The sequence below is a fragment of the Rhipicephalus sanguineus genome, chromosome 11 (genome assembly GCF_013339695.2).
Source record: "Rhipicephalus sanguineus isolate Rsan-2018 chromosome 11, BIME_Rsan_1.4, whole genome shotgun sequence".
Lineage (NCBI taxonomy): Eukaryota > Metazoa > Arthropoda > Arachnida > Ixodida > Ixodidae > Rhipicephalus > Rhipicephalus sanguineus.
In genome coordinates this window covers 131,853,642-131,922,525 of record NC_051186.1, presented here as the reverse complement: position 1 = coordinate 131,922,525, position 68,884 = coordinate 131,853,642, and the positions used below count along the sequence as shown (strand labels likewise).

The window sequence follows — 68,884 nt, the reverse complement described above, 5'->3', positions numbered from 1 at the left end:
TTGGTTGTAGTAGCTCTGTACAGCTGGCGTTGGCTCGCCTTATAACAATATAAGTGCGGTCGCGTCCCCATGTAGGGCTCCATGGTGGGCGGCTGGCATGGCTGCCGAATTCATCCATTATCTATGGCCTCAACCTCCTTTCCCAAACCTAACAATCGTCCCCTCACAAAGAGGGGACGCACCGAAGACACTGTAAACATTTTCATGAAACCTCAAGAAATGTTTCAACGATTCCATGTGATCCACTGTGAAACAGCTGACAAGAATGCCCGAACAATATCCCCTTTTGTTGTGTCCAAATGCCTCACTGAAACACTCGGCAGTGGCTATCAGGCATCGAGAATGGCTAGCGGATATCTTCTCCTGGAAGTTCAAAACAAAGCACAATATGAAAAACTGTCCAAACTTGCTTCGTTCGGAAACACACCTGTCTCTGTCGCACCACATCGTTCCCTGAACAGCTCGCGAGGTGTAGTCTCAGACCAAGACCTGCTTGAACTGACAGAAAGTGAGCTCCTGGAGGTCTGGAGTGAAGAGCATGCGACAAATGTACAGAGAATCAAAATTAGGCGCGATAATAAGGAAATCCCGACTAAACACCTAATCGTCACATTTGGTACAAGCACACTGCCAGAACATATCCAAACAGGCTATTTGAAATTGAAGGTTAGACCATCTAACCCACGCCATTGCTTCAAGTGCCTGCGTTTCGGTCACGGCTCTCAGAGCTGCCGTGGCCGGCAAACCTGTGCAAATTGCAGTTCACATGAACACCCTGCAGACAACTGTGTTGAAGCTCACCATTGTGCGAACTGCGAGGGTGGGCACCCAGCCTACTCTCGCAGTTGTCCCTCATGGAAAAAAGAAAAAGAAATCAACACTCAAGGTAACTGAAAATATCTCATTTAAGGAGGCGCGCAGACGCCTTTCCTTTCCACAGGGAACTTCATTCGCGGACGTGGCACGTCAGGGGGCAGCGCCACAAAAGTTCGCGGTGGCCGCACGTACCACACACAGTGGACGGGCGGCAGCGCCATCCGCCCTCCCAGCGGAAGCAGCGCGTACTGCTCCGCAACCAAACGGCATGCAGGCCTCCGGATCTGCAGGCCCAGGGCTTTCTGTGCCGTCAGAGGGCCCCAAAACTCTGACACCCGTGCGCGTAACCCGCGAGCGGGCATCCAGCGTCTCTGCCGAGGCGATGGACACAACGGCAAGTCTAATGGCGTTACAGGCGCCGAAGGAACGGCGCAGCTCTTTGGAGCGCGCCAGAAAAGAAAAAGCCCGGATCACGGGGCCTGGAAAGGGCTCTGTGACGTAAGCCTACAGTTCTCTCCATACACACAGCACTAATTTAAACTCAAAATGGATACACAAATCTTACAATGGAATGTGAGAGGTCTTCTCAGAAACCTTGATGATATCCAAGAACTCATACACGAACACTCGCCAAAAGTGCTGTGTGTGCAGGAAACACACCTGAAAACTAAACAGACGAACTTCCTTGGACACCACGTCATCTTCCGTAAAGACCGAGATGAAGCTACCGCATCATCTGGTGGCGTCGCCATCATAAATGATCAACAGCGTAGCATGTCAAGGTTTGCAGGTACAAACGCCGCTCGAAGCAGTGGCCGTTCGTGCTGTTATTTTAAACAAACTTGTTACCATTTGCTCACTGTACATCGCCCCTCATCATCAGCTGCACAAACACGAATTTCAGTCCTTAATCGATCAATTACCTGAACCCTATATCGTCCTTGGAGATTTTAATGCCCACAGCCCTTTGTGGGGCGACTCTCGTAGCGATGCGCGAGGCCGTTTGATCGAGAATTTTATCTTTTCCACTGACACATGCCTATTAAATAAGAAAGAACCCACGTTTTTTAGCCTGGCGAACAAAACATACTCGTGCATTGAGCTTAGCATCGCTTCGCCCACCCTTTTATCCGATCTTAAATGGGATGTCATTAAAAACCCTTATGGAAGTGACCACTTTCCCATACTGCTAAGAACGCCAAAAGAAAACGAATATACACCCCAGGCTCCAACTTGGAAGGTAGACGGAGCAGATTGGGAAAAGTACCAGAATCTTAGTAGTATCTCGTGGGTTGAGATTTCCCCCTTAGGAATTAATTCTGCTGCTAGTTATTTTACCGCTTTTATTATTGACGCAGCCTCAAAATGTATTCCCCAAACAAGTTGTGGTGCCTGCAGACGTCGTGTCCCGTGGTGGAACGACGACTGCAGGAACGCTCGTAATAAGCAGAACAAAGCGTGGGGTTTACTACGCGATTACCCCACTGCAGACAATCTGATCAATTTCAAACAAATAAAATCCCAAGGAAGAAGAACGCGCCGATAGGCAAGAAGATACAGTTGGTGAAGTTTCTATCAGGAATCAATTCCTACACAGATGAAGCCAAGGTCTGGAACAGGGTAAATAGAATAAGTGGCCGACAGACACACTCACTCCCTTTAGTAGACACAGAGGGCAACAGCCTTGAAGACCAAGCAAACTTCCTGGGCGCTCACTTTGAGCACGTATCCAGCTCATCGCACTATTCAGATACGTTCAAACGGTACAAAGAGAGAATAGAAAGACAAACGAGAAAGGAAATGTGCAAAACAAGAGCCATACAACGAACCATTCCACTTAGCTGAGCTGCAGGCAGCGCTAAGCTGCTGCAGCAAATCTGCGCCAGGCTCTGACCGTGTTATATATGAAATGCTGAAACACTTACCCCATGAAACACAAAAAAACTCTCCTGTGCCTGTACAACACTGTATGGTCCTCCGGCGAGATTCCCTCTGCGTGGAAAGAGGCCATAGTAATACCTATCCTGAAACAGGGCAAGGATCCATCCTGTGTTTCAAGTTACAGGCCTATAGCCCTGACTAGCTGCCTCTGCAAACTATTTGAAAAGATGATAAACTGCCGACTACTACATTTCCTAGAATCAAACAAACTCCTCGACCCATACCAGTGCGGATTCCGAGAGGGTCGGTCCACCACCGACCATCTCATTTGCATAGAGGCACAAATACGCGAGGCTTTTGTTCATAAGCAGTTTTTCCTATCTCTCTTCCTTGACATGGAAAAGGCATACGATACCACGTGGCGGTTCGGATTATTGAGAGACCTCTCACACTTAGGTATACGTGGTAATATGTTAAATGTGATCGAGAGCTACCTGTCCAATCGCACATTCCGTGTTCGAATGGGCAATGTATTGTCTCGACCGTTTGTGCAAGAAACTGGAGTGCCACAGGGCGGTGTCCTGAGTTGCACACTTTTTATTATAGAAATGAATACCCTGCGTTCGTACATACCACGTAATATGTTTTATTCAACATACGTTGACGATTTACAAATAGGTTTTAAATCTTGTAATCTCTCATCATGCGAGCGACAGGTTCAGCTCTGTGTCGACAAGGTCTGCAAATGGGCAGACGAGAACGGTTTCCGTCTAAATCCGCAAAAGAGCTCCTGCTTTCTGTTCTCTAGGAAGAGAGGCCTCCACCCCGATCCCCATATAGAGTTGCAGGGTGAGCTTGTAGCTGTTAAAAAAGAACAAATTTTAGGCATAATTCTAGACACGAAGCTCACGTTTGTACCACACATTAAGTACATTAAGGAGAAGTGCATGAAGAGAATGAACGTCCTAAAGGTGCTGTCCCGCACAACTTGGGGCAGCGACAGAAAATGTCTTATGAGCCTCTATAAAAGCCTGATACGCACGCGTCTAGACTATGGGGCGGTAGCTTTCCAGTCTGCAACACCAACCGCCTTGAAAATGCTGGACCCTGTCCACCATTCAGGCATTCGCCTTTCTACGGGTGCCTTTCGAACAAGCCCTGTGGAAAGCCTTTACGTGGAACCGGACGAATGGTCGCTAAATATACAAAGGTCGTACCTATCTTTTACGTATTTTTTAAAGATGAATGCAAGCACGGACCATCCCGCACATCATGTCGTAAATGACATGTCCAACTGCCAGCTCTTTCGAAACCGCCCCACTGTGAGAAAGCCCTTCTCGCTGCATGTGCGAGCACTAGCTGAGGAAACAGGCGTCCCGCTACTCGATCACCGCTTAATGGCCCCACCATCACACGCCCCGCCATGGAAATGGCAGGTTATAGACTGTGACACATCTTTCGTAGATATCACAAAGCATGCCCCACCTCTACATATACAGATGTACTTCCGTGAACTGACACACAAATACACCTGTCCCGAATTTTTCACTGACGCGTCCAAGTCTCACGCAGGTGTGTCCTACGCAGCGATAGGCCCATCTTTTTCGGATGCTGGTGTTCTTCACCCAAGCACGAGCATCTTCACAGCGGAGGCTTACGCAATACTGGCGGCAGCAAAGCACATTAAAGAATTAGGAATAAGTAATGCAGTCATATACACGGATTCACTAACGTCGTGAAAACCTTAAAAACTACTAGAAAGTACAAAAACCCAGTCATTGTCTCGCTATACTCCTTCCTGTGCGACATATACATTTCCAAACAGCATGTAGTTGTATGCTGGGTGCCAGGACACCATGAAATCGAGGGAAACGAACAGGCAGATGCGCTTGCAACATCAGTCCATGCAAACGCTCCGCAATCATCTCTAGCTGTCCCCGCAATGGACCTGAAACCCCTCCTAAGACAGAAGCTGAGGGATTACTGGCAGCGTACATGGGACCAACAGCTGCATAATAAATTACATGTTATCAAGCCTTACCTCGGTGACTGGCCAACCACATCAAAAACACGCCGCACAGATGTAACACTCTGTCGGCTACGTATCGGTCACACACATAGCACACATGCACATCTTTTGTCCGGTGGTGATCCGCCCAAGTGTAGAGATGTGGAGAAGCACTTACGGTGCTTCACATCCTCATTCAATGCAAAGAGTTAGACGTTATGAGAAAGAAGCACTTTTTACTACCCTACCGACAGCAATTTCCACTGCATCCTTCCATGTTCGTCGGTAGGGATCCGCTCTTTAAATATGATTCATTGCTCGCGTTTTTTAACGACGTGCGTAGTTTTCATGCGATCTACCCACGCAATCCGCAGCACGACCTCTGAATAGATGTCGCAGCTGCGGTAGCTACACACAAAAGCACCTGCCTCGCGGCCCTTGGACTCAAGGGCGTTGACGAGGCACTCGTGCTTATGCCATATATCTTCACCATAGTTTGATCACCACGAGCAGAGCCATGCATTCCATTTACACACATTTCACGTCGCCCCCATGATCTTAATACTTTATGTTTTACCCACCTTAGAGTGTGGAATTTTAGGCCTCTATACAGCCACGAAACACTATCATAGCTCACATCCCTTATGTAACGTAAAACACGGGTCATTGTGACTTTTTCACCGCTGTTCATGGCGCTGTTTGGCCAAGCATGGCCCTTGCACCATTAAAACCCACGTATCATCATCATCACTTCCGAGTTGTTGTTTACATAGTGAGCAGTGGCTGCTCATCTCTGCATGCTGTGTATGTTATATCTTTTTTGGAGGAAAACCACTTAAAACAATACTTTTTCACTTCCGAGTCGTTTATGTAGTGAGCTGTGGCTGCGCATCTCTGCACGCTGTGTATGTTATCTTCTTTGGAGGAAAACTACTTAAAACAATACTTTCACTTCCGAGCCTTTTAAGTAGTGAGCAGTGGCTGCTCATTTCTGCACGCTGTGTATGTTATATCTTTTTTGGAGGAAAACCACCCTAAACAATAGAACGTTTTTCATTTCCGAGTCGTTGTTTATGTAGTGAGCAGTGGCTGCTCATTTCTGCACTCTGTGTATGCTGTATCATCTTTGGAGGAAAACCGCTCAAAACAATACTTTTTCACTTGAGTCGATATTTATGTAGTGAACAGTGGCTGCTCATCTCTGCACGCTGTGTATGTTATATCTTTTTTGGAGGAAAACCACTTAAAACAATACTTTTTCAATTCCGAGCCTTTCATGTAGTGAGCAGTGGCTGCTCATCTCTGCACGCTGTGTATGTTATATCTTCTTTGGAGGAAAACCACTTAAAACAACTCTTTCACTTCCGAGTCGTTTACGTAGTGAGCTGTGGCTGCTCATCTCTTTACACTGTGTATGTTATATCCTTTTTGGAGGAAAACCACTTAACACAATACTTTTTCACTTCCGAGTCGTTTATGTAGTGAGCTGTGGCTGCTCATCTCTGCACGCTGTGTATGGTTTATCTTCTTTGGAGGAAAACCACTTAAAACAATACTTTTTCAATTCCGAGCCTTTCATGTAGTGAGCAGTGGCTGCTCATCTCTGCACGCTGTGTATGTTATATCTTCTTCGGAGGAAAACCACTTATAACAATACCTTTTCACTTCCGAGTCGTTTATGTAGTGATCAGAGGCTACTCATCTCTGCACACTGTGTATATCTTCTTTGGAGGCGATGAGGGTGCCCTTCTCACTCCGCGCGATGGTAAGGAGCGCGGCGCGCGAATCTCAAAACACCACAGCCGCGGCCGGAAGGACTTCGGCAAGCTGGTCGGCTGCCATGTCCAGTGCCGCGAGTTCTGCGGTGGTCGACGACGCGATGAAGGGAATGCGGCACTTTGTCCCATCACGGAGCGCAGGAATGAGGCTGGCGGCGGCGGAGCCGTCCCCGTTCACCGATCCGTCGGTAAACACATGGAGACGGTCGGAGTACCGCTCCTCAATCAATGCAGAGGCCTCCTGTAGAAGGGCGCACTGGGGCGTGTTCCTCTTGGAACGGATCCCTGGAATCCTCGTGGAGATTACCAAATGAGAGTGCCAGTGCGGCGTGATGGGGAGGGAGTCGGGCACCTCGCTGACGAGACCGGCGTACTCCAGGGCGGGTCTGCCCATGCCGGTGTTGGGCAGGCAGAGGAGCTGGGAAGCCAGTCTTCCCCCCTCCCGCGTCATGTGCATGCGCTCGATGTGCTGAAACGCACAGGCCTTGGCTCTGAGCGAAATGGGAGTCTGATGCGCCTCCGCCAACGTCGGGCCCACCTGCGACGTGCGCGGAAGCGCAAAAGTGCCGCGGATGACGCCGCGCTGGTCAGCTTCAAGTGTGTCCCACTGCCTGGGTTTGAGTTCGACAAGTGCGAGTCCGTACAGGATCCTTGCCGAAGCGACCGCATTGTAGAGGTGGAGGGCCATCTCTGGCGAGCAGCCTTTCCCCCTCGCAAGCAGCGAGGAAGCCATGCTGGCGACACGGCGGGAACTCTTGCGTTGGGAGATGATGGCTGGCTTCCAGCTGAGGCGATGCTCCAGGGTGACCCCAAGGTACTGGACGGTCCTCTGCCACGGGAGAACGGTGCCGCGACACGAGTCGTGGCACGTGATAGCGCGTGGTTGGGGACGGGTGGACGAGGAGTGCCTCAGTCTTCGCCGGAGATAGCTGGAGCCCTATGCTGGCGTCTAACCGGTCAACTGCGACAAGCGCACGCTTCAGGCCCTTTCGAACTTGATATGCACGAGAAGTGCGGCCACTCGTGAAGAGGGCGACGTCGTCCGCGTAGACTGCAATGCGAACTTCGTACGCTGTGTCGCGCGGGAGAGAGTCAGGGATGCTCGCATGGGCAGGCTTGAAGAGAAATGGCTCAAGACACTGCCCTGCGGCACTCCCGTGTCGATCGGTCGAGGGGCGCACAGCTCACCACTGACGCGGACGTGGAAGGTGCGGTCCTTGAGGAACGCCTCAACGTACCGAAGAAGGTTGCCGCACACACCCATAGCACAGAGAGCGTCAGTGATGGTCGCGTGAGGCACACAATCGAAGGCGCTCTTGATGTCAAGGAGTACGAGCATCGCCGCGATGTTTGGCTTCCTCCAGGGTGCTCACAACGTAGGAGATAGTCAGCTGTGGCTCGGTGGCCTCTGAAACCACTCTGCTCGGCCGCCAGGAAGCCTAGGGCAACTGCAATCCACTGGAGTCGCTGCAGCGCCATGGCCTATAGGTCGACTTTTCCAGCGGCCGACGTGAGGGAGACTGGCCGATAGGACCCCGGCTGCGACGAGGGCTTGCCCTTCTTGAGGAGCGGCATGGCGACCGCCACCCTCCATGTCTCCGACAGGACGTCAGTGCGCCAGACACTGTTGTATGCCTCGAGGAGCTGTGGGAGTTGGCTCTCATCGAGATTACGAACCATCTGGTACGTGATGCCGTCCATACCGGGTGCTAAGCGGCGTTTCCTTGTCGCGAGGACGTGGCGAAGCTCGCCGAGTGTAAAGTCCTCGAAGCAGAGTGCGTAGATTTCCCGCGAAATGGCCGCTGTGGGGAAATATCGCTCCGGGGCGAAGAGTTCAGGCCGGTAATGGGCAGGCATGACAGGGGCCGGGAGCGCGTCGTGCACGATCGGGGCCACATGGAATGTGTCTGCCAGCAGCTCAGCCAGCTGCGCCGTGGATATATGCAGGGCGACCGCGATGGAGAGGGCTGGAGATTTCGGGATTCGCGGCCGAAGGGTCGCCCCGAATATGCGCCAGGCGCGCCGATGGTAGCGCCGGTCGTCGAAGGTGCGGCAGAGGCTGGACCAGCTGTGATCGCATCGGTGGTGGGCGTGAGGCGGCAGACGGCGTCAATGCGGTTGTACACGGTGCAGTCCTCCGGGTCGTCCGAGCGCGTGGCATTGCGCTGGACCTGTCGACGAGCGGCTCTAAGGTTGAGCTGCTTGATGTCAGGCACGGGGGTGTTGGCGGGGACTCGCCACTTCACAGTCGCGGCACGCGCGCACTCGGCGATGTGTGTAAACACGTCACTCGCGACTGGCACAGTAGCACACAGTTCGCGAAAGCGTGGGAAGTTCACCTCGTACACACGAGTGTGAAGTGGCCGGGCATGCAGGGGCTCCAAGTAGATGGGGAAATGATCAGATCCCTCCGTGTCGGGACAGCGCGACCACCGATAATAGCAGTCGTCCGACGCGAGGGTGAGATCAATCGCACTGGGAGCTGCTCCTTGCCGAACGAAGGTGTGGCTGCCGTCGTTGAGCACGTGAAATCCTGCAGTCATGGCCGCGTCTAAGAGTTTCCTGCCGCGAGGGGTGACTCGCGCACATCCCCATGCCGTGTGGTGGCAATTAAAGTCACCGCAGACGACAGCGGGGCCGTTTATTCGAGCCGCGAGGCGCACGAGGAACTGGGGGTCCCACACACTCGGAAAGCGAACATACACACTGGCCACCGCGGTGTCTGCCGCCCCCACTCGCACCCGCACTGCCACACACTCGACACCGGGGCACATAATGTCCGAGACGTCGATGGGTGATTGAGGCAGGTTGAGGTGGGAACGGACGAAGATCGAGGCGCGCGAGCGGCCCGGAGGATGCGTTAGTTCCGTGCACTGGTGCGACTCACACGTCGCGCATTGGCACTCGGTAGCACTGTGGTACGCAACGTACCCGGTAAGATTGAGCTCTCCCTCTCGAACGCTTGTCTCCTGAAACGCGAGAACATCGAATTCGCGTCGTAATAGGAGGGAGAGCTCGGGGTGACGGCAGCGAAGAGAGCGGAGATTCCACTGCATAATTCGCGGCCGCGGCGTCTTCGGCGAACTAGCCATGATGTGCGATGGCTTGGTAGGCGGCCAGGGCCGCGGCGCACCTCTCGCGCGCCGGAGAGTCGCACTCCACCGAGTCTAGTAGCGCACGAAGAGCCGCGGCGAGCGCCGTCATCACCGAGTCCCTCGTGTCTCCGGTGGGGGCTGCAGATGCGGAACCCCTCGCCGCAGGTGCGGGACCCTTCGCCGCGGAACCCTTCACCGCAGAACGTAGCACATAATGCACGTAGTAACTAGCTCATGCATGCTAACGCGTTTGCACCCTTAATATTCACCGCTGCCTGTTCGTCGCCGGAGAGAATGAGGCGCGCGAAACAAGGAGGATACATAGAGGAGGGGGAGGGGACGCGCATGCGCTGGCGCATCACGTGTGGGGAGAGGCTGCGCCGCGGCTGCAGCGCGGGGGAGGAGAGGAGAGAAGGCGACCGAACACCTGCGTAACGGATGAGAGCGGGAGAGAGGGCATGCGCATGTGCAGTAAGGGTGGTCACGCCGCACACCACCACCGGATTGAACTCCGCCATAAGCTGCTTCGCATCAAAAGCTCGTAGTGTGAAGCGGTCACTGCGCGCAAGTATTTCAGCTGACTGCGCGTGCAATTTACTTCTTTTTATTACTCTTAATTCGAGCATGCGTGATGCTATTGCCCCATTACTCGTGCGAATAAGGGTTTTTTTTTCGTTCTTTGCTTGTGCGTGTCCTTTTTGCGCGTTTTTACGCACGCACCAGCGTTCTCGAACTCTGTGACCGGAACTAGGCCACGCTGATGCCGCTTGACACATGATTTTTTGGATTCTGTTGTTGCCCCAGCACTAACACAACGCTTAAAGATGGATAAGCTCCATTTCGCACCGCTATATAAAATGTAAGTAGACTTCAAGTGCCCTGTGTGAAAACGCGGCGCAAGAAACTACAGCGCGTAGCAGACGCTCCTCGCTTTCCGCGCGCTTCCCGAGTGCGGAAAGCCCACGGGTCCGGCGCAGCAGCGGCGCGGCGCGGGAGTTCACCGCAAAAGGCCCACGCGGGAGCCGGCGCTTTGGACACTCCCCCGATTCTAGGTCACTCTACCGCCACCAGCGGCGGTGGCGGAGTGCGCGTGAGATGCCGGCTCCGCACTCATCCTCGCGCATGCGCAGCACGGCTCATGATGACCCACGCGAAACCGGCTCCGGCTAGGTAGCTAACGCTACAAAAAACGTAGGCATTCTGATCCCGCGAGCCCCCGGCAGCGGAAACCCGCGAGGCGGTCGCCGCAGAGAGGAGCAGTCAAGCAGGTCGGCAAGGGAGAGAAGGATGTCAACAACATCACGTGACGGGCGCCCGGGTGAGAGAGGAGTGAGCGCCGCAGGAATGTAAACAAACTGGCCTCAAAGGTGCGTAAATAGTTCCGCGTCGCCGAAAAAATCCAGCAGAGCGTAGCACGCCTGCAGGAGTTTAGAGTGTTGTGCGCTGGGGAACAGAAGTTCGTCCAGGCACGACTGTGGCAAACCCAGTCTGCTGAAGGCTCCGAACAGACGACGGCGATGGTCATCGTATCCGGGGCACTGCAGCAGGATGTGGTCGATCGTCTCGTCCGCTGGGCACTGCACACACATTGGGCTTCAGCTGCCAGAAAGCCGGAAGAGGCGTTCAGCGGTGCGGCTGCATGCGATGCGTAGACGGAGGAGAAACGCTCGCGCCCGTCTGTTGAGGCCAGTCCTCGGAAGTACACGCGGAGGGTTCCCCGATGCTACTCGCGCATCCGGGTGCAGAGAGCGCACGTGACGCGCAATGATGAGACGAGCCTCGTTGCTGACACGCACGAAGGAGGTGAACGGCGTGCGGGGATCGTGGTCCTATTGGCGAGGGCGTCGGCCGCCTCGTTGCCCTGTACGCCAACGTGGGATGGCACCTAGAGGTGTGCACGGGCTGCGGGTAGCCCGAAAGCCCGACCCGGCCCGCGGGCCGGGCTCGGGCGGGCCGACGTACTTTCACCTCGGGCCCGGGCCGGGCTCGGGCTACTTGAAGCTTTATCGGGCCGGGCTCGGGCCCTGCGCAAAGCCCGACTCAAGCCCGAAATATATAGAATGAGCGGGAGTTGTTTTCCAGCACGCATACAGCGCCTTTTCCGCGACCGCCCTTTACCGCTTTTCCTTTCCATTCGCCACTTTAAACAAAAGGGGAGCAGGTAAAGCACTGCCTCTGTTGCACTCCGACAAACAGAAAAGTCACACCACCTGAGCTAGTGACGGCGCCACGCGACTGTTCCGCGTTAGATTTAAGGCCAAATCCCATATGAGTGAAAATGCACGCGACAGCGACGAGCGACCCGACGCAGATCGCCTTCGTGCAAGCTGACGCTTCCATTGGCATACCCCATACACGTGACGGCTTCGGCGACCGAACTCCATTGTTGCTGGCATGAGGCCGTCTACTTGTATAGCAAAAGTGCCGCGAACAGTTTCTATAGAGACTGTTCGTCATGTGTCGTTTGATCATGTTCGATATGCTCAATAAAATGCCAAATTACCGGAAAACGATGTTTTGTTTTCGCAGCGAACCTTCAAAAAGCCGGGCCGGGCCCGGGATTGTGTTTCAAAAAGCCGGGCCGGGCGGGCTCGCAGCCCTTTGCCGTCGGGCTCGGGCGGGCTTTCGACAATGTCAGCGGGCCCGGGCCGGGCTCGGGCTCGGAAATACGGCCCGTGCACAGCTCTAATGGCACCCACTGGAAGACGAGATCGCAGCCGCTGTTCTGTATCACTGTGAACTTGCGGAAGAGGCGTTGCGCGATCAGGGCACCCCGCTCTCCTCGTGCAAGTGCAAGAAGTCCGGCGCGCGAGTCACACAGGACTGCCGCCGCCGGCGGGAGAAACTCTACCAGTATATCGTCCGCTAGGTCAAGTGCCGCGAGCTCGGCAGTCGTTGAGGACGCGGCGAACGGGAGCCGACACTTCCCAGTGACCTCGAGGGTGGGAGCAACACAGGCAGCGGCCGCTGATCCCTCCGCTGTCACCGATCCATCGGTGTAAACAAGGACGCGGCCGGAAAGGTGCTCGTCAATCACGGCAGCAGTCTCTTGTAGAGCACACTGTGGAGTCCGCTTCTTGCATCTCACTCCGGGAACAATGGTCGATATCGCCAGGCCGCGGTCCCTATGTGGAGGGATGGGTAGCCAGTCGCAGTGTGGCATCTCAGGTACGAGTGCGGCGTACTCGAGGGCATGCGGGAGTTGGGGCGAGAGAGTAGCCTGATGGCCATGCTGTCCCTGCAACGTCTGGTGCATTCGATGAATGTGCCGCAAAGCGCCGGCCTTGGCTCGCAAGGAGAGTGGGAGCTGGTTCGTCTCCGCCAAGGTGGGACCAACTCTCGAGGTGCGAGGCAGCGCAAAGATGCGGCGCTGCCTCGCACCTAAAATTCTCGCGTGAGGTATAAACCGTGGTTACTGGCACCGCCGCATTTTCAGGTGTTTTTGTTTGCCCCGTTTTGAGGCCACGTTCTTATTCAGTGACTTTGTGAAAAAGTGCAGCCTGGTGAGTGCATAAAACTTTATCACGTCCCCAGTGAGCCGCCGCTTATGTACTGTGCAACCGATTGGTTCGAGTTCACAACCTTGAAGAAAAATCAAAAAGCTGACCAAGCTATCAGCATGCAGCTTGTTTCTGCTAAAAAATGTGGTAAATGCATTTTCGAGCTTCGTTACGAGCCCTTCAAACGAGTAAGACGGGTATACAAGGCCCCCGTGATCAAACTGATTGGTCAGAGTGGCGTTGCATCTTGATTCTGCTTCAATAGGCAGAACACATAGACATGATGCACCGCCAGGGCACGGAAACTTCTTCAATGACTTGCGCACAACGTAGCCTGCAACGTAGAGAATAAGCCGGCTGTCGCTTTTCTTCTCTATTATACCCTTGTGATCAAGGAGGCGCCCATGCTTATCTAGCACGGCTTCGGCGTCTGGTAAGTTTCCTCCATCCAAAAGGTTGTCAACAATTTCTGCTATGCGAGCAGCTTTTCGCTCTGGTGCATCCAATGGCGATAGCAGAGAATTTACCATCTCAGGTGGTGAGTTCCCACTTTTTGGTGGCTTGGCAAGACTAAAACGCGAAGTTATTGACAATTATTAGAAACTGCTCCGAGGTGGGGTGGTCATTGCACCCGGAAGATTGGCGGATAATGCCAAAGACGTTTTCCAACCTGTCTTGGCTAAGATTCGCGGTTAAGAGGTACCTGCAATGCAGTGAAGTAGTCACATACTTCAACAAAGACAGTGTACTCGCAAGAGTCACACGAAGCCCGACCGCTGTACTAGCTAGCACTCAGAAATCCTCCCCCATGCTGATGAAGTCCTCAAGAAAGTTAGCACTTCTTGAGTCCGGCTTGAGGGCTTTGGAAGGAATCCTTGCCGACATTACAAAAACCAGCTGCTCCATTCGCCTGACGAGATCTTCTGTCGGCTCTACTGCTTGAAATATCTTAAATAAATCCTTCCTGTAAACAAAAAGCCCTTTCAGTACTTCCTCACTAAAGAGCTGAAAGGCGAGATTTACCCGCATTTTTTCGAATGCATTGGGCTCCAAGTGAGCCTTAGATATGTGTGGCATCACTTTAACGTCACGTCATCCATGTCACGTTTCCAAGCTTCTTTGATTACACCAACATGAGCATGACCACTAGGTAGCTGCAGACCTTTCGACACAACAAATGCATTTCGGATGCATTTAACTAAATGAGGAAAATGTGATATAAAGTGAAGACCTCTTGTTGGATCAACGAGATGCTGAACTTGGCAGACAGTTTCCTTGGAAGAAGCTGCATATATAAAAGGAAAAAGGTCTTAGGAATGGGTGCCACACACGTGAAAGTTTTGTAGACGTGAAATAAAAGTAACGCACCTTTGATGCCAAAGATGTTCCAGAGCGATCGATTCCACGCGCCGTATTAGTGCTGCCATCTGTGAAAGGTCCCAGATCCACAAATCCGGTGAGTTCTCCCGAAACCTTGACATTGATGTTCTCGGAGAGCTTCATCTCGTCGTATACCAGACCGCCGTGGCAGTCAAACTTGTCCATTTCTTGCGTTTTTTCTCGCAGTGAAGAGATGACACTTTCGTTGAATCCAAAAGCACTTTTAAAACCTTGGATGTGCTTGTCCAAGCAGGAATTGCTAGGCAGTGCCATAATTTCATATCTTCGAACATGTTCGTAGAGTTTTGGGCTTTTCATTCTCATAAGGATGCACTCCAGCACCCAGAGTTTGTCGTAACACATTCCTCGGCTCGACTTCCGAGCAGCTGCTTCAAAGCAGGTCTTGACTGCAAGCCGCTGTTTTGGAGGAAGACCACTTAATTTTTTCTCAAGTGCAGAGCTGGCAATGCCTTCATTTACTGTTCGCAGCTCCTCAATGCTTCTGTGGGCGTTTGCCAGCTTTTTCCTGGCTCGAAACAATTCTAGCGATTTTCTCGTCATGCGCTGTTTAAAGTTCTTTATGCGCTTCTTTTTTAGCCTGTTCAGCTGGTTCTGCACCAGCCTCCTCGTATACTTGCACCTCAAGCAGGCTATGCCATCGACCGTTGTGACGGAGCAATTCTTAGCAAAGTACTGTGCACCAAAGCGTACACATTTATTGCCTATTACAGGTTCAATATTGGCCAGGACAAAGCAGTAACGTCTCAGCTCTTTCCAGCGCTGAAGAGGCGTCATCGTCGGTGCTCACACGGCACTCTTCAACTTTCATGCCACGACAGTATGTTTTACAAACATGAGCACACTCATCTTGCGCGTCCGCTTCTGGGGATGCCGAAAATATAACATGCTTCAGCACGCGCACGTCGCCAGGCTCCGTGCTAGTGTGCCATACAAAGCAGAGTGACGCTGGGTCGTTAGGTAAAACAATCTTGCTGCATAGCGCCGAAGGCGGCATTACCTGTTGAAATGGATGCAGTGGTGCAGGCGCTGCGTCATCACCGACGCCTTCGTCTCCGAAGTCATGCCACATCGTTGTTGCTTGGAGTCATACGTTTGGGGGAAGGCGTCTCGCAATCAGCAATACTCCTCTCTTTCCTTTTCCTAGGCAGAGCCTTTGTGAGGTACGACGGGGCATCAGGGAAGATCGTTGGTACGGCGTCATCCGTGAGTGCTGGTCGTTCGCGATCAATTTGTACAACCTCGCTGTTGATCACGTGCTTGAACGTTCTCTGGACATAGCGGGCGCAGGTTCTCCACGCAGAGCTTCTTGCCTGGCTTAGGAATAAATATAATCCTAGCATGCTTCCATTGTGCTGGGATGTCCCCTGCCGCCCAATACTTGTTCATCAAGTCCGTGAGCGCCCCCACCGATTTGAAATCCAGGTTCCTCAGCATTTTATTAGTAACCCCGTCCGGGCCCGCGGCTGACGTAGTGCGGAGCTGCCCCATGGCAAACTCCACCTCCGCCACCGTAAAGTCTTCATCTAGTTCTGAGTTTTCCGCCCCCGAATAGTGTGGTAAGCAACCATCTACTCCTTTGGTTATGTATCGATTCCGGAGTTGTATAAATTCTCCAATCTATGGGTGACCAGGGGTAGCGACGCGCAGTTGGAGGAAACACTACAACAGGCAGTCAATATTGTAGAAGAGCTCGCAGGAGATGCGGGACTCTCATGTTCTCAGCCCAAGTCCGAGCTCTTTGTGGTTCGGGACAAACCACGAGGTCCACATGCGAGGCACTATATTCCGCCACCACCGCTGGAGGTAAAAGTGGGGGGTATGCCGGTCGCCGAAGCCCAAACGATCAGAATCCTGGGCCTATATTTACAGACTAATAGGAAGAATACGGTGGCCCTTGAAAAGCTTAAGAACACGGTCAACGCTACCGTAAGGCTAATCAGGCGAGTCGCTAACCGTAAGAGCGGGATAAAAGAAAAGAATCTCTGTAAGCTGGTACAGGCGTTTGTGCTCAGCAGCATTACTTATGCGACACCTTACATGAAATTGGATACCACAGAAAAAGGCAAGGTCGAGGCTATGATTAGGCAGGCTTACAAGGCAGCCCTTGGGCTTCCTAACAATGCGTCAACAGACAGGCTACTAAGATTAGGGGTGTACAACACCCTGGAAGAACTACGGGAGGCGCACCTGGTGATGCAGCACGCTAGGCTTTCGACAACGGAAACTGGCAGGTATATATTGGAAAGGATTGGCGTTGGCGCCGAGGCTCCCGCTGGTGACACTAAAACTCAGGTGCGGCGAGAATTACACAAGGCCTTGTACATAAAGCCTTTGCCCAAGAACATGCATCCGATCCACCATGAGGGACGCAGGCAGGCAAGAGCCAGAAATTTACATGTTCAATATGGGGAGTACAAATCGGCAGTCTATACAGACGTCGCGGAATATAAGGACAAGGACGCATTTGCGATTGTGGAGGTGGACAGGCGGGGACGCTTGGTCGCCTCTGGATCAGTCAAAACCCGCTCCTCAGAAACGGCTGAGGAAGCGGCAATAGCGCTAGCTATCACTAATTCTCAGTCTGGCCTGATTCTAAGTGATTCGAAAACAGCCATTCGAAATCTGGCGAGGGGCAGAATATCGGTCACCGCCGCACGACTGCTGCACCGAGCCGCGGGGCGAAAAATTCGGGAAATAGAAATTGTCTGGGTACCAGCACACTCTGGAAACCCTGGGAACGAGGCGGCTCACCTGAATGCTCGAGGTTTCGTCAGCCGGGCAGGTGAGCCGCCCGTTCCGGGGAGATCCGCGAGAGATGGGCTGGTGTCCTTTCACGACATCACCAATCATTATAAACTAGAGCGTAGGCTTTATCCGCCCCCGCACAAGCGGTTGACCAAGGCGCAGGAATGCGTCTGGAGAAAACTGCAGACGCGATCTTTTCCCAACCCATACGTGTTGAGCAAAATATACCCGGAGGAGATTAAGCCACAATGCAAATGGTGCCAGGCTGTGGCAAGTTATGACCATATACTGTGGGAATGTAGCATGGTGCCGCCACCGGCGGATATTATGCGTGATCCCTCTCTCGAGCAGTGGGAGGCCGTGTTGACCAGCTCAGACCCAGTCGTCCAGACAAGGGTCGTGGAGTGGGCCACACAGGTCGCCGTCAACCTTGGGTTGATGGCCATCTAACACGGAATCGTCCCCAACTGTTTTCTGACGAAATAAAGTTTTTCCATCCATCCATCTGGACATAGCGGTCATCGAAATGTCGCGAACACACCACACACGTCTCGTCAAGCTCCTTGTGTCTCCTCTCTTGATGTTTCGCGCCCACTCTTGAAGGCGTACTGGGTCCGTGGGAGCTCTGAATAAGGATATCTTTTCTTCGCAGAACTTGTATCCGCCTTTGCATAACGGCATGAAACAAGTTCTCTTTTTCTTTTTAGCCATAAGGTACGTTGGAGCGGCTAGACAGATTCGCAGTTGCACGCGGGTACAGCACGAACCTCACAAGACGCAGCTCAGAATGAAATGCGACAGGGACGCAGTTTCACTGCCGCCAGCTGCACCTCGTCGTCAACCTCCCCGCGTCACTCGCCAGCGCGCCAGCAACAGACAGCGCCGCGTCGCGGTGCATAGAATCCGGTTTCTCCGCCGCCGCTTGGGAAGGCGCCCGTTCACGACACTAGGAAAATCTTTCTAGCCACTATTGGCCGCGAGATCGAGCGGTGTCGCCGCCTGGCGGCTACTGGCTGAAGCGCGGCTAGTGTGGATTGCTCCCTGCGTCGTCTGCTAGCCACGTCGTGTTTGCATGTGCGCGTACGTCCTGCACGTTCTCAAAGGGCGGTTTCTTCTGTTATGTTACCACGATTTGAACACAAGTGGTTATGTTAGAGGAAATGAAGATAAAAGCACCGACCCGTAACTGTCTAACATGTCGTTGACACCTCAACAGGGATGGGGGTAGGGGAATCAAACGGAGAAAAAAAAAAGAATTAGCCGTGATGGTGTTGTCGGTCGCGTGTCACCGCACGAAGCGCGCAGCACGCAGGAAGAGCCGCCAAGGAGGCCGCAATCGTCCCACGCAGGAGAGTCCCAATCGGGCCGAGGTGGAAACACAACACACACACACACACACATCTCGCGAGCACGAGCACGTAGCCCCGGCACAGGAAAAAAAAAAAACAAGGTCCGTTGATCACACAGCGTGATGACCGACGAACCTCGTTGGGGGTATTCCCAGGGCGTTGTCCGCTGTCAGAGGCGCTCGAAGAGTGCGCAGGACGTGAAAAACACGATGAGCGCACTCATGGCTCTCCCCACAGCAGTCGAGTGCGCCCTAGGAAACAGGAACTCGTCGGCGCTGGTCGCGGGAAGCCCGTGGTCGCGGTATGCACGGACGAGCACACGGCGGTCCACCGCATATTGCGCGCACTGTAGGAGAATGTGATCCAGTGTCTCCGGTGTGGCGCAATGAGTGCAGAGGGGATCGCCGGTGCCCGTCAGCTGATGAAGCCGCTCCGCCGTTATCGCCGTGCCGATGCGAAGGCGGAGGAGGAAAGCGCGCTCCCCTCTCCACAAGCCGGTTCTCGGCAGGGGGCGTGGTGGCTTGCCGGCGGCCACGCGAAGGTCTGAATGAATGTGTGATTGTAAAAGAAATAGACGCCTAATTTCTGCAACCCATTAGGGAGCACGGCGCAGCGTCTTGGGGTGGGGGAGGATGGGAGAAAAGAAGATAGAAGGGTTAAAGATGTTGTGGCTCGGACATGGCAGACGTCAGCAAACCGGCAGCAAGGGCAGGGGTGGCAAGATCCCGCGCTCAGCGGTAGGCAGCTATTCCCGTCTCCTCCAGGAACTCCGCCGGGCTCCGGAGCGCTGGCAGGTGGGGACGAGACGGGAAGAGGAGATGTTCTAGAGTGGAGGCAGGTAGGCCCTGGCTCCTGTAGGCTGCAATGACCCTCGAGCGTTCCTGTGCCAAGCCAGGGCAGGCACAGAGCAGGTGCTCGAGAGTCTCAGGGTCTCCGCAACGGCTGCAGGCAGGTGAGGTGCAGCGACCCTTGGCATGGCGGCGGGCCGCGGTCCAGACACAGCCAGTCCGTAGTCGCAGCAGGGCAGCCCGTTCCTTCCTGGTGAGGCCCGTCTCTGGAAGAAGCTTTGGTCCTCGCCCGTTGGCCACCCTCGTGTCCGGATGGACGGTGACGAGGAGCCTCTTGAGACGAGCCTGCGAGTAGTCCCTAGCCGCCACGGCCTGGGAGAAGGGGATGCCAGGTTGGTGGGCTGCCTTGGCGAGGGCGTCCGCCTCCTCATTTCCAGCGATGCCCACATGAGACGGCAGCCAGTGGAAGGAGACGGACACCCCGGCTTCGCTGAGGGCCCGGAACTTGGCTGTGAGGAGGTTAGCCGTTAGCCCATCTCGACGGCGGTTGGCCAGGATCTGCAGGGCCGCCTTGCTGTCGCAGAGGACTGCGACCGGCTCAGCAGGGATGTCCTCGGCCAGCAGGTCCGCCGCCAGGTGTAGACCGGCCAGTTCCGCAGCCGTGGAGCTCGCCGGGAAGGGCAGTCAACACTGCCTGCTGGTGTCCCTGGACGGGATGACGCAAGCAGCAGCCGCGGTCCCGTCTGGCATGACCGATCCGTCAGTGAACACCTGCAGCCGCTCCTCCAGTTGTTCCTGAAGTTTGCAGGCGGCTGCCTGCTGCAATGTGGCGGCAGGTGTCCGTCGCTTGGTTGCCCCCTCCAAGTGGAGGTGGACCTCTGGCGGCCGGTGGTGTGGCGGTGGAGGGGCTACCGGAACTGGCGGATCCGGGACCATCTCGTGGTACAGCAGGCAGAGACCACCCATCCGTGAACCAGGCTGGTTGCGAAGACGCTCCAGGAGGGCCCTGCCGTCAGTGGCGCGGTGAAGGCGGTCGATGTGACCCAACGCACGCTGCAGCATGCGCAGCGTCAGGGGCCATTCTCCTGCCTCTGCAAGAGTCGCTGCCACTGGGGAGCACTTGGGGAGCCCCAGGATGGCCCTCACCGCACTCCGGTGTAGTCCCTCCAGCAGGCGTCTCCTGGCCGGTGTCAGGGCTACCAGCGGGAAGGCGTACAGCAGGACCGAGGACGCCGCAGCCTGGTTCAGCCGTAGTGCCCACCTGGTGGAGCAGCCCTGGCCTCGCTGCTGGAGCTTGCCGATGGCGCCCTGGACGCGCCGCACTCTGGCGGCAGCAGCCTTGGCAGCGGGGATCCACGTGAGCCGGTGGTCGATGGTGAGCCCCAGGTACTTCACCGTCAACCGCCACGGCAGCTTACGGTTGCCAACCCTCAGCTGTTTCACGTAGTTCCGGGCTGCTGCCAGCGGATGGATCAGCAGGGCTTCGGTCTTGGTGGCAGAGACCTTGAGCCCGATGCCTCCGAGGTAGGTGATCACTGCTTCGAGGGCCGCCTGCAGTGATCTCCTGACGGCTGGTATGGACCGCCTTGGTCCCCGAACCCAGAGAGCCACGTCGTCGGCGGAGACGGAGCAGTGGGCAGGGAACCTGGTGTCTGTCGGGAGGGAAGCAGGCAGTCCCGCCAGCGCCATGTTGAACAGGAAGGGGCTCAGCACAGAACCCTGTGGGACACCAGCAGTGATGTCCCTGGGTTGGCTGGTCTCCCGTCCAACACGTACGCAGAAGGTCCTCCCAGACAGAAAGGCGGTCACGAAGCCTCGGAGGCTCCCGCTGACGCCAAGCCGGTCCAGGGCCGCCTCGACGACCACGTGTGGGAGTCCATCGAAGGCGCTCTCCACGTCCAGCAGCAGCAGCATGGCCGCGTCCCCGGAACTCCTGGCATCCTCGAGGGTAGCGACGACGTCTGAGATGGAGTCTGCGGTGCACCGGTGTCGCCTGAAGCCCGTCTGCTGCTCCGGGAAGAAGCCCAGGTGGTCGGCTATCCACTCCAGTCTCTCCAGGGCCACCTTCTCCATCACCTTGCAAGGTGCAGAAGTGAGAGAGACTGGTCTGTACGAGGAGAGAGCCGTGGCCTTCCTCCGGGGCTTCAGGATAGGAGCCACCACTGCAGTGCGCCGGGACTCCGGTAGGACCCCGGTGCTCCAGACGTCGTTGTAGTACTCCAGGAGTCGTTGACGGCCAGCCCCATCCAGGTTGCGAAGCATCTGGAAGGTGATGCCATCGGCCCCTGGAGCACTCCGTCGCTTGGACCCCTCAAGGGCTGCCACCAGCTCGTGCATCGTGATGGGCTCACCACACAGCTCCCGCACCTGCATAGACGCCCATCCAGGATGGTGGCAAGAGGCAGGGCAAGGGAGGGCAGCAGGTGGTGGTGCAGCAGGCAGCTGGGCCACGTCTCTGGCAGCAAACTGGTCCGCCAGCTGTTCGGTCAGGGCCGCAGCCCCGATGCAGAGGTGTATGGCCAGGGACAGCACCTGGTTGAAGGCCCTGGGCACCGTCAGCAGGCATCTCAGCAGGCGCCAGGCCTTGGTCCCGTCGCGCGAGCGGTCGATGGAAATGCACACGCCCAGCCAGCCCTGGTTTCTGCGCCTGCGTGCGTGACGTCTGCAGACGGCATCGACCCTCCGGAACTCCGTCCAGAGCTCTGGCAGGGCCTTGCTGAGTGCCTGTCGTTCTGCTCGCCTCCTTGCTGCCCTCAGTGCCAGGTGGCGAATGTCTGGAACGGGCCGCCCCTGCTGGACCTTTGCGATGACTGTCGCCGCTCTCGCGCTGTCAGCCACCAGCTGCAGGAGGTCCCTGCCACCCGTGTCCTGCCTGAACAGCCGCCGGTAGACCTGCCAGTCCACCACGCGGTACTCTCGGTCCCGGGGGGCCTTTCCTCGGAAAGGGGACAGCAGGATGGGCAGGTGGTCCGAGCCCCAGGTGTCCGGGAGTGGCGTCCAGGCATACCGCAGGGTGCGCACAGGTCCTTGAAACCCTTGAATACCCTTGAAAATCGAAAGTGTGTTTTCAAGGCCCTTAAAAACCTTGAATTTCGGACCAGTCCTTGAAAAACCTTGAATTTGTTGAATGCTAAATTTGAATTGTATTTGTCATCATGAAAATGGTTTTCTTTGCTCAACTTTTGTCTTTTGTTTGAGTTCTAAAATGCGGCAGGAAACCGTACCAATTTTTATACCTATTTAGCCGAATCTCGTTTGGCCGCTGGCAACATTGGACTTGGTGCGAGTTTCGGAGGCAGCGTTCAATGTAGACTTCGTGTCAGTGGCTTAAAACGTCACTACCGGCGCTAGCGGAAGTAGTAACGGCTGCGAGCGCAGTCGCCCCATCGCTATCGCATGTCCATTGTGGCGTCCGCGTTTGTGCGCGGGCTTTAACCTAGTCGTGTCCTTGTGCTACCAGCGCTTTTTGGAATGAGCGTGCCTTCTACGTGTTAGTACAAGGGGTGCAAGTGATGTGTTGATATGCTAAACAATGCCTGGAAAAAGCAAATTTCAGACTACGTGGCTCCACCATGACGACTACAAGCACTGGATTGCACCTGACACGACGAATCCGCATCGGGCTAAGTGCAAGCTTTGCGGCAAAACTTTTGATGTGACTGCCATGGGTGAATCCGCTTTAAAAAGTCACATGAAAAGTGCCAAGCATATTGGCGCAATCAAGATGGGGCAAGGGAGTGCGTTGAAAAGCTACCTGACGCCTGTTCCGACAGAGCAGTCCACTACAGCGTCTCCGTTGCAGTCGCCAAGCTTAAATGATGCTTCTAAAACGCACGAGCTTGTCACTGACGCAGAAATTCTTTGGACTTTGAAAGTCGTCACATCCCACTTCTCGTACCGGTCGTCATCCCAAGCAGGGGAGTTATTTCGACGCATGTTTCCGGACAGTGAAGTGGCGAAGGCGTTTTCTTGTGGTGAAAAGAAATGCGCATATGTGACATGTCATGGACTCAGGCCTTTCTTTCTTTCGGCCTTGCAGCGAGAGATAGAACAGTGTGAATTCTTCGTCGTACTTTTCGATGAGTCGGCAAATGACTGTCTGCACAGTAAGCAAATGGATGTGCACGTGAGGTGTTGGGACTCCGCCCAGAAGGTGACGACAAGATATTATACCTCCGTTTTTCTGGGACATTCTACAGCGAATGACATTCAGGAAAAGTTGCTAAGCTCGCTTGAGCCATTGCCCCTGGCAAAGATTCTTCAGATATCCATGGACGGTCCCAATGTCAATCTGAAGTTCTTTAAGGGCCTCCAAGAGCACTTGCAAGAACATTACCAAGTTCAGTGTGTGGACCTAGGCACTTGTGGACTTCACACAGTGCACAACGCGTATAGAGCAGGAGTTTCAGCTACTAAATGGGGACTTGATTGCCTGCTGTCTAGTCTAAGCACACTTTTTGAAGATGCCCCAGCACGGAGAGAAGACTTTTCGTCAGTTACAGGCCAGTGCACTTTTCCTCTCAAGTTTGTTGCCCACAGGTGGTTGGAGAATGTCCCTGTCATTGAGAGAGCATTGGTGGTGTGGTCTGACATCAAAAAGTACATTGAGGCTGCTAGAAAGAAAGAAGTTAATCTGCCGAAGTGTGCCTCATTCAACAACTTGTTTGAGTTCAGCTGTGATGCTTTGCTGCCAGCAAAGTTGAATTTTGCGTTGTGTGTGGCAATGGCACTCAAGCCTTTTCTGGTAGAGTACCAAACAGACAAGCCAATGGCTTTTTTTCTTGCAAAGGATTTAGAAACTGTTCTCAGGAAGCTGCTGATGAAGTTTTTGAAATGTTCGATCCTCTCTGCCAAAGGAATCGTTGGCCTGCTGAAGGTCGATGTTGATAATGTTGAGAATCATATTCCACTTGAAAAGGTGGATATAGGCTACAAAGCCGAGCAAATTATCAAGAATTCTCGGGTAAGCTCAAGGGATGTGTTTCAGTTCCGGATGGAATGTAAACAGTTTTTGATCAGTGCCACAAAAAAAGTCCTAGAGCGAAGCCCCTTGAAGTTTGTATTTGTTAGGGGCCTTTCTTCACTGGACCCGCGACAGATGTGTTCAAAGCCCGACGAATGCCTTACAGGTTTTAGAAAAGTGTTGGATACCCTCATCGCTGCGGGTAGAATAGCTGAACACTTTCGAGACACTGTGCTGGCCGAGTACACGGAGCTTCTGCACGAGCAGAAACATAAGCTTAGACAATATGACAAGAGTGTTGATAGGCTGGATGAGTTCTACCCTGACCTCTTGAAATTTAGTTCAAGCTACTCTGAGTTATGGACCATCGTAAAACTTTTGCTTGTCCTCAGTCACGGCCAGGCCACAGTTGAACGTGGATTCAGTGTGAACCGACAGGTGTGCGTGGAGAATCTCAAGGACCTTTCCTATGTTTCACAGCGGGTTGTGTGTGATGCGGTTGAGAAGGCAGGTGGTGTTCTGCAGGTTCCAATCACCAGGGAACTGAGGATGGCAGTGTCAGCTGCTAGACACAAGTATGGAGCATACTTAGAAGCCGAGAAGAAGCAAAACCTTGAAGCTTCAAAGCAGAGGAAAAAACAATGCATAGAGGAAGAGCTCGATGGAATGAAAAGAAAGAAAAAAAGGCTAGAATTGACAATTGATGACCTCATGGCTTCTGCAGATGCCTATGCGGAAAAAGCAGAGGCAGCAAACGATGTGGCACACATTGTCAAGTCAAATAGCTTGAGGAAGACGGCAAAGGAGAAGACTGGTGAGCTACACTCGCTCAACGTCCAAACTCAGCAAAAGCTTCTGGAGCTCGCCTGAAGTGGGCAGCCGCTAGGTGCTTTGTGCATTTGAAGCAATTTGCATTGTGATATTTGATGAAGCTATCTTTATTTATTTCTATTGCGTGCAATACAAGCAGAATTGCATTGTGATATGTATAAGTGGGCAGCTATAAGGAGCTGCTTCCTGAAGATTTTTGTGCATTTGAAGCAATTTATGTTGTGATATTTGGTAAACATATCTTTATTTTTTATTGTGTGCAATACAAGCAGATTTGTATTGTGACATGTATTTTTCTTTGTGCAATAAATGTCAGACCTTTTGAGAGCACTGTTTCAAGATCTTCGACATGGGAAAAAAAATTACCTCTCGAAGAGGGCCTTGAAAATCCTCCTATAGGGCCTTGAAAGTCCTTGAATATCCTTGAATTTTCTCCTTTGAAACCTGTACGAACCCTGTACCGGCATCCCTCCGTGGCTACACTGAGGTCGATGGCTGAACTGGTGGCGTGGGCTCCGCGACGGATGAAGGTGTTGGCCCCGGTGTTTAAGATCAGCAGGCCCAGCTGCTGTAGGACTCCCAGGACCTCCCTGCCCCGTGCGTCAGTTCTGCGACCGCCCCAGGCTGGGTTTTTGGCGTTGACGTCTCCGCACAGCAGGAACTCCTTGCCCAGGCGATGCGCCAGCTGCCGGAGGCATCTGGGGTCCCAGGGCAGGCCCGGCCGGACGTACACGCTGGCTACGGTGGTGTCATCCCCTCCGAGGCGTACGCGAACGGCACAGCACTCGAAGGGGCCGCCGACCAGGTCCGCTACCGGTACCTCAGCCTGGAGGAGCTCCCGCCTGACGTAGACCGCACACCGTGGAAGGCCCTGCTGGTGACTCGTCCAGGCAGGGGGCAGCATTGCAGGTTGTCAGGGTGCATCTCGTCCGGCTGCTGTATCCCACGTATCCCTGCAGGCGGAGGTCCTCTGCCCGGGCATACACCTCCTGCAGTGCAAGGACGTCGTAATCGCTGCACAGGAGGTGCTCTGTCAGGTCATCTCTCCGCCGCCCCAGCCAGTGAACGTTCCACTGGAGAATGCTTAGGCGGCGGCATCAACTTGTCCCGGGGAGAGGACTAGCCATGATGGTCTGAGGTTTGCGGGGAGGCCATTGCCTGAAGGCAGAGGGCCTGAAGCGGGTGCTGGGGTGGTAGCATGGCTGCGCCTAGCTGGAAGCAGACCATCAGGGATGTTCTCAGCTGATCCATCCCGGGCTGAGCGGAGTGGGTGGCCGGGGCAGCAGGAGGCAGCACCGGTGGGGTCGCAGCCGCGGCAGGCGGGGCCAGTGGGACAGCAACAGCAGGCGGGGCCAATGGGGCAGCAACAGCAGGCGAGGCCAATGGGGCAGCACCAGCAGGCGGGGTCAGCGGGACAGCAACAGCAGGCGAGGCCGTGAGGGCAGCACCAGCAGGCAGGGCCAGCGGGACAGCAACAGCAGGCGAGGCCGTGACGGCAGCACGGGCAGGCAGGGCCTCAGGGACAGCAGTCAAGTGCGCTGGGGGTGGTCTGTGGCGTTTGCGGGGGGCCGGAACGGGCCGGGTAGGAGGGGCGTGCCCCTTCAGTGCACTCGCATATGTTCGAGCCTCCCTGGTCTCTTCCCGTACTGCCGCTGCAACCATCCGCCTGGAGAGGGCAGCAGTGGAGGACGCCATGATGGTGGCCACCTGGCGTTGTTCCTGCCACCTGGGACAGTGTGGGGTGTCGGCCGAGTGGGGGCCCCCACAGTTAACGCAGCGGGGCCGCTGGCAGCCCTCATCAGCTGTGTGGGCCCGGCCGCAGCGGATGCAGCTGTCTGGCCAGCGGCACGCCTCCCGTACATGGCCATACCGGCCACACTGCTTGCACTGCAGTGGTCGTGGTCTGGCTGGCCGCACAGGAAAGCGCACCCTGAAGAGCATCACCTGCTCCGGGGGAACTGGGCCCCCGAAGCGTAGGGTGACTGTGCGGCCCTCCCTAGCAGCCGACAGGACTGGAACAGAGGACTGGAGGCTGGCCAGCAAGGTGTTGTCATCGTGTTCCCCGTCGACTCCGTGGAGAAAGCCTGTACTGCTCCGGCGATCTGCGGGCTCCTTCCCAGACACCGGGATGCCCCTCAGCTCCGTGAGGGCCAGGAGGCTCTCGAGGCACTCCCTGGTTGTCGCATCCACCGCCACTATGTTGCGACGGTGGTTAACCCGGATGGCAGTGATGCCCGGGCGCGCAGAGAGTGCCTCAGCCAGGGTGAGGCGAGGGATTCCAAAGAATGAGCCCCCAGGGGCAGAGGGCCGGAACAGGACCGTCCCCACCACCGCAGGGTCCACCTTCAGCGTGGCAGAGGACAGGTGTTTCTGACGCCTGCGAGCTGCCTTGGACTGGGGGGTAATGAACCCCTCATCATCCTCTCGCTGGCTCGCGGGAGGGGTGGCAACTGTAAGCGCCAGGGGCGGTGCTGACGGCAACCTCCCTGCATTGGCTGTGGTAGCCGGTCGTGAATGTATTCCGTCGGAGGTGGAAGGGAAGTTGGTAGTGCCAGAGGGACCTTGGGCAGCCTTCGGTTTGCCTTTCTTCTTCTGTTTCCTCTTCTTCCTCCGAGGGTTCACGGATGTGGTAGGGCGTGGCGGTGACCTGAGGAAGGCCTCCGAGGGGTGAGGGGGGCTGATGTCCTCATCCTGCTCTTGCGCCGTCTCCTCCATGGTGTCGCCTTCGTCCTGGTTTTCATGCACCTCCTCAGCAGCAGGTACAGCAGCTGGGCTGGGGGCAGCAGCAGGTGGGGCAGCTTCCAGTGTGTTGTGTGTCACCTCTGAATGTGGCTCTGTGCAGCTGTCAGTGGTGAGCTCCTCAGCAGTGCTGGCAGAGCTGCTGGTAGTTTCCTCGGGCGAGGGGGACTCGATAGATGAGCTCCCTGACGTGTGTGTGGAGTCACAGGAGTCCTCTGAGTCCTCCGAGGGCTGCAAGGCTGAGCTGTCTTGGCTGCTCTCACTGTCGCGGCTGTCGTGCTCAGAGGGAGCACTGTGCCCCACCTTTCGTGGACCCTCTTCCTCGTCGCTGCTGTCCGCGCGGGGGCGCTTGCGAGACGAGGTCAGGTCCATCTGTTCTTGCTGCGTGGGTGCAGGAAGCGGTGGCAGGTTATCCCCTGATGTCCCTGTGGCAGCTGCTGGCTCGCCATCCACCGCCGGGCTGCTCTCTGGAGCCGTGGCACATTGGTGGGGGTTCATCATGAGTGGGAAGGTCGCTGCATCGTCAGGAGTGACAGGACAGGTCGCTTGTGGTGCTGCAATTGCCGGGGAAGCAGGGGGGCCTTGCCTGGCCAGCAGTGGTCCTCTCGAGAGCTGTCTGTTTATTTCTTCTTGCCACCGTTGGAAGGTGGACTTTTGTAGCAGAGGGTGTGTTGATTTGACGTCGCTAGCGTCGCAAGCGCTCGGGGACCGCTTGTGCTTAGAAAGGCGACGAGGGGGTCGTGCGCCTGGTGCTCCCGTCGCTGATGCCGCGTCTGCGGCCGCGAGGTGGATCGCTTCAGGAGATGGGATATAGGCGGGAGTCTCCATGGTTTCCGTAGCACGATGTGTCAACGAGCGTTATCGGGACACTCACACTCAGTGCAACGAGAATGGAAACACTCGCGGAAAGACGAACGATAGGGAGGCCACAAGAAAAATAACAAAACAGTGAAAAACAAAACGGTGTAGCACTCCAAAAACTAACGCTCGATGCCCGCGTAAAAAGAGTGTTCGCGGTAAGTCAGTACTCGCGTCACAGTCACACTACTACGAAAAGTAGACGATCCTTGACAGCAGGGATAATAAAATAACAGTAAGAAAAACAGGGGCTGTCAGGGGGAAAATACAACGCAAGTACACTGGGCGCGCTGAGTTCTAAGGCACTCGTCCGTGGTACCTGCGAGATGCTCAACTACGCGTGGCCACACAGCAAGCGTAAACACACAAAAAGCACGCAAAAACACACTGTAAGCGTGCAGACGCTAAGATGCCGTGCGAGATTTAGACGCGCTCAATGAGAACTCTACCGACAACAACAACAACAACAATAAAACACTGTCGAAGAGCTGTATAATCGCGTAGAGAGCGGGATGCGAGCCAGGGGGGGTGAGCACCACAGGATAATAAAATAACGGTTTAAAAGAAAAAGAATGTGGCACTCGGAAAAACTTTCAAAAACTCGCCAGTTGGTATGCTGTAAAAGGCGCGTACACAGACACTGAAACGTAAGAAACGCTAAAGTGCGGTGCGCTGACTACGCGCGCACAACAAGTACAGACACTGGGGCTGCTAGCGGTTACCAAAATAAATAAAATAACGTATGAAAGGGGAGGTAACCGAAAAAGAGCGGACACGCGCTGCTGACGCTAGAATGAACTTGCGTTAGGCGCGGCAGTTAAGTCGAGTCGCTGCAGCACTACACACGCCGATCGGGTGCGCTAAAACACTGGAGCGATAATTAATCACTCACCGACCGGTCGTGTGAAGCGTGAGGACGTGAGCAGAGTTCCATGTCGGTGGTCCGAGGTGGGATATGCAGAGGGGCGCCCGAGTGTCCACAGGCACGGCGACGCTCACGGCACGTACGAGTACGTGTGCCGTACTCGTGAAGGGCGCGCCGAGGAGGTGGCCGCACTCGGTGGTGGTCAGGGCACGTCCGCCGCGGAGGTGAGACCGTAAACACCGTGCACAAGGAACACCACCATCACCACACAGTAATCCATGGGGCGAGAGTCAGGGTAATCCAAGCGCCGACCACGGCGGCCGAGCGCACGAGCACGGGAGCCGTACTCCTAAGAGCGCGGCGCCGGAGCGACCGCACTCATAGGACGTTGAAGCGCGACTGACGCGAGAGAGAGGCCGCAAAAAATCGCGGAGCGCGAGCGACACAACCTCTCTCTATGGCGGTTCAGACGAGACCCCCGAAGGTCTGGGTGGCGAGGGACGATTGAGAGGGCATTCCTCCTCCGCGCGATGTCGAAGGGGCTCACCGCGTGTGTGCTGGGCGTGTCCGCCGCGTGCGCTGCCTTGGCGAGCTCGTCGGCCCCCTCGTTGCCGCGGATCCCGATGTGTGCCGGTATCCACTGCAGGACGAGGTCGCAGCCCTAGCAGGGGAGTGAAACTTCCTATACCCTCCATGGAACGCGATATTCGCTCGCAGCGCCGGACGAACGCCTGGTGTTTGGGGGCGGTACGAAAACATGGCGGCGCATTGCAGACATGCACTGGGGGACGCCATCTTGATGAGGACTGAGGATCCGAGTGGCGAGGGGGGGGGTTTAGCGCCAAATTCAATTGGGATGCACCAGCAAGCCAAATTGAGCGAGTGGAAGGTATTCAGATGGCGAGCACGCGACCTTCTTCCTGTTGCGCAACCCGCCACATGATGAAAACGGCCATCATTGCGTTCTGATTGATGGTCTGCCCATCCACCTATTTGTGCACTATTTATTCTAAGTAAGACGTTGTTTTTGTTTACGTGTACACATAAATTAGACAAGAATAAAGAGCAGAGTTTTTTTGAATGTTTTATTGCCTAAACGTACGGTTTATGCAGTAAAAATACAACTTGAATGTTTTACGTTTTTGGTCGCATACAAAAGTGGACCGCACATGCCAGCATGCTAATAACCTAGTATCAATCCAGTGCACATTGCCGCACATACGTCTATACAAAGACAAAAGAAAAACAGTAATAACTATACACAAGTTCACAGCACGTATCCCGATATAAAATCATCCCATGAGTGGGACAAGATAATACGGCACACCGCACACTTAGGATGCAAGAGGAAATGATACAAAAACCATAAGGTACCGGAGTTAGACATTGCTACATTTTCTATTCAGCATCAGGTTTCTTTATAAAAGCTTAAGCAAAAATTTACAAAATACTGAAGCCACTATAGAGTGTTCTGATAAAATAACACGAAGGGTTTATGCTTTCTTCAGCGTAACGTACCTATATTGCTTAATGAAAAAAACAAACAAAATACAAGCAGATAAATAGTACACACACATGTCCGCTTCAGAGGCAGAAAATGGTGACCTCAGCTATAGAAGTAGCGGCGACTCAAAAATATGGAAGTAGCGCCTACTTTTGCGCATATGTGTGTCTTTTTGTCGTCCGTGTTTTCTGAGCGCTCAGTTTTTTCAAGACCTCAAATATGCAAACAGAATCCTAAAAGTTACAAAAACTTCCGCATTTTTCGTGCTGCAGCAGATTTTCTGGTGCGTTGTTTAGCCAAGGAGATGTTCACAAAGCGAATGTGCCACAACAGGCGAATCCTTGCAAAGAGGTGCACAAAGGCTTTCTTGCATTCTTCAGAGCAGAATTTTTGCCTTCCCATACAACTGTACAAAATGCCTGCCAAAACTCCACTCACATTAGGCAGGTGCGCCACAACACCGATATATTCCAAAAAGCAAGCTTCCATGGCCTTAATATCCTGAAAGCAATCGTCAGAAGGCATTGTTACATTGCCAAATAAATCTGAGGAGATGTTGCTTGCCTTAAACATAGCAAAATACTGGTGTGATGCACAAAGCTGGCGGTCGGCATTCTTCAAAAGGGTGTTGCACACACAGTGTGGAGGCCTGTGCAACAAAAATTGCCGTACGAGATATCCCCCAACATAGTAGAGAACGTTATCCTCTACTATATCATGGCTAGCGGGCTGTTCCTCATCAGGAAGCATATCGACTGTTGGCGCTGCATCACAAGTAGTAGGAAGCGAATGAGGTGGCTCTGACATTTGTGCCAACACAGTGCTGCGATCCTGTTCAGTTTCCTTCTCAAAAAAGGGCAACCAGTTTGCCAACAGAAATGTGTTTCAGACCTGATGTGAAGTGAAGCACATTTGGGTTGTGATTGCAGCCATGCTTTAACCTAAGCAGCCCGAAAAGGTTCTCCAGGGGGTCCTGCTGTAGCCAGCGAGTCAAGAGAACACGAAAATCAAAATCTTGGAAGAGGTCGTCCCAGAGGAGAAGGATAGCCTTTAAAGTGACCTTCCATGCCTCAACTGTGTGTGGTTGCCGAGGCCCGTCAAATTTCCAGCTTTCAACCCACGACAGGCACTCCCGCAAAAAGGCTAGGTGTTCGGACCCTTCCGAAATTGCATAACGTAACTTGTCACTGGCTTTTTTTACAGAAGAGCTATTCAGACAGTCGAATAACTTATCTATCTTCTCGAGAAAATCAGCTGTTGGTTTGGCGGATGCCGGCAACACGCCAAGAGCAATGAATACATCAATGGCCACTGAGACCGATTCGCTCATCACCTGGCTGGCATATTTAACTTTCATGTTATTGAAAGGCTTCCGGTAAATGTGGTTGTCGGTTAGTTTCTTCGCCAATTTGAGTTTGAGAGGATGCGAGCTTTCGTATAGTTGCGTAATGAAAGACCAATCCACAATTTCTTGCCCGATATGGAGCTTGTGAGGTGCGCGGAGATTATTCCTTGTGCATTTAAGTAAGTGTGGTGTGTCATATAGGAAATAAATCTTGCGGCCTTCAAGCACAAAAAACGGCTCTTCAGGCGTCACACCTAGCTTATTTGCCAAAGTGATGTTGCTTCCCCCCTGGTCGCAGATGAGCGCCTTCACAAAAAACCGGGCTCCCTGCAGCTGCTTGATTAATGTTATGATCAGATGATGAAGAGTATCTGCGGGCGTTTTGGTCCTTGATACTGTGTAAGCAACAGGCTCAATCCACGTTTTTGAAATGCCTGCCACAAGTATCAGGAGCGCTGAATTTGCCACGGCTGGTGTTCTTTGCCTACCGTCATCGGAGAATCCCATCACAATGTCATGCTTTGCATCATACTGCAGATGTTCCTTCAAGGACATTTCGTCAAATATTAATGTGCACGCACGATCTGTTAAATGCAAATTTCGGGTAGCTTCTTCGAGGGCTTCAATAGCGGTTGGAATAACTCCGGGAGTCATCGGAATATTTGATAACCACTGCTTTAGCGACCTCACAGTTGGCATGTCAAGCAGTCTTGACAGATGTCTGTACGCTTTCGGACCATGAAAGTATAAGTTTAAAGCGAACTGGCGGTGCTCGGGCGACCACCTCCGTCCTCTACGTTTCACACCATTAATTTTAACTTGAGTCTCAAGCAATCTAAAGAATATCTTGCGGACGTAGGGCCTGATAGCATTCAACGCCTCGGACTGGGAAAGCTTTTAACCTTTCTCTTGCCAATTCTTGACAGTGCCTTCCGAAGCCTTGAATTTATCTTCTCCAGGTTCTTCATTTTTCTGGCTGTCCGGGGCGAGCACCTAGAAGGCTTGTGTTGTCGACCCGCTGGATTGGAACCTGAAAGATTTAGAAAAAAAGCTCATTTATACTGTGTTTTTGTGAAAGCTGACCATGATCTTTAAACCTAGTAAAAGTTCTAGCGGCTTTTAGAATTGAAGTGATTACTTCCATGAGTAATCAGTTGTTCATATTTAGTTCTCGATCCTTCACTTATTCAAACTTGGGGCATTGGGAACAGGCCTCTGATAAGCACACTGCTGGGCATTGAGCCTACTAATGGCATGTGTAAGCATCGTGGGAAACATGAAGCGTCAACTAATTTTTACTAATCATTAGCATACTTCCTGTTAACAAACATTATTGGTTATACGTTTAAAATGGTATGTTTAGGAAAAAAACAACGAATTCAGTCTTTTCTTTAAAAAAACACTAATCCCTCTTATAATAATAATAATATCTGGGGTTTAACGTCCCAAAACCACGATATCATTATGAGGGACGCCGTAGTGGATGGCTCCGGAAATTTCGACCACCTGGGGTTCTTTAACGTGCACCTAAATCTAAGCACACGGGCCTCAAACATTTTCGCCTCCATCGAAAATGCAGCCGCTGCGGCCGGGATTCGATCCCGCGACCTGCGGGTCAGTAGTCGAGCGCCATAACCACTAGACCACCGCGGCGGGGCACTAATCCCTCTTAGGAGGCAACAAACAAACAAGCAAGAAAGGGATCGGACAAGCACTCGTCTCGTCCTGCCTTTCGGTATACATCGCTCTGGTTCTCGTCCCCTAGCAATGAACTAGCTCGCCCAGCTGACACCCTAGTGCACTTTAGGATCTGTTAAATGGTACGTGACATTAAAACGATAGCTGCAGGGCATTAATTTATCTGGAATAGTTTTAAAGAGCTTAGAGAGCAATACAATTTGCGTACATGAGGGCTCAGTCTGTTGAACTTCTTCATCGGCGCTGTGAGCGGGCATTGCAGTGGTATTCGCGGGCCGAGGAGAGCCTGTGAAGGGAGATTAACGTAGCACAGGTTTTAGCGTGGCATACATACAGCTGGTATTAGGCGTCACATTAAATAATTACAATTACGGCATCAATAATTTATGTGGAATAGTTTTCAAGAGCTTAGAAAGTAAAACAATTTGCGTACATGGGGGCTCAGCCTGTTGAACTTCTTCATCGGCGCTTTGAGCGGGCATTGTAGTGGCATTCGCGGGCCGAGGAGAGCCTGTGAAGAGAGATTAACGTAGCACAGATTTCAGCGCGACATACATGCAGCTGGTATTAGGTGTCACATTAAATATTTACAATTATGGCATGAATTTATGTGGAATAGCTTAAAGAGCTTAGAAAGTAAAACAATTTGCGTACATGGGGGCTCAGCCTGTTGAACTCCTTCATCGGCGCTGTGAGCGGGCATCGTAGTGGTATTCGCGGGCCGAGGAGAGCCTGTGAAGAGAAATTGACGTAGCACAGATTTCAGCGTGACATACATACAGCTGGTATTAGGCGTCACATTAAATATTTACAATTACAATCACTCAGGGCGTTTTCTCACTATTAATTGGTCTCCTCACGTATTATGTCTCAGTACGAGTAATAAAAGAAGTGTAAACACACAAAAAGAGAACGCTCGTGTCACTCACTAAATATATGGGTGTCCCAACTATCCTAAACCAATATTTTAAAAATTTTAATGCGATGTACCTAGAACAGGTTAACATCGTGGTGCCCGTGATGACCTAGCGCGTAACCGAATTCTTGCCAATTACACTTATTTGGCCCATTGAAAATAAAAGTAATTTTGTGATAATAAAGCTAATAAAAATAAACTACCTTTTGGATTCTTAATTTTAAAAGCGACTTTGAACTAGGGTGTCGTAGAATATATATATATATTTCTAAAAGGCCAGTTCTGTTGCTCCCACTGTCAGAGCTATCGCGCAATTGTTTTAACAGCGACACCAAGTTGGCCGCTACTCACTCGCCATGTGCGAAATAGCTGATAACACGCCACATGGAGTACTCTCTCCAGTTATGAGGTCATTTTCGCCTTGCTGTAAAACGCTACGTCACGGGTAAAATAGCAGAGACAACTGAATCAGAATCGAGGAGGTAACATGTAGAGCGTTCTGAGTGAGACGTTTGCTCTAAATTTAACGATTGTGAAGCCGGCAAATTTTTTACTTAGCTAGTTATATCTACCAGCAAAATTATGCCGGCGAATTTATGGATGCTGTGTACACCATGCGTTGGTATTGTTGGTGTAATCTGCGCGAGAATCTTAAAAATACTGAGTCATGATAACTCGGACAGGTACACATATTGAGTATTAAGACATTTCTGTAAATAGATGTAGAGGCATGAAAGTTTGTGCTGTTGTATGATCACTTTACAGTATTCCCACCTGGACTTTCGACGTGTGTCTGCCCATCGCCAAAGATGGAAACTGTTGGCACAGCACATCTTAGCAGCCTCGTCTGTCCAGGGTCTGCGTAGTCTCTGCTGGTGAAATGGGCAGAGCACAGGCGGTAGCTGCTGTAGATCTGACAAGGTGGTAAATGAGCCAGGTCCTGCCGTCTCGCATACTGAAGCCAAGCGCGAGATCTGGAAAATCAATGTGTGCGTGTGTAGTATTTGGGTTAGAATGGATTTATTTCTGTTTTCAGGCGTAGATGGATAGCTTTGAGTGAAAACTGGCATCTTTAGTTGAAGTAAGCGTTATTTGATACATTTCTCATCTTCCTTTCTTAATTGAATTTTTGTAACCAAGACGACTTGTGATAGCAATCCTGAAAGCAAACTTTAAAATAAAATCTGTCTTTATTATTAAGAGACGCGGATACATGCTTTTACTTGCGCGATAGTAATGTTTGGTGGCAACGACCCCAGCTTTCCTCCTAATTCAAAATATATTTTTGCAGACAATAGCAGTCATCCCACACCAAAATCTCTAAACAACTATTCGTACATATATACCCTCGCGCACTTAAAACCGGTAATAAATTAGTAGAACACGTAAGTTTACATTGTCCAATTATTTATGGGCTTTTAGCTGCAACTGCATTCTTGTAAATATATCGTAATTGTACTTAAGGCTGAAACTGAAAATATGAAATTGAAGTATACATTATAAATTATTAGTTTATAAATTTATTGCTAAATTCCTCTGCAATATGCCGTGGATTTACGTGAGGCCAAAATGAAAACACACAATTGAAACGCAATAATGTAATAACACCCGTCTAAACTCGCAAGTGTAATAATTTATGTACTCAGAACTTAATTAACATAGTACTAACAACACATGCTATGAACGTATATGGACCCTCCCTTATAGCCAAAAGACTATGGGAATCGCCTTCCTCCAGCTATGGACATAAATAGGCTGATAATATTACTAATCGTATTATAATAATAACAACAATAATAACGCATGCAACGAGAACAGACTGAACGCAGGCAATCAAAAGGTAATAAAAAGAGTGCGGATAAGCTTACACTGTTCTATTAGTTACTGTATATGCTGCTACAAATACATTTGTGACATGCCTTGCATTGCCTTGAGCCAAAGTGCAACATCGAAATGCAATGCACGATCGAAACGCATTAAATTAAAAACGCAAGTATAAACAATCGTGTGTAGCAAATGTATTCGCTGGAATAATTTCCAGATGCTCTGCCGTGCATGTCATGTATAATGAAGCCGAAAAGCAGACAATCAGAATGTAATGAATAAATCATGTATGTGTATGCTCAATTAAATTACACAGCTACTGCAGCAACCGCATCCTGATATGCCGTGCAAGCGTAGAAAGACAAAACGAGCAGCATGCAGATCGTACCTTTCGTCCGCCGGGATCCGGAAGAATTTTATGCCGGTGTGTCGTGAAGAATTCCGACACCACTCAGCACAGCATGATTTGTGATGCTGTGCTGTGGCGAGAATCCATGGATGCGTCTGTTTGGCTGAATCTTGCATGGGTTTCGCTAAAACAAACTTTACAGCGGTAAAAGCGGCCTTTGGGACACCGCAGGCCGTAGCATACATGGGCGCGCGAAAAGAAACGCCCCTTTTTCGCCGTGAGAGATAGGACGACTGCGCAGTTCCCGTTTTCCACTTCGTGTGGCGCTCTTATTTTCGCAATCTCGAACTGCAACCTTTAGGTTCACTTGTGTAGTAAAAACTCCGGAGTTAATGAGTAACCTAGTAATAACTATAAAATAGAACAAGAACGTTCATTTATGTAGTACAGCCCCCAAACGTTAGGATCGCTGCGGTCACGGGACAGAAAAACCGCGAAGTTTCACCCCCCTGGCCCTAGTCCTGCACCGCCTCGAGCCTGCGCCCGACGCGTATGGAAATCGGTGAGCCTCGGGAATTCCTCGCCAGCAGTTGGAGCGTGGCACGGGAGTCCGTGAGGATGGCGGCCGACGAAACTCGAAGCTGGAGGAGCGCGTCAGCAGCGAGATTGAGTGCAGCCAGCTCGGCGACCGTCGAGGATGCCTCACACACGAGGCGGCACTGAATATGTTGCTCCAGTGAGGGCACCACACACGCAGCGGCAGCCGATCCGTCACGCAACACAGAGCCGTCGGTGAACAGGAGAAGCCGGCCCGTTAGGCGCTCCTCCAGTGTGGCGGCAGTCTCCTGCTGAAGCGCGCACACTGGCGTGGCACGCTTGCTTCTAATCCCGGGTATGTGCGTGCGGATCGTCAGTGGGCGATGCCTGCGTGGTGGGACACTGTAGACGTCTCCATCCGGTGCGTCCGGAACCAGTGCACGGAATGTGGCAGCAATCCGGCCCATCCTCGAATGCTGGAGCGAGTGCAGGCGAGAGACGAGAAGCTGGCCGTGGTGTGTGCGTTGCATGCGCTGAACGTGGTTGAGGGCACGCACGTCGGCTCGCACGGAAAGTGGCATGTCGCCCGCCTCGGCAAGCATCGGACCTCTTGGTGTTGTGTGGGGCAGGCCGTCGTACTGTCGGATGGCAGCTCGGTGCACCCAACACCACCTAGACTTTTAAGGCCTCTCCACGGCTCAGTGACGTCACCCTACTACGACGACGCTGGACGGTCGGCTTCCGCGACGCATGCTCAGAATGCCGCTTCGAAACAAATATCCTTTTTTGTTAATCATATTTTTGCAGCACAAAGCTCATTTTTTTTCGTCCTCGTTTGCCTGTAGGTGTACCCCTTTACCTTTGGACATGCTGTTACTGATTTGATTATGTATCAATACGCATATTCGTTAAGTTGCGTTTTAAACATTTTCTATTTGAAATTATGAGTGCAAGGGACTTTCAGAAATCTTATTTTATTTTCAAAAGAGAAGCATGAGAAGTGAGGAGCTAATCAAAACTGTTTCACCACGAAAGCTTACATTGCAATAAGCCAATACAACATAAAGCTGCTCCGCAAGCACAAGAATACACACTCTATTACAATACACACTCTATTACAATACATTGACATTGATCAGCCCTTGTTGCACAAAAGTTATTTATAAGCAGATGCACCACACAATCGCACAATCGAACAAGTAACGCAAACTTAAAATAGCTCAGCAAGCAAAAGAAAATATACTATATGGATATAAAACACAAAAATAGGTCTCACCCGCCACGTTGGTCTAGTGGTTATGGTGCTCGACTGCTAACTACGTTGAGGTTGAAGGTGGGGAATTAGTGCAGGTCATGGGATCGAATTCCGGCCGCGGCGCCTGCATTTTCGATGGAAGAGAAAATGCTTGAGACCCGTGTACTTAGATTTAGGTGCACGTTAAAGAACCTCAGGTGGTCGAAATTTTCAGGAGCCCTCTACTACGGCATCTCTCATAGTCATATCGTGGTTTTGGGACGTTAAACCCCACATTTATAAAATAGGTTTCGACACTTTGGCATTGAATAATGAAAAAAAAGTCGCAAGTTCATGAAGCAATTAGTTTTTCAGAGTCTTCAGTTTTCGCTCTTTTTCCTTTGCAGCCTTGTCAGCTACAAGTTTATCATTTTTTCTTTTGCACAAGTTATTTAATAACGTGTTAGCTGCTGCACTAAGGACATGGTGCATTACTACTCGCGGGGTGTGTCCATTCTCACACACATCGAAATCGATGCTGTCAAATATTAAATCATGTGTGAGTGCCAAAAGAGCCTCCTTTTGATTGGCCAGAGCATGAAATTGTGTTGCATGCTGTTCACTTCTAAGTTTGTCTAGAACTATTTCTGCTGTAAGAACAGCGTTTATTATTGCAGGCTGAGGAAACTTGAGACCGCCACGGTTCATGGCCTGCACCAATTCTCCACCTTCAACCTCAATGTTTTCTTCTAGCATCAAATTTCCTTTGCAAGCCATGCATGCAAGTTTTTTGAATGCAGCATGGGCACAGTAACCAGCAACGTAGGTGGTTGCATGAAGATTCTGTGCCTGCTTGTCAAAGTCAGTCTGCGACCTCAATGTCAAAGATGTCGAGCACATCATCATTTACTGCCACTGCAGTTGTTGTAGTTTCCATTTCTGGGAGCTCCAGAATATTTTGCAGGCGAAGTTTCCGCTCAGACTCGTACACTTGTCTAATTGATACGTGGTACTGGGCACCGGAGAGTTGGCGATATTTGCCAAACCTGTCTTCCAAACAATCGGTTTGAAACTTTCCTAACAATATATAGTCCAAGTGCATTTCCTCTAGGCAATACTTTGTCACCTTTACCAAAGTGTTTGTCGTGAGACGGAGGGCACTGTGCGTCTTCCTTGTCAGTATTCCTGTGTCAAACTTGAGAGACTGCCACAGATCTAGCCACTTCACTCAACAAAAACTGGACCTGGGGACTTGTTACTGAGGTAATCGGTGACTGCAGCTCGTCACGAAGCCGAATGCCCTTGTTGCATGTCTTTACATTTACAATGCTCCACCACTTCGTTATAATTTCTAAGAACTCTGCAGTTCCATCTACATGCTCGAGCTGAAGTCCGGACCCACATGTTCGAAGAGCTGCCGCTGTAGAGAGGTTGAAAATTTTAAGTGCAAGCATGACATTTTGGCGCTCAATGTTCGATGGATTGAGAGCTTTTGTTGTAAGTGTTGGTGCAGATTTAATCAGCTGACTCTGTTCTTTTGAGTGAAGCTCTCGAAGAGTCTTAAATGAAGCTGTAAGTATTGGTGGTTTTTCGCTAGGTCCTGTGGGGCTAGGAAAGAACATGCATGTTCCAGCATTTCGCTGGTTAATCCAATTGTTTCTTATACACTTCAATAAGTGCACAGGGGAAATTAGAAAAAAAAGGGGGCGTTCAGAGTCCGCAGGGTGTCTATATACACTCTGAAGTTTGCGGGGCGCCCCAAAAAGTGACATTGTCTTACGGTTGATGGAGTTGTTATCACTTATGACTGCAATGATACGTAAACCGACATTCTCCAGCTCCGTGATAATGCTATGCAAAATGGTATGAAGCTGCTCCGCGCTGATGCGCTCTACCGGCAGTATGTGCACTACATTTTTCTGAGATGAAAGCAAGCTTTGCATCATGAAGACATGAGCTGTCTTCGCTGCATTTGAGCTATTACATGCTGCGCCAACAATTACTCCTCCCTTATAATCAAAATAAGGCTGCAAGTGGATTTCGTCCATCATGAGAATGACAGTTTTCTCATGTTACTTCATTGTAGTGACAAGCTTCTTTGCGTAGGATAGGAACGAAGCGCCTTGCTGCTCGTGTGCCGGGCTTACTTTGTAGGAATCGCATATACGACGTATTGTTGACTGATGTGGTAGCCTAATGTTTCCTGAACTGCGTAGAAACCTGTAGGCATGCGGAGAAACTGTAAATAAAATGCTCGAAAACACTAGCAGCTCTGGAGAATACCGCAATGAGTTGCAGTGTTTGACAAGGAGAAGAGCAACTTGCTCTTTAAGAAATCTGACAGCATTCAGTTGCTCGACGTTTGACAGGTCACAATTAGAGGCATCTTGAAGAAGAGAAAGTGTCAAGGTCAGTAAGTGGGTAATTCTGTCTTCTTCCTTAGACGAAAGCTTTTGATCTAAGGCCTCAACATCATCTAGCAAGCGTGTCAAGAGGCGCATATCATTAATTTTCACAGGGATGGTATCTATGCCATGAATTGTAGTGAGCTGCACATTTCGGCAATAAACTTTCACAGTGAGGTCCTGTGAGATCGCGATCGACAGCCAAATACAAGGGGCATCAACAGAAGCAAGACTGAAAAAAAAACCACGCTGGTGGGTCGAGATATAACATTCCAGAAGCTGGAAAGCTTGATTCCCGAAACTCGCTCCAACAGAGCCTCGAAAGTGTCGATGTTGTTTGTTCATTCTTCCTCCTCGTGGGTCTGAAGTGATGTGGCGATGGCTTCCCGCAAGGACGCTGCTTCAAGGCGCATCCTCTTTTCACAAGGTGCCTCTCGAGACGTGGCTGTAGCGGGTGCGGAGAGGTACGCGGGACAGTTCGGGAAAACACTAGGAACGGCTTCGGGGCTAAGGCGAGCAATCTTGAGTTTTGCCTCGACGACGTTGCCTGTTTTCGAGTCCACATAACTAGAAGAAGTCCGAATGTCTGACGCTCGGAAGTGCCGTTCGCAGACCTGGACACCAAACACAAAGAAGTTGGCATATTTAGGAGAGCTAACATGACGAGTGAAACAGCGAACACAATACTTAAAACCCGCGTCGCGCAGCATGTCAGCTTTTAAAGATAGCGAAAAAAAATGTCACAATTTTGCGACTTACCACTGAGCGTTTTCCGGGCACGAAATCAGCACGTGGAATGGCTTTTAACCATTGCCTTCTTCTGTCAGCGTCAGCCGGGAATGTGAACACGCGCACAGCCTTCTCCCCGTCGTAGTTCCCGCGGCAGCCGGGAACACAACAGTGCCCTGGCATTTCGACGAATAGCGCAGAAAATGTCACACGCACATTTCACTTTTAAAGGGGCCCTGCAACACTTTTTGAGCATGCTCAAAAAGCGCTGCCGATCGGTAGTCGAGGCTCCTGAGAACACGCGAGCCAAATATAGCGATGCGCACGGCCTGGAATTTACAATAAATTCTCAAAGTCAGCTGAAAATCGCTCCCTCTTCTCTCGACAAATGATGTATTAGTCCGCAAAATATGACGCGACTGTCGGCAGTTCCACCATTGGCTGATGTTATAATCACGATAACACCCTCATTATTACTTTCGTTGTTAATTTTGAGTTCTATAAGTAGATAATATGTATGTTTATATTCTGTTATCACGTTAAAAACACCGAACAAACTATAATCATAGCACTTCCGGTCTCACCGACAGCTCGTCTGCTCGTAGTTGCGTTGGTTGCGTGGTTCCGTTTTCTTCACCATGCGCAGTGCCGAAAACGTGAATATTTCTGTGCCTTTGACCATCGCCGGTTGCCGCTGAGAGTGGCAGGCGTTCGAGTGTTGCCTCGTCAGCTGGGAACTGCATCGTCGGCACGTTCTCACGACCAACCTAGGCAGGCGTGCAGCATTTCTCCGATAGTGCTGGCGTCCGGTGATGGCGGCGGTTCGGGGTCGTCTGCCAGTGCCGTCTTACGAGGCGGTGTATCGGAGTATGGGTCGAAACCCATCTCAGCTGTCATTCGTTCCAAACGCGCGCGCAGGTTTGCTTCCATGGTTGGCAGAGCGATGAAAACACTACGGCAGTTCGAGGTGCACACCCAACATTACCAAACCGACTCGCAGTTTTCAAGCACGCGCGATACACGGTGCCGGCTCCGCCGCTCGACGACGACCGCGCGAGCCGACCGGAAGTGGCGCCACAGACCACGTGGTTGCGCCGAGACGCCAGAGAGAAAAAAATGAAGAAAAAAATTCCGCCGGCGCTCTTGGGCGGAGCCTCGCACCTCCGCGCTCCCCTCCCTCCACTCCCTGCCTAGCTTTCCGCGCGCTAGCGGCGTTCAGTAGAGGGAGAAAGCTGCGGAACGTGATTTCTATAATTTGGTAACACCACTTAGACTTGACGGATTCGAAAAATTTTTGCGGCATATGACTCGTGAAGAGTCATACGTCAATAATGAGACTATTCCAATATAACTAAGAAAGGTGTTGCAGGGCCCCTTTAAGGTTGTATCCCTCGACTGTAATCCAACAATTCGCCGCCGGAGCCAAACTTCAGCAAATGGCGAAGGATGAAGGAACGACGAAGGCACATGCAACGTGCACGAAAAACATGTGCAAACTTGACGATGACGATGTCCACAGCAATGGCGATGTCTCATCTCACATTACTGTTTTGAAATTATTTTTATAAAAAGCTGCCCAATTATAATTTTTTAAATTGTGCATTAGCAAAAACAGACCCAAAAATTTTCGCACTGTGCAAGGTAGATTTTGCGCTTTGTGTATTAGTCAAAATCATTATTTTGTTTTTTATGCGAAAGTGCGCCTCCGAGTACTCAGTATTCACGTGGTTTGAAACGGCGCGGGAAGCGCCGGTGAGAGAACGATTGCAGCGATCACCAGGGGGCGCTGCCTCGCCGGTCGCGGCGGCGTGTTCTCCCGCCGTCGTAGTGTGGTGACGTCACGCCCCAGAGCGGCAATCGTGGAGAGGCCTTAAAAGTCTAGGTGGTGTTGGTGCACCGCGTCCAGCTGCTCCCAGTTGTTGCGGTTGAGAGAGGCGAGAGGGAGGCCGTATAGGATGCGCGCTGAGGCCATGCCGTTGAATATGCGCAGCGCAAGGGCCGGCGAACATCCGTTGCCGCGCGCGAGGAGTGCACGGCCGGCACCGGCGACCCTCCTGGCGTTTTGGCACTTTGCCTTCACCTCGGGTGTCCACCTCAGCCTGTGGTCTATCACCACTCCAAGATATTTAACCCGGCGCGACCAGGGGATGGTGGTACCTCGGAGAGTGAATTCCTCAACCTTGTAACGCGCGATGGAACTGCGGTGCACCATCAGGGCCTCAGTTTTCGCCGGGGTGAGCTGCATTCCCTTGCCGCCGATGAATGCGTCGATCGCGTCGAAAACGCACTGGACACTGGCGCGCACGTACGGTTCGCTGTCCGTGGGACGCGCCGCGAAGACAGCAATGTCGTCTGCGTAGACAGCGACGCGCACATTACCTGGCAAGGTCCGCGGGATGTAATCACCGATGTCCGCCAGTGCGAGGTTGAAGAGAAACGGGCTCAGCACACTGCCCTGCGGAACACCGACACAAACGGGACGCGGGTCACTGAGCCCCCCCCCCCCCCCCACGCATTGCTCTACCGCTGAGGAAGGCAGCCACGTACGCGAGGAGGTGACCACTCACTCCGAGTTCGGACCGCGTCCAGAATGGTCGGGTGTGGCAGGGAGTCGAAGGCCGACTTGATGTCCAAGAGGACGAGATAGCCGGTCTCTCCGTTGTGCCGAGCCTGTTCCAGGGTGGATATGACGTCAGCAAGGGCGTCGGCAGTGGCTCGGGCGCGGCGGAAGTCGCACTGCGAGGGACGAAAGACGTCCAGCGCTTCCGCAATGCACTCGAGCCTCCTGAGTGCCATGGCCTCGAAGAGCTTGCCCGCAGCAGATGTAAGGGACACCGGTCGGTATGACGCGGGGTCCGATGCGGGTTTGCCCTTCTTAAGCACAGGGACGACGATGGCTTCGCGCCACTCTTGCGGCACGATTCCCGTGCGCCAAACGTCGTTATATGCGGCCAATAGCACCGGAAACTGCGAGCCGTCGAGGTTGCGGAGCATTTGGTAGGTTATTCCATCCCCGCCGGGCGCAGAGCGTCGCTTGCGTGAGGCCAGTGCGATCCGAAGCTCCGAGATGGTGAACTCCGCGTTGCAGAGAGCGTTCACCTCGTGGGAGATTCCGGTGCTTGGTAGAAAGCGGCGTGGCGTGAACCACTCTCGGCGATGGTGTAGCGCGAGCGGTGGAGGGCTGGTGGGGGCTGCAGGTACACTCAAGCACAGGGAGTCAGCCAGTAGCTCAGCCAGCTGTGCGTACGTGATGCCCCGATGCACGGCGATGGACAGGAACGGGAAGCGCGCGACCGAGGGGTCGAGAATGGCTCCGAAAATCCTCCAAGCCCTCGCCGGGCGTCTCGGGTCATCCAGCGTAACGCACAAGCTTCCCCACGACTGGTCATGGCGCCGCTTCGCGTGCCGGTGACACACGGCATCAAGCCGATTGTACAGCGTCCAGTGCTCACTGCGGTCGGTCTTGATGGCGCGTCGTTGCAGTTTGCGGCGAATCGCTCGAAGATTGAGTAACTTCATGTCCGGGACTGGTGTCCCCACTGGCACAGCACATTTTCGAGAAGCCGCCACCACAGCGCGAGACGTGGGATAGAAAGGCAACGCCCGAGGGGGCGGGGAAGCGGCCGAAAGCTCGCGGAACCGGCCCCAGTCTGTCACGGTGTACGTGCGTGTGAGCGCTCGGCGCCGATCGAGGGGTTCGAGAAAGAGTGGGAAGTGGTCTGAGCCCCACGTGTCAGCACATCTCTTCCACTCGTACCTGACTCGATCGCTGACGATGGATAGGTCAATCGCACTGCGCTGCACACCGCGACGCACGAATGTGGGACTGCCGGTGTTAATCACGAGTAGGCCGGTCTCTGCAATAGAGTCCAATAAGGACATGCCTCTGTGATCCGTGCGGCCGCTTTCCCACGCTGTGTGGTGCGAGTTGAAGTCTCCACAGATGACCAGGTCACCTCGTAGGAGCCGCGCCAAACGCGTCACAAAGGATGTGTCCCATTTGTGCATTGGCTCCACGTAAACACTTGTCACTGCCGTGTCGCACTCACCAACGCGCACTTTCACCGCGACACCCTCAACCCCACTGCACAGGACACTGGTGATGTCAATGGCACAGTGGGCGAGTCCGCGGCGCACATAAATAGAAGCGCGAGGGCGAGCGCGCGGGTGTGTACTGTCACTGCACACAACTAGCCCGCAACCACGCACCTCACATCGCGCGCCGCAGTGGTACGCGGTGAAACCAGGAAGTCGGCACTCGTTGTCGCGCACACGGGCCTCCTGGAGTGCGATGACGTCGAACTCGTTGAGACGGAGGTGCTCAACGAGTTCACTGTGACGGCGGCGCAAAGATCTACAGTTCCACTGAAGGATGCGCGGCCGCTGTTCACAGTGTTTACTCGCCATGGTTGGTGAGTGCTTGTTGCGTGGCCAGCGCTGCGATGCAGAGCGGGCGGACCGGGCAGTCGAGCGGCAAGAAGTCTAGAGCGGCTCGAACGGCTGCTGCGAGGACGGCGATGGCAGAGCCGTTCTCACGAGCAGGATGGGGGCCAGCTGTGGAGTCATTGCCGCCGGTGGTGCGCTTGTTTGCACCGCGGGTCCCTCCCGCTGCAGCGGCGTACGAATGTCCCTCGCGTGTCGCGGATGTGGGGACTGAATTTCCGCGAACAATCGCAAGGGCCTCGCGACGCGAGAGCGTCGCGGCCGACCCCGCGCGCACCTAAGAGGCGACGCTCAACCTGCCAGCGAGGGCAGCGAGGTTCGTTGGCCGGATGAGCGGCACCGCAGAATATGCAGCGCGAGCGTTGCGCGTCGCACTCGGTACGCGGGTTTGAATAGGTCGACGGCCTCTGGAGCCTTGTTGCCGGCGAACTGGAGGACGATGTTCCGTCCCGAGCGAGTGCACTGCGTTACGGGAAGCCGCGAAGTAATGTCCGCGCGGATCGTCTCGTCGGTGAGCTCAGGGTCAACATTGTGTCTGACACCGACGCACGAGTTCGTCGACGCCTGTTTTGCGCGCACGGCGATCCCGCAAATGTCCGTCACCGCAAGGAGAGCGCCGATGTCTGACCCCGCGGCAACGTCCACAGCCACGACGTTCCGACTGAAGTTGACACGCACTCGGAGGGCCCCCTCAATAGAGGACAGCTGGGCGGAGATGGACTCCTGCGTCGCAGTCGTGAACGTGTGTTTCCGCGCCGCCGGACGAAACAAGACTGTGTCCAGCTCGTCAATGGACTCTGTCCTAGCTGTTTGTTTTGGGCGAGAGGCTTGTTTGTTTTGAGCAGCGGCAGGTGTGGGGGCGCGCTGATTCCGTCGTCCTGGGATGGCGGGGACCAGGGGCTCGCAGAGTTTAGCACCACTGGGGGCTCCTGTAGGGGGTAGGGCAGGAAACTGCTCCGTTGCCGGACCGGGCCCATCGCTGTTGCAGCTGACGGTGCTTGCCCCTTGAGTGCTCGGGGGCGGACTTGTTTGCTCCGAAAGCGGCCCTAGCACGCAGCTGGGGCGAGCGAGTGTGCGCGGCTTAACTTGCGGCGCTCGTGCTTGCTTTCGTGGCTGTCTGCATGGTGCCTCTGTGGGGCCAGCCTCTGCAACTGCGTCCGTAGTTAAAGGTCGCCTGGGGCCAGAGGCAGTGCCAGTTGAGGGCGCGGCGATGGGTCCAGAGACCGGGCAATTCGTAGCAGACGACGCACCGGTGCTCGCAGCAGACGTGAGTGATTATTTATTTCTTTAAACAGGAAAGAACGAGGAAGAAGGTAGGAAAGAGGGGAGGAGTGCACGATAACTGTCTCAGTGAGGACACCTTAACCGAAACACTCGCGGGGAATGGGAATGAAGGAGAGAGCGTGGGGGTAGTATAGAGGAAGAGAAAAAAAGAGAGAAAAGGGAAAAATAATAAAATAAAAAAGATAATAAAAGAAAAGGTCGTAGCTCGCGAAGAGGCTGGTGAAGCGCTAGTTGACCGTGTCGAGCGGCTAGAAGAGACGCACGACAAGGTTTGTGTCCTCCAGGAAGGAGACTAGGGCTGTAAGGGCAGCACGGCGGCGATCCTCGTGGCCGGTGGGAAACAGGAAGTCCTGCAGGGACGCACAGGGCAGTCCGACGAGGCGGTACTCCGTGACGAGCCGCTTCCGTGCGTCATCAAGTGCAGGACACTCACAGAACAGATGGTTCACTGTTTCCACAGCACCGCAATCGACGCAGTTCGGTGCAGCCGCGCCGCGGAGACGATATTTACGTTCCGCGGGCCACACAGAACCTGTCCTCAGAGCGAGGAGGAGCGCGCGATCGCGGCGGGTGAAACCTGTTGTAGGAAGAGGGGGAGGGGGACGTCCAGCGGCGATCCGCGCGTCAGGATGCTCGCGCGCTAACTCTCGACGAAAGTTGATGCGCGCAGAGCCAAAGGACGTGGCGTAATCCGTCAGCGGGGTCGCGGCGCCGTGTGCTCGCTTTGCGAGCTCGTCCGCTGCTTCGTTGCCTGCGATGCCGACGTGGGATGGCAGCCACTGCAAGACAACGTCGCAACCACTCTCCCGAAGTGCCAGGAGACTCTGGGCGACGCGCTGTGCGAGTGGTGTGCCGGAGTCCTCCCTCGCGAGCTGGCGCAGGGCTGGTTTAGAGTCGCAGAAAATAACTGCGCTCGTGACAGCCGGCGAGTCGCGAAGGAGATCGGCGGCCAGCTGCAGACCCACCAGTTCGGCTGTGGTAGAAGAAGCACAGCAGCTCAGGCGTCGCTGGAGTTCGGTGCCGAGCTCGGGGGCGACGCAGGCTGCAGCAGCGGAGCGGTCCTGTAGGACAGAGCCGTCGGAGAAGACGTGGATCCTGCCAGCGAGGTCCTCGTGCATCCGCGCTGCGGCTTCCTGCACGATGGCACAGCGAGGGGTGTTGCGCTTGGAGCGGACACCAGGGATCTCGAGGGAAACTCGCAGGGGCTCACGGCAGTGAGGGGCGGGCCAGCGTGCAGGGGGCGACGGTTCGTCAACTACCACACTGTCGTAGAAGTCGATGATTCGGCCTACGCGCGAGTTGGGCACTGCACGAAGTCGGGCGAGGAGCGGGCCGGCGTCTGGGGCCTGGTGAAGGCGCTCTATGTGGCATAGGGCGCGCAGGTCAGATGTTAAGGAAACAGGCCACGCGCGAGCTTCCGCAAGTGTTTCTGCCACAACGAGAACTGCGAGGAAATCCGTGGCACATGCGGATCACTCGGAGGTAGTCCCGTTCCAGCGCGCGCCGCTGCACCTCACGAACACTGCACAGTGGAAGGGCGTAGTGCACTGCCGAAAGTGCCATTGCCTCGTAGATGGTGCAGGCAAATGAAGGGGGGCAGCCGTCACCACGGGCGAGCAGTCGGCGCACACAGGTCTCCACACGACGGGCGTCCTGGCGAATGCGCTTGACAGCAGGCAGCCACCGTAGACGGTTGTCGATGGTGAGCCCGAGGTAGCGCACGCAGCTTCGCCAGACGATCGGCGCACCGTGGAGTTGAAGGCACGGTAGGTGGCGGCGCGCAGCAGCTCTGGGATGCACCACGAGTGCCTCAGTCTTCGTGGGAGAGAGTGCCAGGCCGATGCCTTCCAAAAAAGCAGCAACACAAACGAGAGCTGCCTGAATGCAGTCGCGCACAGCTCTGCACCTCCGTGTGGGGCCGCGCACGTACAGGGCTACATCGCGGGCCGGGCCGGGTCGGGTAAGGGATTGTTGGATCGGGCCCGGGCCGGGCTCGGGCCCGTGATCTTCGGGCCTGAGCCAGGCCCGTATTAGGCCCGGGTCTCATACGTATCTGTATAATCACGCTCCGGACACCCGACACGTCACGTCGACGGGGATCGCTAAAGAGGCCGCCGGCTGGTTCACTTCGGCGCTCTAATAGACAGTTGTTTTGGAAGCCCTTAGTCCGGTCTCGCTTTAAGGCGTAACATTTTCAAAGATCGAAGGCGGTCACACGAAGACGACGAGACAGCCATCTTCAGGGAACAGCGAGGACGGTGGCTCGCTCTCTAACGGGTGTGCCTCGCTTTGACAGATCTATGGCACTGCGGTGGCGGTGACTCGGGGAAGAAGGGTGGGACAAAGAACGTTCTTGTTTTGAACACGAAAACGTTGCGTACGTTGGGTGCAGTTGCCTGCCGAGGAGTCAACACGACAGCTTTAATTTATGTAACGCTGCCCAGCCTGGTGTATTCCAACCAGAAGCAGCTAGAGCACGTTTTTTTTTTCATTGCATTGCGCAAAGATGAAGTTTGCAGACTTGCTACTTTTACTCAACAGCCCTAGCTCGTATGCAATTGATGTAAAACTTAAACTAAAAATGTCTGCCATGTTTTTTTTTTCAGTTTATGGAGGTATATTTTGTAGTCGTTCTTTGAAATGCAAAAATAAGATTGCGTGGTTAGCACTGCGTGCGTACATGAAACAGCCAGCTGTGACTCCAATTATATTTTATATTGCCCTGCAATTATTTCGCAAGAGTGTTACGGGCGTAATTAACCGAAAGTACACACAGTACCAGTGAAAGTCGTGACACTGAAAGAAGTTCCCAAAACAATCTCTAGAAAATATCTTGTGTGTGGTAGGTATCTTCACAATAACCGAAGGTTAGACAGTGCCTCCTTTATGCTCAAGGCAAAACTAGCTGAAACGGGTCGGATCGGGCCGGGCCGGGCCCAAACTTTTCGGGCCCGGGCCGGGTACGGGCCACATTTAAGAACACCGGGCCGGGCTCGGGCGGGCCGGAGCATGGCGTTTTCGGGCCGGGCCGGGCCGGGCCCGGGCCGGAAAAATCGGCCCGTGCAGTGCTCTAGGGCAGAGTATGCACGTGCTGGTCGGTCGGTAGGACGCTCCCTAGCAGACGACGCTTGCTGCGCGCGTTGGCTGCCGGGCCGGTTGCTGTTGGTTCCGGTTCCGGTTTCTTGTGCCAGGCGTCTCGGAGAGGGTGAGAGAGACGGGGAGGAGGGTGGTGTGGTATGCTCCCAGGATGACGACGACGTGGGCGAGGACGAGGAGGTGGTGCATGGCTCCTCGCACACTGGCCGTGTTGCCGCGGTTACGACGGTTCTCTCTCCCCCACTCGCGCTTCCCTGCTGTTGTTGAAGCTGTGAAATCTGGAGCACGGCTGGCCGAAGGACCGGGGGAATGGCGGCAGCGGCTTCCTCGGTTTTGGGCGCGGCCGTTTGCGTGGCGATTTCGGATGTGGTGGGCTTGGATTTAGGTGCCTTTTTCCGCGTCGCTCGCGCGCGCGGCCGTGAGGTTGGCGTGCCAGCAGCAGGGCTGATGCGCAGGCGGCCAGCGGCGGCAGCCCTCAGTTTCCGCGCGCACGTTTGGATCGCTCCCGTTGCCTTGCGGGGCGCGATGGCGCGGCTCGTTTTTGGTGGAGTGTTTACGGTTCTTGCGCCAGCACAGGAACCGTGAGGATGGTCCTCGGTGTCAGTGGCGGCCATAGCTGACGAGCTGAGGCCGCGAAGAAAAGGAAAAGAAGAGAAGCAGAAAGGGAAAAAAGAAAAGACGTGGGAGACTACATTTTTTAATGCCGCCTGATAGCCCTGAAAAGGGCTGCACTGAGAGGGCTGAATCAGGAGAAAATAAAAAATGAAAAGGCGCACTGGCGCGCGCAAAGCTATCTATGAAAACAAACACTGGGGAGCTAAATAAGTTGCGTCAAACCGGTTTGGTAAAACAAAGGAGACTCCCCCGTTCGTCATACAGTCACGCCACGCAATACCAATCTGTAGCAGTCAGGTTTCATGGCGCACTGATATGTGAGCTCAAAGGCGTGAATTTTACGCCAAACATAATTAAAAGCCGCCCGGCAATGTTATTGTGCATGAACCTTCTGCGGCAACCACGCGAAACAAGCTGCACTAGTGCAGCAGAGGCGCCAACATTACCAGAAACATTTGCGAATTCTCAATGAAACGCTTGCCTCAGAAAGGCAGGTATCAGTCATGGGAACAAATTTTTCGCGCCGTATTCTGTGCACCGGAAGCTGCGAGTCGTCGAAGTTGCGGAGCATTTGGTACGTTATTCCATCCCCGCCGGGCGCAGAGCGTCGCTTGCGTGAGGCCAGTGCGATCCGAAGCTCCGAGATGGTGAACTCCGCGTTGCAGAGAGCGTTCACTTCGTGGGAGATTCCTGTGCTTGGTAGAAAGCGGCGTGGCGTGAACCACTCTCGGCGATGGTGTAGCGCGAGCGGTGGAGGGCTGGTGGGGGCTGCAGGTACACTCAAGCACAGGGAGTCAGCCAGTAGCTCAGCCAGCTGTGCGTACGTGATGCCCCGATGCACGGCGATGGACAGGAACGGGAAGCGCGCGACCGAGGGGTCGAGAATGGCTCCGAAAATCCTCCAAGCCCTCGCCGGGCGCCTCGGGTCATCCAGCGTAACGCACAAGCTTCCCCACGACTGGTCACGGCGCCGCTTCGCGTGCCGGTGACACACGGCATCAAGCCGATTGTACAGCGTCCAGTGCTCACTGCGGTCGGTCTTGATGGCGCGTCGTTGCAGTTTGCGGCGAATCGCTCGAAGATTGAGTAACTTCATGTCCGGGACTGGTGTCCCCACTGGCACAGCACATTTTCGAGAAGCCGCCACCACACAGCGCGAGACGTGGGATAGAAAGGCAACGCCCGAGGGGGCGGGGAAGCGGCCGAAAGCTCGCGGAACCGGCCCCAGTCTGTCACGGTGTACGTGCGTGTGAGCGCTCGGCGCCGATCGAGGGGTTCGAGAAAGAGTGGGAAGTGGTCTGAGCCCCACGTGTCAGCACATCTCTTCCACTCGTACCTGACTCGATCGCTGACGATGGATAGGTCAATCGCACTGCGCTGCACACCGCGACGCACGAATGTGGGACTGCCGGTGTTAATCACGAGGAGGCCGGTCTCTGCAATAGAGTCCAATAAGGACATGCCTCTGTGATCCGTGCGGCCGCTTTCCCACGCTGTGTGGTGCGAGTTGAAGTCTCCACAGATGACCAGGTCACCTCGTAGGAGCCGCGCCAAACGCGTCACAAAGGATGTGTCCCATTTGTGCATTGGCTCCACGTAAATACTTGTCACTGCCGTGTCGCACTCACCAACGCGCACTTTCACCGCGACACCCTCAACCCCACTGCACAGGACACTGGTGATGTCAATGGCACAGTGGGCGATATAGGTGATTCTGTTCAGAAATAAGAAGTGGGGCTTGGTGTGCACGATAACTGTCTCTGAAAGAGGACACCTCAACCGGTACACGCACGGGGAAAGGGGATGAAAAGGAGAGAGAGGGGGAAAGACACAAAAGGTGAGCTTGCAGGAAGGTAGGGCGAGGGTTGAACTATACTACGTGGTATGTTGGGTTTAAAGCCGCTCGCCGAGGCCGGCAGCGTCGATGAAGGAGAAAAGGGCGGCAAGGGCATTACGGCGACGATCGCTGCAGCCGGTGGGAAAGAGGATTTCCTCGAGGGTCTCACAGGGCAGGCCGAGAAGGCGGTAGCGGGTGGCTAGCTCCTTCCTTGCACAGGCAGATGTGGGGCACTTGCACAGCAGGTGAAAAAGTATTTCAACAGCGCCGCAGTCGATGCAAGCTGACGAAGGAGCTCCCCGCAGCCGCTGTTTTCCCCATGGCTGGCTTCTCTCGGGGGGGAGGTGATTCTTAAAAGGAAGAAGGAAATGAAAATGGAAATTGGGTGTGGAGTGCACGATAACTGTCTCTCAAGTGAGGACACCTCAACCGATACACTCACGGGGGATTAGGGATTAAAGGGACAGTGAGAGTGAAAAGAGTATGGTAAAAGAAGAAAAAGAAAGGTATGAGTGGAAAAAAAAAAAAACAGTGAGGGGGTGGGGGGGGGGGGGGGGCAGGAGAACGGGCGTCCGAGTCACCGTGGTGAGCGGCTAGAAAATTCGTTCGACTAGGCCGGCATCCTCGAGAAAAGCGAGTAGGGCCGCAAGAGCTGATCGGCGACGGTGCACGTGGCCGGTGGGATGGAGCAAGTCCTGTAGGGTCGCACACGGCAGTCCGACGAGGCGGTACTTCATGACGAGCCGCTTCCGCGCAGTGTTGAGAGAAGGACAGTCAAACAATAGGTGGCACAGGGTTTCGATCGCGCCGCAATCGGTGCAGTTCGGTGCAGCGGCGCCGCGAAGACGATGCCTGCGTTCCGCGGGCCACACAGAACCGGTCCTCAGGGCAAGAAGAAGCGCGCGCTCGCGGCGAGTGAAACCAGTGGCTGGGATGGGAGGAGGGTGGTGTCCGGAGGCGACCCGTGCGTCAGGATGCTCGCGCACTAGCTCCCGGCGAAGGTTGTTGCGTGCCGAGTCGAACGAGCTGGCGTAATCCGTCAGCGAAGTCTCGGCGGAGTGTGCTCGTTTTGCGAGTTCGTCTGCAGCCTCGTTGCCCGCGATGCCGACGTGTGAAGGGAGCCACTGAAGGACCACATCACAGCCTCGTTCCTGGAGGGCCAGCAGGCTGAGAGCGGCACGCTGAGCAAGAAGGGGGCCTCGTTCCTCCCTCGCGAGCTGGCGGAGGGCAGGTTTCGAGTCGCAGAAGATTGCTGCGCTCGTGACGGCCGGCGAATTGCGCAGGAGGTCTGCAGCCAGCTGGAGTCCGACTAGCTCAGCTGTTGTTGAGGATGCACAGTATCGCAAGCGGCACTGTCGTTCCGAGCTGAGCTGAGGGGCTATGCAGGCGGCCGCGGCTGAGCGATCCTGCAGGACGGACCCATCGGTGAACACCTGCGTCCTCCCGGCCAGGTCCTCATACATCCGCGCCGCGGCCTCTTGAGCAATGGCACTGATGGGGGTGTGGCGTTTGGATCGAATGCCCGGCAGGTGCAAGTTCACTCGAAGGGGCACTCGACGGTGAGGGGGTGGCCAGCGCGAAAGGCGTGCGGGGTCGTCAGCCACAACACCGTCGTACACGTCGATAAGTTGGCCGACACGTGAGTTTGGCACAGCACGTAACCGCGAGAGGAGGGGACCTGCATCACGCGCTCGGTGGAGACGCTGCAAGTGGCACAATGCTCGCAGGTCCGCCTTGAGCGACGCAGGCCACGCACGAGCCTCCGCGAGGGTCTCGGCCACACGAGAGCCACGAGGCATTCCGTGACACATGCGGATGACTCGGCGGTGGTCCTGGTCGATCAGTCGCCACTGTGGCGCCTGGAGTTTGCAGATCGGCAGTGCGTAGTGGATGGCAGACAGAGCCATCGCCTCGTAGATGGTGCAGGCGAAGGCAGCGGGGCAGCCGTTGCCGCCTGCGAGTAGTTGGCGCACGGCCGATTCCACGCGACGCGTCGTCTGTCGTACACGTCGCACCGCCGGGAACCATCGGAGGCGATTGTCTATCGTCAGGCCGAGGTAGCGGACGTTGCTACTCCAAACTATTGGTGCACCATCCAGCTGAAGGCACGGAAGACGTCGTCGGGCTTCAGCACGAGGGTGGACGACGAGGGCCTCGGTTTTCGGCGCCGAGATCGTGAGGCCATGGGGAGAAGATGAGGGGGGCGTCCATCGGCGACCCGCTCGTCTGGGTGGTCGCGCTGCAATTCTCGCCGAAAATTACATCGCGCGGAATCGAAAGAGTTGGCGTATGGTGTCAGTGGGGTCGCGGAGGAATGCGCCTGTTTAGCCAGATCGTCGGCAGCCTCATTTCCCGCGATGCCAACATGGGAGGGAAGCCACTGTAGTACAACATCACAGCCATGCTCCTGAACCGACCGTAGGCTGTGCGCAACACGCTGTGATAGTGGCGGGCCGCGTTCCTCCTTCATGAGTTGTCGCAGAGCTGACCTTGAGTCACAATAAATCGCAGCGTTCTTGATGGTAGGTGAGTCACGAAGGTCAGCAGCCAGCTGCAAGCCAACGAGTTCTGCGGTAGTCGAGGAGGCACAGAAGCTGAGGCGGCACTGCAGGGCTTTGCCGAGCTCAGGGGCAATGCAGGCGGCCGCAGCTGAACGGTCTCGTAGCACAGAGCCATCTGAATAGAGTTGTGTTCGTCGTGCGTCCTGGCCGCAGCCTCCTGAGCGATGGCACTGTGTGGTGTGTTGCGCTTTGAACGTATGCCCGGCAGTTCAAAGTAAACACAGAGGGGCGCTCGCCGGTGTGGTGGGGGCCAGCGCGCACAAGGGGCAGGCTCGTCGACAACAAGACTGTCGTAAAGGTCGATGATTCGACCGACTTGAGTGTTTGGGACAGCACGAAGTCGGGCGAGTAGAGGACCGGCGCCTGGTGCACGATGTAGGCGCTCCACGTGACACAGAGCACGCAGATCCGCTGTAAGCGACGCAGGCCACGTGCGAGTTTCTGCCAGAGTCTCGGCCACACGAGTATGACGGGGGATGCCGTGGCACATTCGGATCACTCGCCGATGATCCCGGTCGATTGCACGCCACTGTGGGGCCTCAAGGGTGCAGAGAGGGAGAGCGTAGTGCACGACGGAAAGGGCCATTGCTTCGTATATGGTGCACGCGAAGGCGGGAGGGCATCCGTTGCCGCGAGCGAGGAGTCGGCGGACACAAGACTCAACGCGGCAAGCATCCTGCCGAATGCGCCGCACCGCGGGGAACCATCGTAGACGATTATCAATGGTTAGCCCGAGGTATCGGACACTCGTTTGCCAAGAGATACTCGCACCGTCGAGCTGAAGGCACGGGAGGTGGCGGTGGGCTGCAGCACGAGGGTGAACAACGAGGGCCTCGGTTTTCGTTGCCGAAATTGTGAGGCCAATGTCTCTGATAAGGTTCGCCACGCACTGCAGAGCCACCTGCATCCGCCCGCGGACCTCAGCACTTCCGGGTAGGACCGCGCACGTAGAGGGCGATGTCGTCCGCGTAAATAACAGCGCGCGCTGGGAGAATCGCCGTTTCAGGGAGGCACTTCAAAAGTGGTGCAAGCACCAAATTGAAAAGAAATGGGCTGAGAACACTGCCCTGCGGCACACCAGTGTGGATAGAACGCGGTGAACTGGTCGCCCCTCCAACGCGCACGGCAAACGTCCGGTCTGCAAGGAAGGCCCGAACATAATCGAGACGCCTGCCCTGGACGCCCAGGGAGCGCACAGCACCGACGATGGAAGCGTGGGGCAGCGAGTCGAACGCCGACTGGACATCGAGAAGCAAGAGGATGGCCATCTCCTTGTCGTGGAGAGCCTGCTCAAGTGTGCTGACGACAGCTGCCAGGCAATCGGCCGTCGCACGGCGCTGTCGGAAACCGCACTGCTCGGGGGCGAAGACGTTGCGCGCATCCGCAATCCAGTGCAGTCGATGAAGGGCCATTTCCTCCATTGTTTTCCCAGCCACTGAAGTGAGAGAAATAGGACGATACGATTTGATCGCACGGGGCGACTTGCCTCGCTTGAGGACTGGGATGACAGTTGCCGTGCGCCACTGGGTAGGAAGGGATCCACTTGCCAACACCCGGTTATAGGCCTCCAACAGGATGGGGCGCTTGGAAGCGTCGAGATTACGCAAGAGATGATGGGTTATTCCATCCGGGCCAGGTGCGCTACGTTTTCTCTTTCGCAGGAGAACGCGCTCGAGCTCGAAGAGAGTGAAATCCTCCTCGCAGAACGAGCGGATGTTTGCGCGAGATTCGGCTCAGGGGGAGGTAGGGGTGGTGCAGTGTAGCTCGCGGCGCGCACAGCTGCACCCGGGGCAGCGGCATCAGCAGGCACGAAGCAGGAGGCAATGAGTTCGGCAAGGGTCCATTTCCGAAATGCCACGCCCCACAGCGATGGCCAGCACAGGGTAGCGTGGAACCTTGGGGTTAAGCATTGCTCGCATTATGCGCCAGCCGCGGCCACGGCGACGTGGGTCCCTTAGTGACGAGCAGACTCCCGTCCAGGTGCGGTCACGAAGCCGCTCAGCGTGACGTCGGCACACCGCGTCGAGTCTGTTGTATAGTGTCCAGGGATTGGTGGCGGTGGAGCGCAGCGCCTGTCTTTGAGCGCGGCGGCGGACTGCACGAAGGTTTAGAAGCTTCACGTCCGGGCAGGGTGTCCCCGCAGGCACGACACAGCGGGTCGTAGTTCGCTCCGCGGACTCCGCGATACGCGAGAAGTAATCAGAGGACTGAATACTCGCGCACAGCTCGCGGAAGAGGGGCCACCGGACGACACTGTACCTTCGCACAACACCACGGCTGGGATGACTTGGTGACAGCGTGATCGGGAAGTGGTCCGAGCCGGCCGTGTCCGGTTCGCGTTTCCACTCATAGGAACAACGCTCCGACACGAGGGCCAGGTCAATCACCGCGGCGACCACACCTCTACGGGCGAAGGTCGGTTCCCCAGAGTTCAGGACGAGTAGGCCCGTAGAGGCAATGACGTCACTCAGGTCCCGACCACGCGCGGAAGTTCGGGGACATCCCCAGCTGACATGGTGAGCGTTAAAGTCACCACAACACACAAGGTCTCTGTGGAGGGCCGCAACTAGTGGTGGCAGAAATGTAAAACTGGACACGCTGACGGGGCGAACATACACAGCGTTTGCTTTGGTTTCATCAAGCGCAAAGCGACGAAAAGGGTATCCCTGCGTGTGCAGCTGTATGCGTGTTGCTTGAAATGTGAGCGCTGACCACACGGACGCACAAAGACGCAAAATAAAAATGGAAACGTTTATTTCTCTCCATTGTGCACATCATCTCCAAAGCTTTTCAAAAGCCAAGAGTGCCAAAATTGTTGTCCTCTCGTCTCAGCCCCCTCCCTATTGCAAAATACACTAACGAAATAAATTCCTCGCAGGGGCGTCTGCGCAAGCAGGCGTTTGGTGTGTAGCGACACCACGGACCGGAGCTAACGGGGGGGTTTCGACCCCCTCCCACGCCTAGCCGTGCGTGGCTTTGCCGTGTCCGGGGAAAAGGGGATCCTGGGGGTTGAGCCGACGCCGGGTGATTGGACCTTTAAGGCCCCCCGGCAGAGGCAACACACCCCTTTGGCCCCGGCTTCACGTAGACGGCACCCCTGGGCTGACCCACCCAGGGGAAATCGGCGGCCACCTTTTCCTATCCCCCTCTCTGATCTTTCACTTTCCTATCTTCTTTCGTCGCTGTCCTGTCTTCTATTCCCTTCAGTTACTTCCCAATTTTCATAGGTGGCTTGGGTTAACCTTGTGCAAGTAGCCAACCGTGGTCTATGTGCATTGGGTTATAGTAGCGGTGCACGGCTGGCGTCTGCATGTTTTCAGCACCATGAATCTTGTAGCGTCCCCATGTTGGGCTCCGTGGTGGGTGGCCGCCATCGCTTCTGAATCATATTCCACTATCATGCATAGAGCGTTCCCATTACTAAATGATCGTGCCGCTTCGAAGCGCGTACGCACCGAAGAACTCAACTTTTTCAGCCGACCAAAAGAAGTATTCCCCCACTATCATGTTGTACACAGTGAGAAGTCTGACAAACCAGCTAGGACCGTGTCCCCTTTTGTTGTATCCAGAACACTAACAGACAGCTTAGGTGCTGGCTATAAGGTAACTAAAATGGCTAGTGGAGACCTCCTTATCGAACTCCGTGAAAAAATACAATTTGACAAACTGAAGAACCTCCGAACTTTTGGCGACATTCCTATTACCGTAACACCACACCGATCCATGAACTCTGCCCGCGGAGTCGTGTCGGACGCAGATCTCCTTAACCTTACCGAAACCGAACTCCTCGAAGGTTGGAAGGACCAGAACGTGACCAATGTAAAGCGAATTATCATCCGAAGGAACAACCAGGAAATCCCCACAAAACACTTGATACTTACCTTTGCCACAAGTGAACTACCACAAAACATAGAAACTGGATACACAAAGACAACCATCAGACCGTACATCCCAAACCCTCGCCGATGCTTTCAGTGCCAAAGATTTGGCCATGGCTCTCTGAGCTGCCGTGGTCAACCTACCTGCGCAAAATGCGGTGCGTATTCACGATCATGTCCAAATTGGAAAAAGGAAAAAAGACATCATGTCCCTGAAGGTCCGTGAAAATATTTCATTTAAAGAAGCGCGAAGAAGGTGTTCGGCCTTTCATGGTTCAACGTATGCTGATGCGGCGCGTCAGGGGGCAGCGCCGCACCGGCCACCGCCACTGTCTCGGCCCACGGAAAGTGAGCCACCGGCCGTGGCGGCTGCCCCATGGTGGCAGCAGTCAAGGCTGCTCCACCTACGAAGCCACCAGGGTCGTCGGGTCAAACGACCGCGCCTCGCCAGGCGAGGTCGGAAAAACGAACAACCAGCTCGCACACGCGGGCGTCCAGTGTCTCAAACGAGGCAATGGACACAACTCCGGTACCCCTGGTACCGAAAGAGCGGCGTAGCTCCTTGGAGCGCGCAAAGAGAACGAAAAAGCCGATAACGGGGCCCGAGGATGGCCCTGTTACTTAAGCTCCAACTTACCTCTAAAACAACAGCCACTTCTTTTCGTACACACAGCCCTACTTTTCTTCCAATATGGAAACACAAATTATACAATGGAACGTCAGAGGACTGCTTAAAAACCTCGACGATATCCAAGAACTTTTACACAAACATTCACCAAAAGTGCTGTGTGTACAAGAAACACACTTAAAATCCAAACACACAAACTTTCTTCGCAGTTACATCATTTTCCGAAAGGACCGGGAGGACGCCATGGCGTCATCCGGTGGTGTAGCCGTTGTAGTTGGTCAAGCAATAGCATGTACACACTTACCTCTCCAAACGTCCCTTGAGGCAGTGGCTGTTCGAGTGGTTCGTTTGAACAAACTCGTCACCATTTGCTCTCTTTACATACCTCCACACTACCACCTGCAAAAACATGAATTCCAGTCCCTAATAGATGAGCTACCAGAACCCTATCTGGTCCTTGGCGACTTCAATGCACATAGCAGTCTATGGGGTGACTCGCTGTGATGCGCGAGGACGACTAATCGAACAATTCCTTTTCTCTTCTGGCGCATGCCTCTTGAATCAGAAAGAGCCAACATATTATAACCTCGCTAACAATACCTACTCGTCCATAGATCTCACCATTACATCTCCATCACTTGTACCTCTACTCAAATGGAAAGTCGTTAATAACCCTTATGGAAGCGACCACTTGCCAATAGTTCTGAGCACACCAATAGCGAATGAATGTCCTCCACAGGTTCCCAAATGTCAAATCGACAAAGCAGATTGGGAACAGTTTCGTAAAATGGCTCTCTTAAGTTGGACCGACATGCGTGCTTTAAGCATGGATGAAGCTGTAGAATACTTTACTGCTTTTCTGATTGATGTTGCAATTAAATGTATCCCACAAACATCTGGACTGCCCGGCAAAAACGTGTGCCGTGGTGGAACACTGAGTGTAGAACTGCGCGCAAAAAACAAAATAAAGCATGGAGGCTGCTTCGGGAATCTCCCACAGCCGAGAATCTGGACAGTTTTAAGAACATAAAGTCCCAAGGCAGGAGAACGCGCCGACAGGCAAGAAGGGAAAGTTGGCAGAAGTTTTTATCGGGCATTAATTCATATACACAGGAGGCCAAAGTCTGGAACATGGTTAGCAGGGTAGCAGGCCGACAAGCACATTCACTTCCTCTAGTAAACACACGAGGCGACGGCTTGGAAGACGAGGCGAACTCCCTAGGTGCACACTTCGAACAGGTCTCGAGCGCGTCGCACTATAGTGAAGCTTTCCAAAGATACAAAACAAGAATCGAAAAACAGAAACTAGAGCGCAAATCCACAAAACACGAAGCATACAATGAACCTTTCTGCATTGCTGAGCTACAAGCATCGCTTAACTGCTGCAATAGTACCGCCCCAGGCTCCAACCGTGTTGTATACGAAATGCTGAAACACCTGCCATCTGAAACACAAAACGCCCTCCTTTCCCTGTATAATGCTGTTTGGTTTTCCGGCGAGATCCCCTCGGCCTGGAAGGAAGCCATTATTATTCCAATTCTAAAACAGGGCAAGGACCCGTCCTCCGTTACGAGCTACAGGCCCATTGCACTAACAAGCTGCCTGTGTAAACTTTTTGAAAAGATGATAAACCGCCGACTTATACATTTCCTCGAAGCAAACAAATCACTCGACCCATACCAGTGCGGTTTTCGAGAGGGTAGATCTACCTCTGACCACCTTATCCGTATCGAGGCACAAATTCGCGACGCTTTTGTCCACAAGCAATTCTTTCTTTCAGTGTTCCTCGATATGGAAAAGGCTTACGACACCACATGGCGCTTTGGCATACTGCGAGACCTCTCACACTTAGGTGCCCGAGGAAAGATGCTGACCATAATCGAAAGCTACTTGTCCAATCGCACGTTCCGTGTTCGAGTGCGTAATGTCTTGTCCAGAATATTTGTCCAGGAAACTGGAGTGCCGCAAGGTGGTGTCCTGAGTTGCACACTTTATTTTAAAAATGAATTCGCTACGTCTGTGCATTCCACGAAACATGTTTTATTGCACATATGTGGACGACGTGCAGATCGGTTATAAGTCGTGCAACCTTTCAATGTGTGAGCGGCAGGTCCAGCTGGGCTTGAACAAGGTCTCTAAATGGGCAGACGAGAATGGATTTACACTGAATGCACAAAAAAGCACTTGCGTCCTATTCTCCAGAAAGAGAGGCCTTCATCCCGATCCAGACATTGACCTACATGGTGAGCGTTTGTAGGTAAAAAGAGAGCACAAGTTCCTAGGGCTAATTCTAGACACAAAACTTACGTTTATACCACACATTAAGTACATAAAAAACAAGTGTATAAACACCATGAATATTCTAAAAGTGTTGTCACGCACTATGTGGGGTACTGACAGGAAGTGCCTGATGAACCTTTATAAAAGCCTTGTACGCACGCGCCTAGATTACGGGGCGATAATCTATCACTCTGCGACACCAAGTGCTTTGAAGATGCTTGACCCAGTCCACCATTTGGGCATTCGTCTTTCTACGGGTGCCTTTCGTACTAGCCCCGTAGAAAGCCTTTACGTTGAATCGAATGAGTGGTCGTTGCACCTCCAGAGATCTTACCTATCTTTTGTATATTTCCTCAAGGTGAACGCAAGCAATGAGCACCCCTCACACACTGCAATTAATGATTTGTCCAGTTCTGAACTTTTTCACAACCGACCTTCGATGAGACAGCCCTACTCACTTCGTGTGAGGGGCCTAGCTGAAGAAACGTGTGTGCCACTTCTCGAACACTGTCTAATGGCTCCCGCTCCACATCTCGCGCCGTGGCAGTGGCAGCTTATAGATTGTGATGTTTCCTTCGTGGAAGTTACCATGCACGCGCCACTTGCGCATATCCGTACACACTTCCTCGAATTACAATACAAGTACCCACACCCTGAATTCTTTACAGATGCCTCAAAGTCTAACACTTCTGTGTCGTACGCAGCCGTTGGTCCATCCTTTTCCGACTCCGGTATTCTGCACCCTGATTCAAGTATCTTCACGGCAGAAGCTTACGCGATACTTGCGGCAGTTAAACACATAAAACAACCGAAACTACAAAAGGCAGTGATATACACGGATTCTTTAAGTGTAGTGAACGCTTTAAAAACTATGACAAAGCACACAAATCCTGTCCTTGTCTCGCTATACTCTATTTTATGCACGATCTACTCCCTCAAACAACATGTCGTAGTGTGCTGGGTGCCTGGGCACCGCGAGATACAAGGCAACGTGTTGGCGGATCAGCTAGCAGCATCCGCCCACGAAAACAGTCCCAATACAGCCGTAGCTATCCCTCCGCTAGACTTAAAACCATTCCTCAAAAGAAAGCTCAGGGCCTTTTGGCAGAGCACATGGGATAGGGACACACAAAATAAACTGCATGTTATCAAGCCGCGACTAGGTAATTGGACACCAGTATCAAAGTCACGCCACACAGAAGTTACACTCTGCAGACATAGGATTGGCCACACATACAGTACACATTCATACCTCTTGTCCGGAGGCGATCCACCTTTGTGCGACTACTGTGGCGATCCTTTAACCGTACTTCACACCCTACTACAATGCACCGAACTAGACGCTCTCAGGAGAAAGCATTTTTCATCTGCATACCTGCATTTCCCACTTCATCCTGCTATGTTCATTGGCAGAGAACCCCTTTTTAAATATCAGTCCCTCTTTGAATTTTTAAAAAGTGTGCATAATTTCAACGTAATTTTTCCAGACGCTCCGTAGTGCGGCCTCGCGATTGAGGCTGCTGCTGCGGTTTCTATCAAAGGAAGCACCTGCCTCCCGGCCTTTGGGCTCAAAGGCCTTGAGGAGGCGTTCGTGCTGTTCTCCCGCTACTCACTTGTAAATACCATACTCACTCGTCATTCAACCCACACCCATAGATCACATCACTTGTCACTGCCAAAATTTTATACTCTATACACCCCTTTTACGCTTATTTATAGCGCGTGATTTTAGGCCTCTATACAGCCATAATACACCCTGTCGTCGAAATCATTGGTCATCGCCAACACCACACAAAAGACATGGCGCTCTTTGGCCACCCATGGCCCTTGCGCCACAAAACACCACTAATCATCATCAACGAAATAAATTTCGCACCAACAACGAGCTGCACGAAGAGCGAACATGCACCGCGCGCACGCAAAAACCGCGTCAGCCGGGGCGGGCGAGCGGGTGAACACCAGCGTGCGGAAACTTCCCCAGACAAGGCATACATTCCACGATTAGTACAATCACACTTCCAACTCATTTTAGACTGCAAATTTCTCACCCCCGAGGGGGGTGAGTGGGCCGATCCCGGAGATAGTGCAATACCGGGCCAACCCGTGGCGGAGGTCAAGCAAGCCTCAAGCACTCCGCCCCATTCGAAAAATAAGTTTAATATCTTGGGTCCAAATAGGACCCATATCAGATATCAAGCTGATAAGAACAGAGTTTTTTCAAAAATGCTAATAACATTTTTGATCCTGAAGGACAAACTTGTTCTTATTTTTGTCGCTTTCCTCCGGAAGGTGGAAGGCGTTGTGTTGGTGTGCTGTGTTTTATTCGCTCTGTGCGTGTAGTATTTATTTATTGGAATGATGAAGTTATAAATCACGTCCGTGGCTAGGCGGAAGTACCACTTAGGGAGCTGTCTCCCCTCTCCTATTTGCCACGTGCGCGCTGTACACTTCTCTAGAGGCTGCGATCGTCTCGCTAACCGCAAGCTCCTTGAGTAGCCGGAGATACCTCCTGCTGCAGAGCCTTTTCAAGACTCTGTCATTGCCCGGGTCCCAGGAGCCGAGTACACCGACGACAATTGCCTCGATGCTGACCCTCTGGTAGCGGCGAAGCAGGTAGTCCCGGACGGGTTGGTACTTTCGTTCCTTCTCCGTACGGGCTGCTTCGAAGGCCTCTAGACGATTCTCGAATGGGCAGGTCACGTCCACGATGATCGCCTCCTCCCCCCTGGCGAGAACGAGGTCGGGGCGAAGGTTGGTGTCACCAACCGGACGGTTCTCGTGCGTGACCGTGAAGTTCCTGCAAGCAGCATGTTTCACTCGATTAACAATACTGTTGTGGCGACTGGTGTACGCCACACTGTGGCGCATGCAGTGACCCAGGACGTGCGGTAGCGTTTCCATCGCGCACCCGCACACTCGACACCGCTTGTCGGCGGTGGATGCCCAGGGCCTCGTTTCATTGACGGGCAGCAGGTTGAGGCGTGCCTTGTGGATGAAGCGCCAGTCGCAGAATCGGGTAAAACCGCCGGACCGCATAAAGTGGGAGCTGCAAGGATCCACTGCGACGCACTCCATTGCTTTACCCTGATTGGGTTTTTCGTGCAGAGCACGATCTCGGGAGTGCATCATCCTATAACGCAGTGTTCTCACCACCTTAGTGCGGCGTTTCGGCGTGAGGGTGTCAGGTTAAGCTGATCTCCCCTTCTACGAACAGCTGCCAGGTGACGTCCAGTCGGCGAGAGGCTTTTCGTGCCTCCGTCCACACCGACTGGAGCTGCGTCGCTCGTGCCTCCTGAAAACTCCGCCCAGCTCGCCGCTCAGGTAACCCGAGATTTCCTCGAGGGTGGCTGACCTGCGAATACGCTTAGAGACATTTTTAGTTAGCGCATCCAGGGCCATCTCCTGAATCTCGAAGTCGGCTGATGTTAACAGCTTGAAGGTGTTGTCCACTCGGCAGGCGTCGCTGGTGTCAGCTGCGACGGGGATCCCCGCTGCTCCGGCTGCTGCGCTGCCGTAGACGTAGTCGTTGGCAGCGTTCCCTGGAAGATAGAGTCTTCTTGATTAGGGGCCGGAGAGCATCGTCCAATCGTGCCCATTCCGATTGCGAAGTCGATTGCGAAGTTGAGCGCTGGAAAGACAAAAGTTTTCTCAGCGTCAATTCGTTGCCATGGGGCAAGCATGGACTGAAGTAGGGTGCGGCCGACGGATATCGCTTGGTCGACTGTGGAGTTGTCCGGCAGAAGACTAAATCCAACGGGGCGTCCAAGAAAGGTTTGACTCTCGTAGTCACCTATGCGGGGGATTTCCTCCCCGTCGACGAGAAATGTTGCCCGGGTGCCCACGGGAGTCCTTCCGGAGAGGTGCAGGCTTCTGCACTTCGGGTTCAGCCGAAGTCCCAGCCTTCCAGCCAGAGTTGCCACGACGTTGATGCGGTCCTGAAGCGGTCCTGAAGCGGAAGCTCGCAGAGCTTCGACTCACCCTGAACGATGACACGAACTGCCCGACGACGGTTTCGACGGTACAGGCCCTGGATCTGCTGGGCATTTTCCGGGTTGGTCGGGGCTCGTGGTTTCCCAGCGGCAGGTGCCTCCGGGATCTTCGCCTCCCTCCTAATCGTGGAAATGGCATCGTCCAAGATGGATAAGAAGTCATCCCAGCGCTCGGTGGTGGCGGGCTCGCGAACCAGTTGCCGGAATTTTCTGGGTGTTCTCTGCTAGCACGTTGGTGTCATCAATTGTGCCGGAGAGGGTGGTTTCGCCGGAAGTCTCATCCTGTGGTGCCGGGTCGTTGCCGGCTTCGTCGGGTAACGCGTCCTCTTGAGACATCACCTGTGTGGGGGATCCAACACTCTGTGAGGTGATGCTCCTTGGCGTCGAGCTCAGCGGTTGATCGTCCTGCGTCGTCGCGGCGCTGCGCCGCAGCCTTGCTCCGAAAGTATGGGAGTGCTGATTCTCCGCAGGGCTGGCTGCAGCCGAGGCTGTCTCTGCGCCCTGCAATGAAAAAGCTACGCTCAGTGACCCCTCGGATGGTGAGTTCTCCTCGTCTGCTGCCGGCTTTGCCGCAGTGCACCCGTCGTCCCGCCTGGCCGCGTCGTGTGTGGAGGCTAGGGGAGAGGAGGAAAGAGGGGTAAAAAGGAGGTCCGATGTCGCTGCACCGGTTCTGGGCGTGCTCGCCGGTGCCGTGCTGCTGCGCAGGGACGCGCTGCTTTCTTCATATTCCGCAGAGCCCGGGGTGGCTGGCGCCATCTCGTGGTCCTGCGAGTCATGAGACGGGCTCATTATTCCTCGCGATGGTGAAGTCCCCTCGTTGACCGTCGGTGTTGCTGATCCCGCGGTTGCTGTGGCATCGGCGGTGTTGCCGGTCGTGCCGCCTAGAGGGGAAGAGAGGGATGTTAGAGCTAGGTCCGGTGGTGTTGGATCTGCTCTCGGTGAGCTCGCTGCAGCGTTGGTCTCGTTGGCGGCGGTGGTGGTGCTGCTCGTCGTGCGGGGGTGGCGCGCGGAGTTGATCTCGCGTTGGTCGCCGGTTGGCGCGCGCGCTGCTTCGCTGCCTTCCTGCTGTGGGATCGGACATGATTGTCCAGCCCCTTCTTGTTGGGGAACGTCAGCGAGCACTCTGCGCACGGGTGCGCGAAGGTTGCGTTCGTCCAGAGCTCGTGCCTCCCTTTCGAGATACACGGGTGCACGGTCGGCCGGTAGCCCATGTCGGTTGCGGAACAGATGGTACAGGTGTAGGCCGCGGTAACCTTTATCCTGTGTTCGTCCCAGAGATGTCGCGTGAGGCTTTGGCGCCGGCTGGTCCATGTGACGCCGACGTACTTCTCGTGGCAGTCTGGCATGGGACATCTGAAACCATTGTGCATGGGAAATAAGATGGTAAGTATGTTCCCGTCAAGCGTCGGCCGGTTTTCGGTGTCGTCCGTGCTCCTGGCTGGGCTCGTCTGGGTCGCGTTTCCTCCTGCATTCAAGCTGCCGGGTGTCGAAGACATCGCCTACTGGCAATGGTGGTCGGCCAGGGGACGGCAGGCGGCAGTCGCAGCAGAGGGAACATCAACGTGAAGGGACACTACATAATACACTGACACTTGGGATGACATAGTAAAACACTTCAAGAATGAAAGACTGCACAAGACACTTTAACGGGAAGAAAGAGGAGAGAGAGAAAAAAAAAGGGGGGGGGGGAGGAGCGGACTTGCTACATGGTTAGTGTAGCAGGCCAACGAGAGAGAGAGAAAGGGAAGGGGCCGCCCCGTTTCGGGGGAAGCCAGAGAAGGGGGAGTGGAAAGAGGACGCGAGGGAAGATGAGGAAAGAGGCGCCAAAATACAAAAAAGTTACAAGAAAAAGGAAGAGGGAGGCGAAGCGCTACTTAATAAGGAACTGTCATCTCACCAAAGTCGTAAGCAGCAGGTCCAACCACGGGGTCCAAGGCAGCAGTTCTCAGGCAGCAGGAGGGTCCAAATCCAAGAGGTGCGGCTGGTCATTCGTTGTAAGCGAGGAACACGCCGCTATAAGCGGACGGTTCGTCGAATAGCCCTTCCCAAGACCAAGGCTTTGTTTCAAAAATGTTGATAACATCTTTGATCCTGAAGGAAGAACTTGTTCTTATT

General features: G+C 53.8%; 5 protein-coding genes and 3 pseudogenes across 10 annotated transcripts in view; all 8 read right to left on the bottom strand.

Annotated features, from left to right (window-relative positions):
- Window positions 1-12,967: 12,967 nt before the first annotated feature.
- On the bottom strand, window positions 12,968-18,179 carry LOC125756453 (uncharacterized; annotated as a pseudogene).
- Window positions 18,180-19,304: 1,125 nt separating this feature from the next.
- On the bottom strand, window positions 19,305-26,059 carry LOC119375422 (RNA-directed DNA polymerase from mobile element jockey). Its single transcript, XM_049411260.1, has 4 exons — window positions 25,610-26,059; window positions 24,513-24,579; window positions 20,110-22,396; window positions 19,305-20,028 (listed from the first exon to the last, which is right to left on the bottom strand). The coding sequence occupies exons 1-4, from the start codon at window positions 26,057-26,059 to the stop codon at window positions 19,305-19,307; spliced, it is 3,528 nt and encodes a 1,175-aa protein (XP_049267217.1).
- Window positions 26,060-26,274: 215 nt separating this feature from the next.
- On the bottom strand, window positions 26,275-28,722 carry LOC125756114 (proline-rich protein 36-like). Its single transcript, XM_037645599.1, has one exon. The coding sequence runs from the start codon at window positions 28,720-28,722 to the stop codon at window positions 26,275-26,277; it is 2,448 nt and encodes an 815-aa protein (XP_037501527.1).
- A 1,999-nt stretch (window positions 28,723-30,721) lies between these two features.
- LOC119374488 (uncharacterized) lies at window positions 30,722-37,761 on the bottom strand. Of its 6 annotated transcripts, none has more exons than XM_037644595.2 (6): window positions 37,293-37,755; window positions 35,855-36,054; window positions 34,819-34,896; window positions 34,598-34,675; window positions 34,373-34,450; window positions 30,722-33,496 (listed from the first exon to the last, which is right to left on the bottom strand). In XM_037644595.2, the coding sequence occupies exons 1-6, from the start codon at window positions 37,496-37,498 to the stop codon at window positions 33,339-33,341; spliced, it is 798 nt and encodes a 265-aa protein (XP_037500523.1). In that variant the 5' UTR covers window positions 37,499-37,755; the 3' UTR covers window positions 30,722-33,338. The 6 variants fall into 6 exon arrangements, with proteins under 6 accessions (XP_037500523.1, XP_049266998.1, XP_049266999.1 ...); XM_037644596.2 differs by having other exon boundaries at window positions 33,362-33,496; window positions 35,844-36,054; window positions 37,293-37,761; XM_049411041.1 differs by lacking the exon at window positions 34,598-34,675 and having other exon boundaries at window positions 37,293-37,753.
- Window positions 37,762-39,387: 1,626 nt separating this feature from the next.
- Window positions 39,388-41,011, bottom strand: LOC119373867 (uncharacterized; annotated as a pseudogene).
- A 629-nt stretch (window positions 41,012-41,640) lies between these two features.
- LOC119373868 (THAP domain-containing protein 2) lies at window positions 41,641-42,448 on the bottom strand. Its single transcript, XM_037643932.2, has 2 exons — window positions 42,189-42,448; window positions 41,641-42,043 (listed from the first exon to the last, which is right to left on the bottom strand). The coding sequence occupies exons 1-2, from the start codon at window positions 42,339-42,341 to the stop codon at window positions 41,771-41,773; spliced, it is 426 nt and encodes a 141-aa protein (XP_037499860.1). The 5' UTR covers window positions 42,342-42,448; the 3' UTR covers window positions 41,641-41,770.
- Window positions 42,449-64,838: 22,390 nt separating this feature from the next.
- Window positions 64,839-65,018, bottom strand: LOC119375702 (U2 spliceosomal RNA; annotated as a pseudogene).
- Window positions 64,842-68,884, bottom strand: part of LOC125756377 (uncharacterized) — a 5,401-nt gene continuing 1,358 nt past the window's right edge. Inside the window, exon 2 of the mRNA XM_049411040.1 lies at window positions 64,842-65,286. Within this exon, the coding sequence (XP_049266997.1) occupies window positions 65,181-65,286 (106 nt within the window). The 3' untranslated portion in view covers window positions 64,842-65,180. The remainder of the gene's footprint in view (window positions 65,287-68,884) is intronic.

Excerpts from the sequence above, each read along its gene's own strand:
- LOC125756114 (XM_037645599.1), bottom strand. The coding sequence starts at position 28,722 with ATGGAGACTCCCGCCTATATCCCATCTCCTGAAGCGATCCACCTCGCG.
- LOC119375422 (XM_049411260.1), bottom strand. The coding sequence starts at position 26,059 with ATGCTGCCCCCTGCCTGGACGAGTCACCAGCAGGGCCTTCCACGGTGT. Across the intron at positions 24,580-25,609 it reads CGGAGGGATGCCGGTACAGG|AAGCTCCGTGTACTCGGCCA; the intron begins GTTCGTACAGGT and ends CTGCTCGTGCAG. Across the intron at positions 20,029-20,109 it reads TTCACTGACGGATCGGTCAT|CTCCACGGCTGCGGAACTGG; the intron begins GCCAGACGGGAC and ends CTTCCCGGCGAG.
- LOC119373868 (XM_037643932.2), bottom strand. The coding sequence starts at position 42,341 with ATGCCAGGGCACTGTTGTGTTCCCGGCTGCCGCGGGAACTACGACGGG. Across the intron at positions 42,044-42,188 it reads TGCCCGGAAAACGCTCAGTG|GTCTGCGAACGGCACTTCCG; the intron begins GTAAGTCGCAAA and ends TTTGGTGTCCAG.
- LOC119374488 (XM_037644595.2), bottom strand. The coding sequence starts at position 37,498 with ATGTATGCTACGGCCTGCGGTGTCCCAAAGGCCGCTTTTACCGCTGTA. Across the intron at positions 34,897-35,854 it reads GACACACGTCGAAAGTCCAG|GCTCTCCTCGGCCCGCGAAT; the intron begins GTGGGAATACTG and ends TTCTCTTCACAG. Across the intron at positions 33,497-34,372 it reads TCAACAGACTGAGCCCTCAT|GTTCCAATCCAGCGGGTCGA; the intron begins GTACGCAAATTG and ends TAAATCTTTCAG.